General features: G+C 34.0%; 3 protein-coding genes and 2 long non-coding RNA genes across 8 annotated transcripts; 4 read left to right on the top strand and 1 right to left on the bottom strand.

Moving 5' to 3' along the window:
* The first annotated feature begins 6,330 nt into the window (after positions 1-6,330).
* On the top strand, positions 6,331-10,108 carry LOC126809026 (uncharacterized). Its single transcript, XM_050534051.2, has 2 exons — positions 6,331-6,581; positions 8,323-10,108. The coding sequence occupies exon 2, from the start codon at positions 8,448-8,450 to the stop codon at positions 9,483-9,485; it is 1,038 nt and encodes a 345-aa protein (XP_050390008.2). The 5' UTR covers positions 6,331-6,581; positions 8,323-8,447; the 3' UTR covers positions 9,486-10,108.
* A 3,930-nt stretch (positions 10,109-14,038) lies between these two features.
* LOC130011846 (uncharacterized) lies at positions 14,039-18,886 on the top strand. Of its 4 annotated transcripts, none has more exons than XR_008787168.1 (5): positions 14,039-14,122; positions 16,145-16,249; positions 16,497-16,576; positions 17,478-17,632; positions 18,660-18,886. It is a non-coding gene; the product is annotated as an uncharacterized LOC130011846 (long non-coding RNA). The 4 variants fall into 4 exon arrangements; XR_008787162.1 differs by lacking the exon at positions 14,039-14,122 and adding an exon at positions 14,131-14,366; XR_008787174.1 differs by lacking the exon at positions 16,145-16,249 and having other exon boundaries at positions 14,054-14,122.
* A 1,552-nt stretch (positions 18,887-20,438) lies between these two features.
* LOC126808911 (cytochrome P450 3A19) lies at positions 20,439-30,670 on the top strand. Its single transcript, XM_050534011.2, has 8 exons — positions 20,439-21,470; positions 24,129-24,241; positions 25,297-25,409; positions 26,820-26,971; positions 27,326-27,441; positions 27,730-27,902; positions 28,215-28,328; positions 29,396-30,670. Exons 2-8 carry the CDS (start codon positions 24,230-24,232, stop codon positions 29,658-29,660), a joined length of 945 nt encoding a protein of 314 aa, XP_050389968.1. The 5' UTR covers positions 20,439-21,470; positions 24,129-24,229; the 3' UTR covers positions 29,661-30,670.
* Positions 30,671-32,301: 1,631 nt separating this feature from the next.
* LOC126809313 (uncharacterized) lies at positions 32,302-33,908 on the top strand. Its single transcript, XR_008787136.1, has 2 exons — positions 32,302-32,453; positions 33,754-33,908. It is a non-coding gene; the product is annotated as an uncharacterized LOC126809313 (long non-coding RNA).
* A 3,135-nt stretch (positions 33,909-37,043) lies between these two features.
* Positions 37,044-55,100, bottom strand: LOC126808765 (breast cancer type 2 susceptibility protein). Its single transcript, XM_056098559.1, has 20 exons — positions 55,031-55,100; positions 53,435-54,937; positions 52,877-53,009; positions 52,143-52,617; positions 51,622-51,797; positions 51,086-51,214; positions 50,295-50,366; positions 49,154-49,403; positions 48,700-48,879; positions 48,287-48,437; positions 47,311-47,426; positions 45,865-45,981; positions 45,059-45,140; positions 44,201-44,297; positions 43,774-43,882; positions 42,838-42,926; positions 42,471-42,549; positions 41,956-42,141; positions 41,292-41,375; positions 37,044-40,625 (listed from the first exon to the last, which is right to left on the bottom strand). Exons 1-20 carry the CDS (start codon positions 55,098-55,100, stop codon positions 40,371-40,373), a joined length of 4,353 nt encoding a protein of 1,450 aa, XP_055954534.1. The 3' UTR covers positions 37,044-40,370.
* Positions 55,101-57,404: the final 2,304 nt, after the last annotated feature.

Here is a 57,404-nt window from a genome sequence, read left to right as displayed (position 1 = left end):
ATAATTTACAGTTAATGTAATGAGAAATATGTAATGTTTAGTGAATGTAATTAAATGTAATGTTAAGTGAATGAAATTCAATTTAGTGTTTAGTGAATGTAAAAAACAATATGTTATGTTTAGTGAATGTAATTAAAGGTAATGTTACGTAAATGCAATGTTTAGTGAATATAAATAAATGTAATTAAATAAAAATAATCGTAAGTGAATGCAATTAAATGAATGTAATCTTAAAGGGACATTATGGAATATTAGATAAAGAGCTGACAGTTTTTGACTGAAATTTTCAGCATACTTCCTTTACATTATCTATTTTTTAACTATTAAAATAGTTAAAAAATAGATAATATAAAGGAAGTATGCTGAAAATTTCAGTCAAATTACTTCCGTCTGAGCCGAGAAATTCTCATTTTAATAACACTGTAGCCTCGGTTTTTATTGTTTCAGTTGCTACGATTATCCATTTTACGGTTAATCATCAACGGCCGTTGAACCGCACAATGGATTTCCGATCTGGTGAAAAATTGGACCCATCACATGGCATCAAGAGTTGATTATGGTCTTGTCATGTTAATAAATGTCTAATTAATAATTTACAGAACATTTCAGGCCTAAGGAAAGACCTGCAATAGACAGATTCAGCTCATGCATAATGTATGTTTATGTGGATGCAATTCAATAAATGCAATGTATGTATATGGATGCAATATTGCATTTATATGGATGCAATTCAATAAATGCAATGTTAAGTGAATGTAAAGAAGAATACACATGCCTTTAAAATGTTCTTGGGTTAATGTCATTGGTAAAACGTATTGGCGGTAAAACATTGCATCGTTTTTAGGATGTTTGTCACAGATACTATTCACCATGGTAACAGCAATTAACACCCCATTCTATAAAAAAAAATCATCGGGGTAAACATATTCCGTCTCCTCTGACCATAGGATATCTTAAACTTTGTCAAATATAATAATTGTGGGTTTTAGAAAGTGTATCCGGAAAAGCTTTCAAAACATTTTAATAAGTGGTACTATAGAAAAGAAGTATATCAGAGGCGGATACAAGGGGGGGGGGCCTAATTTTCGGCAGTGCCCTTTTTACTGCTGAAAGTGCCTTTTCTCAGACCCAAATATGCCCGTTCCCAACCCGTTGCAGGGATCCCAAATGACTCAAACCATCGACTCAAACACACCAGTCTGGTCTAATTAATGCTTCAACTTTCAAACGAATTCTTGTTGTTTAGCTGACGGTGCCCTAATCCTATAGAGTGACTATAGACAGAAATCAATGATAGCATCTTGTGGAATCGGCGGCGTATACACTCATGCCCATCACCGACGCGTATGAGTGCAACTTGGTGTAGCATTGTTTCATGTGTGGACAGTACACAGTACAAGTTACAAGGCTTAAATAGTGAAGTGGCTAGGGAATAGATTCGTCTTTTTCCCCATCATAATGCCTCGATCGCCTTGACAATTTTCGAGTCGCATGTTCAACTGGCTTTTTTGCTCGATTTTAAGGCTCTTTTAAAACGATTTCCGAACGTTTACTTAGACGATGCAAGGAAATGACAGATAATTTTCTTGGACCCCCCCCCCCCTCTCAGCGGCGTGCCCCGTCTCCGCGGTCAGTGCCCTCATTTTGCGGCGCCCCCCCTTTTCAAAATTCCTAGATCCGCCCCTGTATAGGTCAAGACGGAGACAGTATTTTTTCGGACAGATTCGCAGAGATGGGTGGAGCCACGGTGGCTCACTGAGTAAGATTTTGGCTCGCTGACCTGGAGCTCCCTTGTTCGATCCCTGTGTTGGCCGAGAAAGTTCATCGGGATTTTCCGGCGTGGTGCCCCCACCCCGCCACTTGTTTGAGGGGCAGGACAGAGAGCATGACAAGGGACAACGTATTGTCGTTCGGATGGGACAAAATACCGAGGACCCGTCAGATATTGGCCGATGGAATTGGATAAAACCCAAGGCAAAATTTCCCTCATGGCACAAAGTATGGTGTATGCCCGTCTTCATAGCCTACTCCAGCAGGAAGTTAAACCCCGGGACAATACATATAGTTCTCATCAATAGTTTAATTTATATCAGCATATATCGTCAGTTACGGAAATTTCTGTGTGAAGTCTGATATAACCCATAATTTTATTTGATACTTTAGATGTCCGCGGTAGACAGATACGGTAATACACGAAGTAGGACCCTTTTAACCATGAATCCGGGGAGAGGGCAGTAACGGGTCATGGCGATGGCAACAAAGGCAGATGCATCCTAGGAAATGTCCGCTCTGGATGCATATAATTAGTTTCTAATTTCAGTAAGCGAAAACTCCACGAGCAGGGTAAAATTCTCCCTATAGAAAACAAGTACGAGCTTACTATGGACCAGAAACAGATTATGGCGCCGTCGGAGCCATCTTGGAAGATCGAAGTCGGTCAATCATGTCAATCGTACTTGAACGTCTTTCCGCGGCGTTACATGGAAACGGTCCCATTACATTTGCATTATATACGTACTATTTCGCCTGTGAAAACGGGCATACATTGGAAGAACGTCGCCCCGAGAAGAACAACAAGAAGAGCAAAATAGGTAGCGCCTGGGGCCCAGTTACTGGTTCCAAAATTTCCGAATTGTTGAAGAGATGTTAATCATAATTCAATTCCTTGTCTCCACCATCACGCCAAAACAAAAATCGCATCTGCATACCGTTAAGTTTATCAGATTAAGCGTGACCGTATGCCGTATGGACATCAAAAGAATGGCCGACACAAGTGTGAATAGACTTATTGTTACGTCGTACTGACCTCTTTGACTCTGGCGATTATTCCTAAACTCTTTCAATATAATATTTATTCACCTGAATATTATTGGTAATAGTAAGATCTATATTTTAACTTTTGTTTTGATAGATGTCAATAAGATAATATGGCCTGTGTTAATGAACCGTATAATCTGTACCGGTATATTATGACATTATTATAAGTATTATAGTATATTAATAGGGTTTTTGTTATAAGTCTATTGTTATTGTAACTGGGTGTCGGATACCCTGAGTTTAACTAATTATAATATTAAATCCACCACTCAAAGGGGTGGTTTCTTTAACATGACCTTATAAGATATATTCTGAACCACATTTTGGAGAGGAAAAAATGAAATCTCTTTTAAAAAACCCCAACTCGTTATCGTTTTAATTTCTTTTATATTTTAAAGTTTACTTTTATAAGGTAGTATCCTCGTAACATTATCTGAATCAAATTTTTGAGAAGAAAAATGAAATCTCTCACAGGAAATTGCAATATAAGTTTAATTTATTTTTAATTTAAAGGTTGTAATTGAGTACATATTCATCTTATTTACTGGAATCCAAAAACTGGCTTATATAGAGTAATGTCATGTTCATGAAAATTCGTCACACTGCTTGGATTCTCTTACATTGAAAGGGCTTGTCAGATTTGTCTCAAATTTGACCTACAATCAAATTTGAACATGCCCAATGTAATCACATACAAGGACCATATACCTATATGAAGCTTATCCTATCCAAGAATGGTAACGTTTGGATAAATTAATGGAGACATTTCAAAACAGAAACTGCTTGCACTATTATTAATGTATAAAGCCAACTAGAATCAATCAAATTGATATCGCTTTGTCAAACTTTCATTTATCCACAATTTTGTCAATCTTTATGAAAATGCTGTCGGTTACTTTTATCAATCATAAAAAAGCCCTAAAAAAGCCCTTGTCAGATCTTGTCGCTGATTTGTAGGACTGCAGAGAGGTGTGAGTGTTTACAAGACACCAGTGCACAAATTCACCTGGTCTAATGTGACATTTAAAAGTTTTCCATTTGTTTATTTGTTAATAATTTGTTTTGTTATTTAGTGAATTATAGAAGGTGTCCTTTTAATGGGACAGAAAACATCCATGGATTATATAAGATGTATTATATCATATTACGTGTACGCATAAGTAACAATATATACCACGTTTAACCTCGTGAGTCGATTTTATACTCATACATCTAATCAGGTAGGTGACAAGAATTAATGCAGCTTGGACATGGTTTAAAACAAACCACAGACACGTATGTTAAATGGTATAAAAAATATTGTATTTGTTTTATATATGAAAAAATTGTGTGGCACACATTAAATCGTTAATTATGCCAACAATTCTTATCTAATATCAGTATAATTGTTGTGCTATCAAATGAACATATTATTATTATTCCGTTTATCTTCACCAATATAATTAAGATTCTAGCTATCTTCATGTCATTACCTTGGTTGATCTATACTCGTACTATATACACGTTCATCAGGATTTTCGGGCGTGGTTCCCTATTGCCACTGGTGCAGGACAGTGTATTGTCGTTCGGATGGGACTAAAGGCCGAGATCCCGTGTACACTTTGGTGTTCACGTAAAAGAAACCTTAGCAGTTGGAATTCGAAATAAGAATGGACCGTAGCGCCGCTGTCCGGGCAAAATTTCCATCATAGCACACTGTATGACGTATGGCCGTCTTCATTAGAACGCTAAACCCAATTTCATTTCATTTCTACTACATGAAGATCAAACAACATCTGTGTTAATTCTCTGTTCTCTTTGAAATTTAATTGGTAAAAATCGCCATTTTCCAAACCAGTGGCTAGATGAAAGTTCAGGTCGGGCCAAGAACATAAACTTTTTAAAGGTGATGTTTACGGTTGTAAGAAAAAGGAAGGAAAGTAAGGTATAGTTTTAATTAGATTGTTATCTTCACAGTATTTTAATGTAGTATATTATTTACACTTGATAATATGATGATGATATTAAATAGGCTATATCTGAAATTAAATAGAGAGAGAGAGAGAGAGAGAGAGAGAGAGTTTAATTCAATAATTCGCTTGCGCGTACGGGTCTTTAGCAGTGAGAGGAAACCGGAGGACCCGGAGAAAACCCACGAGGTTGGACAGGCGACCCTACTCCTTGTCACGTACAACCGGGGAATCTAAACCACACCAGTTCACTCAATAACAGACCTTATGATACAGCGCGCACGTGCTAACCATCCCCCCCTCCCCCCGTCTGATAAGAAATTGTAAAAAAACGTCATGTAAAGAAAGTGTATATTTTTCATTACATCTACTGAAAGATAAATAAACTATTAACATGAAATGTTTTCATTAATCAAATGGGAACACCTTCAACCATAGTCTTTTGTTTACCTACATTTTATGCAATCGCAATTGTCTTTAACCTTAACTACGAGTTTGCATGTAACTCTGTTGTGTTTAAAGTTACTACATCGACATTAATTATATATCGACAGTTTCTATCGAAATAGTTTAACAAGGTCGGAAAGACTAATATCAGCATGATGAATAATATTTTTTAATTTTTAAAGATTTCTTGTTTGAGTTTGCATGTAACTCTGTTGTGTTTAAAGTTACTACATCGACATTAATTATATATCGACAGTTTCTATCGAAATAGTTTAACAAGGTCGGAAAGACTAATATCAGCATGATGAATAATATTTTTTAATTTTTAAAGATTTCTTGTTTGAGATACACATTTCAAGCCTGGATTTGATATGTTGGAGATGCTCACATATCAGAAAGTAAATGAATGGATTTGAATATCTTGTAAATAAGAACAAATACTTCAGTCAACGAAGGGTATTTATGCTCTCGTTACTTTTGTCATGTTGTGGAATTCTAACTAATAATCTTTAACGTGCACTTGGTACAGATGGTTTGATATCTCATCCGACCGACTAGGTACCTTCATTGTCACCCAGCAATACGTTAACGCATATCAATGGGGATACGATCTCTGAATATTAGAAAGTCTGCACCATGGTTCCGTCACAGGATAGCTTGTCTACTGTCTAATCGCGTTGGGTCCCCCCCCCCCCCCGCCACACACACACACACGCGCACCTAAAGACTACTATGTTCAAGCGATGATTAAAAATAAAAATTACCATATGTTAGTCGCGAAATACATGTAGGCTACACGTAACGGATAGTAAAATTTAGTATTAAAAAAACAAACAAACTGAAGACATCCTTTTACTTGAAAGAAAAACACCAAATGCAATGAACACCAAACTTATTTCTACTTGATGAATGTCCCTTTAATTATAAATGTTATTGAATGTTACACCTGTAGATTATAGACTGTTAATCTATTCTAAAGTCTTTATTCTGATCGTATTACATTTAACCCATCAATCACTGGTTATTGTTATAAACTATAAGTATAGAGTTGTGGGCAGGTCTTAGGTTTTATGTGCTTGACGTTACATAGTAAACAATCGCACTAAAACACAGGAGATTAGTTGCTATGTTTTGTATTTGACGGTAAGGTAAATCCTAGAGAATGTCAATTATAGTGTGAACAATATTTGTACATGTGTGGTGTATAAGAAGTTATAAGATGTTAACCAATATTTAAAGCTTCCATTTCGTTATGTTGTGCATGATAATAAAGTGAAAGTAATAAAGGATATTTAATAATTGAAAACACGGTGACGGCAATAGTCTTTGATCAATATTTCTTAGATCTCCAAATTTAACAGTGTTCAGGTATGTACAAAAAGATTAATATTAGTTGTCAAAATTTTTCGTAAATACAGTCCAATAAAATTTATAAACTTGTCAAAAAAAACAAGTGACATTGCTAATTACTACATGATTTCATATTTTAAGAGGAGGTCAACAGACCAACAGCCTATACTATTACTATACTATTACTTACTATTACTACTTATTACTTTATTATTATCAAATATTGAAACCATCATAATGAATTGCAACAGGGGGTCATTACATTATAGACCAACAGCTTATATTGTTATCATTACAACTTATTACTTTATTATCAAATATTGAAACTATCATATTAATTGTAACAAGTGATCAATAGATCAACAGCCTTTACTATTATTATTACAACTTATTGATTTATTATTATCTACTATTATAACTATCATAATAAATATTCTGTTAAATGTGTATCAACACTTTAAAACTATAATTGCAAGAACAAAAATATCATAGGTGTGAAATATAAACAAATATTCGAGGGTATTTTAGAGAGATCCCTTAAGGTTGAAACAACAACTGTACCTGCAACCTGTAGTCTTTTGATATGTCAGGTTATAATGGGGTTATAATTTCATGATTCTTGTACTCAAAGGAATGAAGAATTCTCAGGAATTATTTCTTACTTGTAATCATTTATGTTAAAGGGCGTATGGCTCTATTTTTGGAACCTTGAAATAGACGGAAAATGAAATGGTTCTAAAAGCGCATATTAATGTAATATGAATGTATGTAAAGCGATTTATATTAAATTTCTGAAACAAATGTTGTAATTTCTAGTGAATTATTTTCGATGAAACACGCCTGCTTAGTCCGTTCTACACGTTTTTTATATTATTATTTTGTCGTTTGTGAATCAGCCTTTACTAATTACTTCCACATTGTCTTGTGGATATGTTTTATTTGTTCATTACAAAATGGCGCCCGAAACCATAGAATACACGACTCGTGTGCTGATTATAAAATGTAAATTGTGTCTTAAATATTGGATATTAGGGTACTATATTTTCACGGAAAAATAACAACATCAATATTGATTGAAATTGACCAATATTGAATTCTAATTTGTGTTTTTAATTTCGAATATTATGGAAAATATTGAGTTAGAGATTAAGCTCCTTTAATTTTCATGTCTATTCCCAGCACCTTTTCTGTTCTCTTCTTTAGTTGGCACCTTTCGTTAGCTTGAATAGATTCGTATTCCCATTCAGGAACTAACTAATGAATTGTCCTATCCTTTTAATTTTATAATTATAAAAGAATGTTTAAACCAATGCGAACTCCTTTGGGTGACCGAGAGTTTCTAATTTTAAGGACTCTTTAGGTTTGAAACTTTTGTTCTAATACAAATTTTTCTTTTCATTAAATCTATTTTATTTAACTGTTGTTACTCTTAAAAATATACCCCACAATGCAAAATCGGTTCCAAAATCGGGGATGCATAGCACAAGAAGTCTCTCTTTTTTAAATTCAGCCCTCAATGATCGTTTATTATTGGAATAATTAAATCGACTATTTATAATGACTCATTCTTATTACTTCTCCCTTTGATTGGATAAAACTAATTCTGCTAAAGGAAATAGCCTTTATTCATTGACTTGATGAGTGGTTAGTAGAATAGGTCATGTCAGTTGTTGAAAACTGCTTAGAGAAGTTGCTAGACTATTGGGATTTCATTTGGACTGAAAAAAATGATTTTAAAATCAACAATTTTATATTTCAGGTTGTGTGGACAGAGATAAACTTTGAAAATGTAAACTACCTATTCGGCATTCGCTATGGACCAAACTAGCTCGTTTTAATTCATTCGTTTCATCGCAAATACGTATTGAGTAGAAATCAACCAGGATGTCTTTATTATTTATTAAAACCAAAGACTTGACATGGCAGGATCATACATTAAACATAGAAGCTATGTTGGCACCTACCAGATCCCAACTGCTGGTCAACAAACATAAATCTTACGGTGCAAGAGCTACCACGGATAAAGACCTCTACGAAAAACAGAAAGTCACCAGACTAAAAGATTACGTCATAGAAAAAAGAATGATGGAGAGACGAAAACAAAGAATAAACAAAAGACAGAGAGAAATATACATGGATAGATCACATTCTATGTTATCTTCCGGGAATCGTGATGATGACGACGTGGAAACTAAATCCAATCTCTCTGATTCTCAGTTACTCAAGATAAAATCATCTGCATGTTCCATGCGTTCGAAGACTTCCTCGGTTGCATCCAAGTCACCAACTTATCATCCTCGACTGCCAACTCAACCTAGATGCTCATCTCTACAAGCTTTAAATACTGAGAACATGGAGATAACGTGCGAGGATATCGATAAGGGTGTATTTATAACCGAATTCATACGCAATGATTCCAAGTTACCAACGGTTCCAAAAAGTGCACAAGAAATACGAGATCAGCGAAATGTCTCCTTTGCTTCTATTCGAGATGATCATCATTATGGTAAAAGCAAATATTTTAACAGCAATGGTCGAATAAAACCACTTCAAGCTCGCATTGAAGAATTTTTAGTTGACCAAAAAAATTTCAATGAAGATCCAAAACAGAAAAGTCCGATCAGTGTTTGGGATAAAATTGGTAGAAATAAAAATAAACAGCTAGTAGCCAACAAGTTGTCTAGTCTAACCTTGGATAAAACAACACTCGAGGGCGCGTTCGATCATTTCTGTGAAGAAAATTCTAAAGAAAATTTTCATAAAATGGTGAAAATGGCAACAAAATTAAAGGCTAGGGTGGCAATCGCCAGGAACCAGTCATGGGTTCCATCCATGTCAGCAATCAAGTTCAGTAAAACGTTCTTGAGTGTTCTAGAGAAAAAACGCCACAGTGAACGGGACTTAAACCTAGTTCCTATATGAATAGTTCTAAAGTTAGTAAAAATTACCTAGATATATTATGTGATCTAAATAGTTTTACACATTTTAATTCACAAAAGGGTCTTCTCAAAATCTGTAGACATAATATCCAATGACAAAATCAATTCCTATTGGTTATTAACTGTATCAGCATGCATTTAGCTGAACTTTAGTCTGATTCTGCATCAGATTTAACGTGTATTTCCATTCTTTATCATAAGGTTCAAATTCATTATTTTTAATTTGCTTAAATTTGTAACAGAGGGGATGAATGTAATTATCACCAGGAATTAATGACTTCAAGAAGCGAAAGTAATAATAATAACAATCAAAGAAGACAATAATAACAACACCATCTGTACCCAACCGGTTGTTCTTGCAGGGTTTCGAGTTTCGTAAATATGCAAGAGTATACCGAAAAAGGAAAGATTTACCCTATTTACAAGTGTTTAGTTTTAAAGCAAACACACGTTAGATCTTCACATTAATCTCAAATGTCAAGTTCGCCTAATTTTAAAGTAAAGATTGTCATTTTTATGAAAGGACTGTGCAATTAGCAGAAACCAATGTAAATTTTGTTTTGTTTGGTTAGAAGTGATAATGATGGATTACAATAATTTTTGGAATAAAATGGCTTGTTTTTAAATAAATGTACTTTTGATTGTGTATGGTCTGACATAAAGGGGAAGTTATATTTCAGTAAATAAAATTTATTTATGGGTAGAAGAGCATAAAAACAGTTGTCTGGGGTGTTGGAGGCGAGTTTTGGAATTAGCAATCATCGTGTGTCTAAATTAATATTTGAAGAGCGGGAGGTGATTGGAGACTTTACATATTATTTATGACGTGTGCCTGTAGGGCCTGCACCACTCCGCCACATATTTAACCATGTTCGCCTTTTGACACATATCTAAATTTTACCAGAATACACCTCAACGTAGAGGAATGCACTTGCTAGATATGTTAAATTACGTCTAATTCGGTCTATCATGCAATAAATTACCAGGATCTGCTTCAAAACGGCGGAGGTTTTCATGGGACGTTAAGAATCTGGCACTTTTCTGATCCACAGTCAAGATCATTGGCACACGACTCGCAGAAACGTTTGTCATTCGTAACTCGTTGGCGATAATGTGCCTGTGCTCAACCTCTAATAGGAGATGCCCACGACACTGGCAATATGTTGAGTGGTCAATCGTCGATCAGCCATCACCCTGTCATACACCCGGGTAATGTTTTCTTCAGATGCGGATCTAGAAACTGCGAATAGCGGGGGGAGAGGGAGCGGGGGGAGGGGGGGGGCAATCCCCAATCCCACCCCGCAATCAATGTCATCATAGATCGTTTTGGCTGTATAGCTGTTTACCGATCGTTATCATGCCGGAAAGCAGTTTTATGGAAGTTGACATAGCGAGCAACCCGAAGAGGAGGATTGTGTGCGGGGGTGGGGTGGGGTCCCCTGAGACATTTTTGAAACTTTGAGTCAATTCCCTATCTATTGATGGTCATTGATGGGAGAAATTTTTGTGAACAAGAGGATCATAAATGGGACAGATCTTGAAGATTAAGTCTGGAGTCCCACGACCAACGCACTAGTGGTACTACTAAGTGGGCGGTTAACTATAACAGTGAACATGATAGTGATGAGATAGTATAAGATCACAGCTGTGTCGAAGAATGATGACATAATGGAATCGAAACAAATTCAGATAGCGAGGCATGATACGTAATATACCGAGCTTTTAATTTTTTAGCACTGGGCATGAGAGAAGAAGGTGGGGGTGGGGCGCTGTCGCCGTGGAGCCCCCCCCCCCCCAGTGCTTAGGGGCACTTCCTATGTCTCATAAGGGCGCTTACTTGGTCAGTTAAAATCTGTATAATCTGAAGGACGAAAAAGGCTGGTCGCAATGTACATCCACATTGCAAAACATAATCAATCAGAACAACTAAAAACACTTCTCATTTGAACATATCTGGGGGGTTGGATGGCTGAATGGTTAGCACGTGCGCGCTGTATCATAAAGTCTGTCAACTGGCGTGGTTTCGATTCCCCGGTTGTACGTACGTGACAAGGAGTAGGGTCGCCTGTCCAACCTCGTGGGTTTTCTCCGGGTCCTCCGGTTTCCTCCCACAGCTAAAGACCCCTACGCGCAAGCGAATTATGGAAATAAAATTGAACCATATGTTAGTCCCGATATGACCTAGTCTGTGACGAGTGGACGTTAAACCACATCTCTCTCTCTCTCCTCTCTCTCTTGAACATATCTAACGCATTTGTTTTGTAATTTTGTATTTACAACAATGAGCTGGTAAAGCCACCTAGCTGGCAATAAGTGAATCAAGGTAGTAGGGAGTTTAGAAATGGTTACTAACACAACTGATGTCTTCCGTCTTACTCCAGCCACAATAGTTGGCCGTTCTAAGAAGTTCCTTTGAGCAGGTTTTTTTTTTAGTCAAGTAACTACAAAAATGTAACTGGCCTATAGCTCCCTAAATTTCCACATAAACTGACCCCAAACTCTACTGCACATAGCTTAAAGAAGCTAAGTCTCTAACTCAATATCATAATGCGTTTCAGCGCCATTTGGAACAAGGGACTCAAAAAACGAGGCTAGACATACTCCACAAGTCATGTCAAATGGTGACGCTATATTCTTATCTGGAGAGCATGCACAATAAATATAATCGGTGTAGACTGGAATAACCAGACGCTAAAGATTGTCATTTATTTGAGACTTTGGCGCATTTCGCCGAACATAACTGATTAGAAATTACAGTAAAAACAGAAACGATTGAATGTAAATCAGTTTATATACATTCATATTACATTATTATATGCGTTGCGACCCACATGTGTCAATTTCTAGGTACCAAATATTAGCGAATTAGCTCCTTAACATAATAAACCAATTCCTATTGAAATAAAGGTGAAGCCTTACCGCATAATTATATGATTTGATGAAACCCAGCTGCTACGCGAAATGTCTCTCCTATCCAACTTAAAAGGTCCGCCCAGCCAGAAATAGCATGTACACTCCATCTCACGTGACCATGCGTCACTTTCCATATATGGCATTCATAGTAAAAAGCGTAGTAACATTGCCTTATAAGGGAAGCGATGGGCGGGGTTAACGCGTGCGATATGTGTCGAGATTTCACCTTGGTGGTGTCATGGCGGCTTGTAAATTATAAGAAATATCGGTTCGAAAATGTAAAACGCATTTCCACAAAGCAAAAATGTTCGGTAACTATTTTAGTGGTCCAGTCTTCACTATTTGTGATCGACTTACTTATTTCAATACAAAATGTAATGATATGTGTTGAGATTTGTGCGTTTGAACCTATTTGTACCTGCGTAAGGCCTGTTAGACTGTGTCAATTTGTAGCGCTAAACATAGCTTAGCGCGACAATATTGTAGCTAAGGGGACAGCATATTTGATACCAGGAACATTCAAATAACAAGACATGGTAGAATGTGATATGACTTGAAATATTTCTAAAATCGTGTTACCCATTGAGAGATGAAATGGTTGCCATTCTTACGATCAATTAGAGACTACTGGACCGTTCCTAAAACTAAAGAACTATGGGACTACTATCAATAAATTGCACAAAATCAAGTTATGTTTTAATATTATAATCGTTGATAACATTATTTCGATTCGGTATGTCGTAATCATCGATTATAAATGATATTTTTGCTGATTTGAACTACATTTTGCGCTTATTAAGATACATTCCCGCGTACAAACTGGGTGATTTGATGATCTATTTGGACTAAAAACATATTTGAATTAATTAATTTTTATCATAATTTTGCATCAAATTCTTCTCAAAACATTGCAATTGCCAAGGAATACCCTGCTATAAAAATCGACCAAAAGAGGTCATGTTTGTGTCACGTGACTTACCTCTCTCGGTACCTATAGCAACGGGGGCGAAGCCGGAGGAGAATTCATTGTATACACAAGGCGATGTTGGCTTTAATCGCTGACAATTTATTACAAATATCGAATCCTAATTAAATGCTCGGATTATCTACTGCCCGTGTCTTTTTCCGTGATTTTTTTTATCTCAGAAAGTGTTGTACGTCTAACTCTTCATAAAGTTTATCAACATATTGTACACCAAGCGCTCAATCTTCGCGTGCAACCTTCGACGTCACGCGTGCAGGTATTCCTAATCCTGTATACGCTCCATGAGTGTTTTTTTAGGGAATCCATTATTTTTCTAGTAAGATTGGATATCTCTACTTTCCATATATACCAAAATTGCATAAATACTTTTCTGGGAACCTTTCTTTAAGTGTGGGTATTTTGTAGTTTATTCCGGTATATTTTGGTATCTTCCGGTAATTATGTGTAGATTGGTCTCGAACCATAACGAGAACTCCCGAGTGGAAAATAAACCCGGTGATAAATTCCATAGAAATTTCTATGATAAATTCGATTGTCAAAAGTGCTCCACTCGGCAAACCTCGGCAGATTCCGGTACCCTACATCTAACGTGGAATCTGTCGAGGTTTGCCGAATGAAAAGTGCTCTTGACTCCAATAACGTTTAATATGTTAGCCTGGATGAGCGAGACAACAGTGAACTTCTGACCCCAGAACTTACCATCGAACTAAACACTTGCACAGGTACGCATAATAAAAGGTTGTCTTTAATTTTAAACTACGACTGTTATCCTGTTTTAATGTCACCTTGCAAACCACATTGCTTGTGTTATACGCTCACATTTAACGTGGACATTTGTTGTCATCGGCGTTCAATGATGGTCCACAATCCAGTCTATCATCTATGTCAGATCTGTGAGATCAAAGTTTATTTCGGATCAACTTGCCAGTGGTGCAAGACAAGGACATCCCTCTAGTCTTTCGGATGGTAAAAAAATCAGCGTGTCGCTGTATGTACACATTGACAATTAGAATTTGATATGACTATAATATATATACTTTGTGCTGCTGTCCCGTAAAAATTTCCCTCATAGTCATAGCAACTGAACAAGTAAACTATACGTATAGCATGATACAATAGAGAGGTTCCGCAACCAGTACGAAGTACGAACACGGCTTCATACTCCGTTTTTGACAGGTTCCGCAACCAGTACGAACTACGAACAGGGCTTTGTACTTCGTAAAAAAATATCAAATTAATTTAAATTTTAGTCTCCAAGAAGTCCATTGCAATGTGTTCTTATTAAATTCGAGAGGATTCGACCTCGTGGCCGAGTGTCAAAAAAAACAGATTTCACAGCCCGAAAATTTGCCCAAAATCAAAACAATTGCCGATCACTTTGACGCTTATCAACCTTATACTGAACTGTAAATGTTCAGGCTTTCTATAATACCATAAAATTACGAATTTCATCCACAAATCAGCAAGAAAATCACGATTTCGTAACTCGTTTTATAACCCTGAACTTTTCCAGAAATCTTCGTAGAAAAATGACGAACCGAAGGTCGCTTATGTCAATGAGAACACATGAAGTGATGACGTCAGCACAAAAACACTTCGTAGTTCGTACTGGTTGTAGAATCTCTCTTTTGCCCCCTCCCCAGCTCAGCTACATAAAAAAATTTGTAAAGCAATAGTTATAAATTTGATGGAGATTACAGGCCTATTAGGGCAACGTTGCTGTCTGAGCAGATTTTCTCTCATTCCATACTTCTTCATTAGCACGTTTCGTGCAGAAAAATACATTAAACTTTAAACCCCATTTAAGTTCATTCCATTTTGTTTGCCTTCCTCTGGTACGCATTCTTAATTTTTGTGATATTTTGGTGTTTGACACAGTCACGGTCTGTTTTTGTTTTTATATGTTGCTTCCTTAAAGTTTCCTGTCAAAATCATGCAGAACTGATTTTATTGCAGATCAGTAAAAGTCAAAACTAAAATGTAGCACACAGTTGGTACATGTATTTAGTAAAATTCCACAGTTTCTGTGCTTTGCCAAAGTGACATCTGGTTACCCCAGATATACGCCAATCTGGTTAAAACACAGATCCTATTTCGTTTCGTTTTTATAGTTCAAAATTTCGTTTTACTTGTCTTTACTAGACTTGGATCTGGAAGAGTTGTTATTTAACTCGTGTTCTGAATGGTGTCAGGGATAAACCAATGAAACGGTCTGTTACGGCGAGCTTTAGGCATGTTTTGCACGGAACTGTGGGTAATCCACTAGTAACATCAATGCTGATTGGTTAATCAAATGTCTGACGTCATAGGGTCATAAGTCGGTCTTTGGACCCCTGACGTGACCCATGGCTATAACTTGTCACATCTTCGTGTAGGCTAGTGTAGGCCATCGAAAGTATAGAAAACGAAACGAAATATAGATCTGTATTTTAATCAGATTGGATATACGCCAAAATGATGATAGACTCCCCACCCCCACCCACAAAGATACATTGTCACAGGAACCTGGCAAATATCCTGGATCTGCCCCTCTTTTTGCTGAAACCTGTCCATACTGCTTGTAATGCTTCTCAGCACGATAGACACCAGAGTTTTGGTCAGATTTTTCTGAAACTTTCAGGAAGCTTGTATTATGATAAGATGATCCATATTTCTCTTCGTCAAAATCTGACTAATATTTTATACTGCACATTAATATGGATGTATATTATAATTAATGGATCTTTTTCTTATTTGGCTTGAAGCAAAGGGCACCACCCCAGGATCCACTACTGCCACAAGTAACAAAGTCATCCAAATTCCAGTCCTTCAGGTTTAAAGGGGAGCATTTGATCCTGCATATATTTAAGGTATCAGGAGTTTTTTTTATGGCTCTCGCACAATTCTATAAACATGAAGGACTGAAATTCATCGTCAACAGATGCCACAGCCCAAATTTTTCAAAATCTATTTTGAAATGTGTGCAAGCCTTAAAAAGTAAAATTTTTTGGGAAGAGAAGACAGGCCAGGATTATTTAACAGTATGACCATATTTTAAGGAAAGGTCATATTATAAATCGAGTTATAATGCATAATAATTTTAATATACTTTTTCAGCATCTCATAATACCAATAAAAATAATCAGCAAAGAAGGTGATGACTGGTAGTGTTAACATAAATATATGAAAAATGGAAGGTTTGTATATCAGGGATATGGATTATGAGTTGGGGGAGGGGGGCTGATTGGTTTAATCAAGTGACATGGTTTCGATTCCCTGCTTGTACATGACAAGATTTAGGGTTGCCTGTCCAACCTCGTGGGTTTTCTCTGGGTCCTACAGTTCCTTCTCTTGCAAATTATTGGAATAAAATTGAACAATATGTTAGTCCCGAATGGACCTATGAGGTTGGACAGGCAACCCTAAGTCTGTGTCGAGTGGACGTTAAACCCCATTTCTTTCTCTCTCTCTCTCTCTCTCTCTCTCTCTCTCTGGGTCCTACAGTTCCTTCTCTTGCGAATTATTGGAATAAAATTGAACGATATGTTAGTCCTGTAATGATATAGTTTGTGTTGGGTGGATGTTAAACCCCATTTCTCTCTTGTATATTTTTACTAATACGTGTACACAGTTACCTTAATACCCTAAGTGAAACAAGATTAAGGGAAGGGATATTGAAATGGGTTCAGTTCTTCTGTCCCTGTTTTCTTTCCAGACCATATTTCTACAACCAACCAAAATATTTTTTGAAGCTTGAATGGTTTTTGTGCTTCCACTTATGTAAGGGTCAATCTTGTTGTCTGCCTCCAACATCAAAGAAATGAACATCATATGTGTATGAAGCGATAAGAAAAAGTGTTTCATGTGTGTATGAAACGATAGAGAAAGAGTTCATGTGTGTATGAAACGATAGAGAAAGAGTTCATGTGTGTATGAAACGATAGAAAAAGAATTCATTACACAATGATAGAGAAAGAGTTCATGTGTGTATACTATGAAACGATAGAAAAATAGTTCATGTGTGTATGAAACAATAGAAAGAGTTCATTTCGAGATGCATGTTGTATAAAAGTTACCGTAATTTTTTGTTTGTTTTAGTTTTCAGTGAAAAATTGGGAGAACTGGTAAATTTATATCTTGATTTACAGCGTAATTTAACATGGAAAGATGTAGTTTTATACTCAAGTGTTCCTGTTATTACATGGTATACTTATAGAATATTGATACAACCATTCTTATCTCCTCTTAGAAAGGTAAAAAAAAATATTGATAATAGACTCAGACCTCATGTGCATAAACATTTTTATATGCCCACATGGAAATTTATATGCATTATTTAGATTAGTGAAACAAAGAAGCCTATTGAATTTCAGCAATTTTTGTCAATTACTTTTAGAAATCTGGCCCGTGTTTCACTTTGTTGAACCCCTTGTGAATGCTCTAATGACAAAAGTTATCATCCGAAGTGTGTTAAATTTAAATGCATTATTGAGATTAGTAAAACGAAGAAGTCTATTGAATTTAAGCAATTTCTGTTAATAACTTCTACAGTTATGAGCCTTGTTTCAGTTTGTTGAACCTTTTGAACAATTCGATCTGTATGAAATTGATATCAGTGTCTTGTAAATGCTCCTATTACCAACAAAAGTATAAATATGTGACAACCCTTGTTGACTGTTCGGATGATTTAGCTACTGTGGGCATATGTTTTGTTGCCTGGCAACCTACCTTATAAAAAGAAGACCAATTTTTCATGGCAGGAATTTTTCCTGCAGGAATTTCTCCTAGGTGACAATTGCAGCAAAGAACTATTACCCTGCTCACATTAATATGAAATAAATTAAATGGGGTTTTAACGTCCTACTGTTTTGCTCCTAAACTGGGCTAATGAAGACGGGCATACGCCATACTCTTATATCGAATTCCAACTGCCAAGGGATCTTTTACGTGCACGCCAATGTGTACACGGGACCTCGCTTTTTTCGTCCCATCCGAACGACTAATCAGCTGTCCTTGTCAGGCCCTCTGTCCTGCATCACTGACAAGGGGAAACCACGCCGAAAAATCTGGATGAACCCGACCTCCAGATTTTGACGATATTTATTTGAAGATAGTCTGTGTTTAGGGGGGTTGGTTGGCCGAGTAGTTAGCACATGCGCGCAGTATCATAAGGCCTGTTATTGAGTCGATTCAGCCGTCCCCCCCACCCCCCCGACATGATTAGGCCTCAATGACTGATGTAACTGTAAGATTTTAGAACCATATATTTTTGTATTGTAGATTCCAGGAAGGCCATATGTACCTATTGTTGGTAACATGTTTGAAGCATTACAGAAAGAAGCAATGTCAAATACAATTGAGTAAGTAACTGAATAGACAAACAACTTTATTTGTATGAATTATCAGCTCAGAGTTCTGTTAACCCTTTAGATACCATATCATCTTGATCGTTTGCTACTTTTGATATTACCAAATCGAACTGATTGATCGCCCCTGAATTGACAGAGTGCCTATAATTGTAAATAGTTGATGATGGCAATATTCAAGACATTTAAGTGTTAACGATACCAGTTTGCTATTTAACTCTTTCCCTGTCACTAGGCCAATTGTTTAGAAAAGTGTACCAGTTGATAGGCCCTTAAAGTTGCAATTTCATATTTTTACATTATATTTTTAAAATTTATTAAAAAAAAAGCCTTAAAATCAGCGCTCACGCTGTCGATCGCCATTTCCGCCAATTGCGATAAAAATATATGGCGATAACTTTTTCTTGTATGGCGATTCTTTTTTGACCGTGGCGATAAATTTTTCTTGCCACAAAGCTTTGATTTCCACGCCGTGCATACACACGGTCGTTACAGTCTATTGCACTTGGCTGAGTCAGTTATCAATCAATTGGGTACCAATAATAGAGATATCTTTTGTCTATTATTCAATCTTGGATTAGTGTTGATTACTATTTACAGTAAGAGTAGTAATTAAACTAATTAAGGGACAAAAGATTTAATTATTTGTCTTCAATTAAGAATCGGTGATTTTTTTGACGGTTTCTATATATTCAAAATGGCGGACACTGTGAATAATACTCGTTCGATTTGTTTGGGATTATTGGATTATGACGTCTGTTTTATCTTTTTCTTACTCCTGTTGCCCGTATCATTAATAAATGAAGCCAGGTCTGTTGTTCCAGTTTATAAATGCGTATATATTCTTTGGGTTGTCGAAAGTCAGTTATCATCAAATCACATGCCATGGGTCATAGCGAAAAATTAAACAGCCTTCGTCAACGTCCAATAGAAGAATGTCAGATTTTATTTAGTATGTCACCACCAAAATGCTCCAAGTCTACAGATGATACTGACATGATCAGCTCTCATCCATCTAATAATATTACATCCTTGAATGTTGAAGCAATATCAGCTTCTACACTAGGTCTGCATTTTAGTTTACCTCAAAAGTTTGCGACAGAAAAATTTCAAAAAACATAAAATCTTAAAGTGGTTACCCCAGATGTTGAAATAGCTTTCAAAAAATAAGCTTCTGCAAAGCAGACAGGCATTTTGTAAATTATAATACCATATGTATATTGTATATATTACTGAAAAAATATAATAGATACTTTTTTTTTGGCGGAAAAAATATATGGCTAATAAATTAAAATGAGAAATTGGCGGAAAAAAAATGAAACCCAGAGTGAGCACTGCTTAAAATAGATGGTATCTATAAACAGTCCTACCTTGTTAAAGAATAATCCTATTAATCCTATAATTCACTATTGCCAGTTGAGGAATTGGCAAAAATATCATTTTCCTCTTCAAATTCAAACGTTTGAGGATAGCTACTCCATGGTGGAGAATAGAAAACAATGGAGGTAATTGTGTTATTATTTCCGGTGTAAATGAGTTTTAAGTGTGAGAATGACACTTATGATCGTGTAATAGTGAGTTGACAACATATTGAGCAAAAGACATAGAAATAATTATGTTTTGACTTTCTTAGAAAGCCACAAAACAGTGGCGAGTACCAAATTTATTCCTTGATTATCTTTTGAAGCACAAGTCATCAACTGATTGTTTTAGAATTGGTATATGTTGTTTACATTACTGAGATGGAGAGGCCTAGCTGTGTAGTCGTTCGGATTGGACGAAAAAGCAAGGTCCCATGTACACATTGGCTTGCAAGTAAAATATCCCTTGACAGTTGGAATTCAATATAAGAGTAGGCCGTAGTGCTGCTATCCGGGCATAATTTCCCTCATGGCACACTGTATGGCGTATGCCCGTCTTCATTAGCCCAGTTCGGAGCAGAACAGTAGGACGTTAAACCCCATTTCATTTCATTTCTGTTTAATTTCAATAATTTCTGTTAATAACTTCTAGAGTTATGTCCCTTATTTCACTTTGTTGCACCTTGTTGCACTTTGTGATTAGTGAAACTACGAAGCCTATTGAATTATAGCAATTTACGATAATTACTTCTAGAGTTATGGCCCTTGTTTTACTTTGTTCACTATTGTTAATGCTCGATTGATGAGAGGTATCATCTGATGTGTATGAAATTTATATGGATCATTTAAATTTGTGAAACGGAGGTCTATTGAATTTCAGCAAATTCTGTCAATTATTTCTAGAGTTATGACCCCTGTTTTACTTTGTGAACCTTGTGAACATTAAAATGACAAAAGTTATCATCTAATCTGTATGAAATTTATATGCATTATTTAAATTAGTAAAAATGAAAAAGCCTGTCAAATTTCAAAATTTTCTGTTAATTACTTCTGGAGTTGAGGCCCTTGTTTTAATTTGTAGAACCTTGTTAACCCTCAAACGACAAAAATTATGATTTGATCTGTATGAGTGTCTTGTAAATACCCCCAATTACCTACAAAGAATAAATATAAGACAACCCTTGTCAACCACTTAGATGATTTAGCTGCTGTGTGTGCATGTTTCTTTGCCTGGCCACCTATCTTTACTTGTTTTAGACCTATTGCGAGGATTTTACCAGGATTTGTATTAACAACAGTTAATGAAGAACACAAATCGTTACGTAGATTACTTAATCCAGTATTTAGCAGAGCAGTTGTAGATTGTAAGTTGTAGATTTGAGACTATAGTATTTAATTATTTATTTAAAATGAATTGATCCCTTACATTTTACTTTTTGATACAATTAAATTTGATGTGTACCTCAGAATCAGATACTAATTTGTCTTTTGTGTGTTCCTCAATTGATTGCTCACAACACTTTATTCATTTATTTTTATACGCCCACATTGAAATGTGGTCGTATATTGTCGTCGCCCCCGTCCGTCCGTCCGTCCGGCGTCCACAATTGCTTGTGGACGCTCTAGAGGCTAAAGTTAATATCCAATTGACTTTAAATTTATATACAGTGTTTAAGGCCATGAGACGAAGAATCCTATTGATTTTCGGCGATTTCCGATAATTACTGCCAGAGTTATGGCCCTTGATCACTTCAAAAAATCTTGTGGACGCTCTAGAGGCTAAAGTTAATATCCGATTGACTTTAAATTTATACACCGTGTTTAAGGTCATGAGGCGAAGAAGCCTATTGATTTTCAGCGATTTCCGATAATAACTGCCAGAGTTATGGCCCTTGATCACTTAAAAAAATCTTGTGGACGCTCTGGAGGCCAAGGTTAATATCCGATTGACTGTAAATTTATACACAGTGTTTAAGGTCATGAGACGAAGAAGTTTATTCATTTTCATTGGTTTTCGATAATTACTGCCAGAGTTATGGCCCTTGATCACTTAAAAAAATCTTGTGGATGCTCTAGAGGCTGAAGTTGATATCTAATTGACTTTAAATTTATACACAATGTTTGAGGTCATGAGAAGAAGAATCCTATTGATTTTCAAAGATTTCCGTAGTATTACTGCCAAAGTTATGGCCCTTGATCACTTTGAAAAAGTTTTAGTGTATAATAAATTTTTCATTACCGAAAAAAGTAAAAATACGCGACAACACTTGTTGACTGCCCGGACGATTTAGCTGCTGTGGGCGTATGTTTTGTTGCCTGGCAACCTATCTTTAGCTTTTCCAAAATCCTATCCAGATTATCGCTCTTATTATTGTTAAGCTTGTTGACATTCTGACTCATGACGTTAACTGGCAGACTATCACCTTTCAGAAGACGACCACAATCAAGACTTGTTGCATTATGTTTTTCTTGTATATCAATTTTCATTTGTGTGAAGCCTGTATTATTACAGACTCAAGACTGTATAGTGCAGTGGACACTTACGGCTGGCCCCCACATTTATTCATCTGAACTGATATGTGTTGTTTATTTCTTGCAATGCCTGTGTAGCTTGCCTTGTCCACAGGTTTGCCTTATCGGTTTGGTTTGCGTGTAGTGCGGTTTCTTCTGCACTTACTAATAGAGAGAGAGACTTTAAAAAGGGCGTTTTTTTTTAACCTTGAACAAGACATAAATGGTTCTAAAAGCACATATTAATGTAATATGAATGTATGTAAAGTGATTTAACCTTGAACAAGACATAAATGGTTCTAAAAGCACATATTAATGTAATATGAATGTATGTAAAGTGATTTATATTCAATTTTTGAAAAAAAATTGTAATTTCTAATCAATTATGTTCTGTAAAACAGGTCAAATTCAACTGATTTTCAAATGTTAATTGTGTCTTAAATATTGGATATTAGGATCCTTTAGTTTCTCAGCAAGATAACATCATCATTATTATTGAAATTGACCAATATTGAATTCTAATTGGTGTTTTTAATTTCGAATATTATGGAAAATATTGAGTTAGAGACTTAGCTCCTTTAACTTCCACTGAACCCAAACCAGGTCATTTCGGGATAAACATACGGTACAATTTTATTTCTTTATCCCATTTTTTAATACACCCACATAGAAATGTGGTTGTATATTGCCGTCGCCTCCATCTGTCCAATGGTGGGTCTGTCTGTCATCCACACTTTCTTGTGAACACTCTACAGACTCAATATGATCTGATTGTTTTGAAATGGATATATGTTATTTACATTAAATACGTCTAGAATTATGGCCCTTGTTTCACTTTGTTGAACCTTGTGAATGCTCGAATGATAAAAGTCGTCATCCGAATGAAAAAGGCTGTCAAACTTCAACGATTTTTGTAAATTACTTCCAGAGTTAAAGTCCCTTGTTTCATTTTGTAGCACCTTGTTAACCCTCAAAGGACGAAAATTATAATCAGGGGCCTGTTTCACGAAATTTTAACTAAGATAAAATCCAAATTTTAATGATTTGATTGGATAATATAAGATTGATTTTAGTGCTTAGCCAATCAAAATTGAAGTATCTACTAAAATTTGGATTTTAACTTTAGTTAAAATTTCGTGAAACAGGCCCCTGATCAGTATGAAATTGCCTTGTATATTACCCCCATTACATTCAAAAGATTAAATATGCAACAACCCTTGTTGACCGCTCAGACGATTTAGCTGCTGTGGGCGTATGTTTCGTTGCCTGGCAACCTATCTTTGCTATTTGGAGATATAGATTCGCCAGTTGGCATACTGTAGGCCCTTTGTTTGTAGCATTGTAAGCTACCTGTTAACAGGAGTTATCTCTCTTAAACCTTCTTTTGTCCTCCACCATTTTTACGAAATGTAAACGTTTTGTAAGATGTCATAGAATATACCATCTTTATCCGTTGGGTGTTGTTGCTTATAGTTTAACCGTGGGACTGCTGACTGGTGATTATTTTTCAGCTTTCATCAGTGTATTTGAACAGGCAACAAAACGAGTGATAGAGAACTGGAATGTGGAGCTTAAAGACAATAATATTTGTGAAATTGAAGCGCAGCAATATATGTGTAGATTGGTAAGATGTTTTTCTATTGCTGTATTAATTGTTGCTTTTTTTGAGCCACGGTGGTAAGACGTTGGCTTGCTAACCTTGAGGTCCTGTGTTCAATCCCTGAATTGGCCGAGAAAGTTCATCAGGATTTTTTGGTGTGGTTTCCCCTTGAAAGGGGAAATGTATAGTCCTTCGGATGGTATCGGTATGGAAAACTGAGGTGCTATGTACGCTATAGCGCTGCAGTCTGGGCGGCAAAATTTCCCTGATAGCACACTGCATGGCATATGCCCGTCTTCATTAGCCCAGTCGGTAGGATGTAAAACCCCATTTCGTTTCATTTCTAATCCTGGCTTGGCAGTTGGCATCTTGATTGACTAATGTATATTTTTGTATTGTTATTTTTATCTAATTGGGTCAAGGGCTTATGTCATACTCCGGTTTTTGTCTGTTGTCTAGTATAGCACCACATGTCATATATTACAGTCTGTCCATCATATTTTTTTTATCGTTCTTGGGAGTTTTTATATATTTTATATAAAACTAGATTCTCTAGTTGTTTATCAGTTATTTGCAGAATAATTGCCCTTTGCATTAAAACCTTGTTAGCCCTCTACAGGCCACAGTTTCTGAAATGTTTTTTTTTTTTTTTTTTTTTTAACTCAACTGCTCATAGATATAAATGCAAAATGTATGTGTCATACATCAATTATTTGCAGAGAGTAATTGCCCTTCTGATCGAAACCTTGTATTCGCTCTAAAGGCCAAAGTTTCTGAAAGTTTTTTTTTTTCAAATTCACTAAATTATGTGAATGTCTTGACTAATTTAGATGATGAGAATATTTTGCTGTTTCCGATTAAGTGAGTGATGAAACTTGGTGTATAAACAATTTAATTGCTAGAGGCTTTATAAAATGATAAATGTGTAAGTAATTGTTGAGTGTCATCTATTTCATTTTGGGAATGAGACGGGACATTCAGCCCCATATTTGGCTTGCTCACATATTTATATGTGTGTGATTATTTATTATTTATAGTTGTTTGAAATATTATATACAGTATTATTGGGGGTTTTTCAGGGTATTGATGCCATATGTGAATGTGGTTTTGATTATAAAATGAATTCTGTATCAGAACCCCATGCAGCTGGTGTTATGAGTTTTAGAAGACTATTGGTATCGTTCCGTACAAGGTAATAAAACCTACCTCTATATTTAGTTATCCACGTTAAAGTGGGTATATTGTTGTCACGTCTGTTTGTTTTTCCATCCAGACCTGAACTTGAATTCTTCTTATATTCTGACAGTAGATTTCAGAGTACAAATGAACACTCAAAGCAGTCCTGGTGACACTACTGCGATTTCAAAAACCTATATTCTACTGTCAGTTGGTCATTGCTATATTTTGTATGCAATTGATTGTGAACACACGACAGGTCAGAGTTCTTCTTGTTATAAATATACTAATCAACAATCCCACTGTATTCACATTCACAAGCTGTTATAAGCTGAACATAAACTAGGAGATAACTTTGAAATGTGTTATATCATTGAAAAGTACTTATAAGCTTTATTAATAGGCTTCTTCTTTGATCTTTTGGTCAATCTATCCAAATTTCAAAAAACAAAAAAATATCTGCTTCCGTAATGTGTGAACAGAAAATCAGCTAAAGAATTGTCTTTGAGCTTTTCAAGATGGATCGTGATTGTAACAATAACGATATATGTCTTTTGGAAAGTATTTGAATCTAAATGGATTCACACAATGGAAATGAAATGAAATGAGATGGAGTTTAACGTCCTACTGTTCTGCTCCGAACTGGGCTAATGAAGATAAGCATATGCCATACATTTTGCCCGGACATCAGTGCTACATCCTACTCTTGTATCGAATTCCAACTACCAAGGGAACTTTTACGTACATGCCAATGTGTAAACAGGACCTTTTTGAATATATTGTTTGTAATAAATCAATAATGTAACTAGTATTTTTGGATTTCTGTTAACAAGTTCCATGGGTACAGGAGGTTATATCATTTAATAGTTAAAGGGCTCCAAAGAAACCCGGGGGTCACGGTGGCTAAGTGGGTAAGACACTGGATCGCTAGCCTGGAGGTCGGGTGTTCGATCCCTGCATTGATCGAGAAAGTTCATCCAGATTTTCCGGCATGGTTCCCCCTTGTCAGTGATGCAGGACAGAGCGTCTGACAAGGGCAGCTGTCTAGTCATTCGGATGGGACAAAAAAATGAGGTCCCGTGTACACATTGGTGTGTACGTAAAAGATCCCTTGACAGTTGGAATTCGATATAAGAGTAGGCTGTAATACTGCTGTCTGGGCAAAATTTCCCTAATAGCACACTGTATGGCGTATGCCCGTCTTCCTTCACCCAGTTCGGAGCAGAACAGTAGGACTTTAAACCCCATTTCATTTCATTTCTAAAGAAACCTGGCATTGCAACATTGCTGTTCTAGTTTTCAAGTGGCCAAAAATACTAGGGGGAACAAAACTTCTTGATAAAATGTATTTTTGAAAAACCCAACCAATAAATGCTCCTTTACACATGGCAGAAACGTACAATAAGATAAATATTGATTTTTCCAGGTTGGTTGATATGATCCCTTTCTTCAATAAATTACCATTTAAGGATAATATACAAAGAAGAGAAGATTTGAAGTTCTTCAAGAAAAGTATCAACAATATGATAGCAGAAAAGAAAGCGATTATTAACAACACACAAAAGGAGAAGACAAATAGTAAGTTTGTTTATTAATACAAAAATACAAGTAAAATATGGTTATTAAATTTGTCTGTATGGTTCTGAGATCTGGCACGACATTCTGTGGTTTGGGGATAAATTTTAAAATACATTTTTATGGAGTATAATAAGTAAGATTAGAGTCAATGTATGAAACTTGCACAGAGACTTCAAAATTTTATAATGTGTATACACAAATAGTAAAAAAGCCAACCAAAACATGGACCTCCTCAATTTCAGTATTTGATTCCACCTTATTCCCATATTATCTCTCCTTAGACCACTATTTAAACAACATCTATAATTTAGTATTGGTAAAGGTGTATTTCACTGTTGTTTTTGTTTCAAACAGAAAAAAACGAAGATATACTGAGTATATTATTGAAGGCAAGAGATGAAAATGATAAAGGATTGTCCGATGATTCTCTTTCTGCACAAATTGGTGGCTTTCTGTTTGCTGGATTTGAGGTAAATTGATTTCAGGGATCAGATATTTTTATTTTGTCTCCCTCCTTTACAGATATGGGTTCACCTGTCTGTTTAACAAGTTTTAAAAAATTGCATTGAGAACTTATCGTGTACCACGTTCATAAACTTTAAACGTGAAAAGTAACCAGAAAGATAACTCCATAAAATGCATTTGTAAATTACGATCCATACCCCACTGACAAGGGGAAACAACCCTGGGATATAACAAGATCCACTGTGGTTCTCTTTAAGCATAAACTTAATTCAAAGTTTTTGATACTTTTTAAGACAACAAGTACAGCTTTAACCTGGATATTGTTAAACTTGGCAGAGCATGAAGATGTACAGGATAAAGTACGAGCAGAAATACAACAAGTACTGCCATCTAGTGACCAGCCTTTAACTAGAACAGATTTTGATAAACTGACTTATATGGTTTGTGTTATCAATGAAACATTGAGGTATGAATTTATCATATACAGTATGATATTATGGTTACCATATTTTATTTTTTTCTGAACTCTATCCATATAGAAGTCGAAGTGGTATACAAGACGAATGTTTTTCAATTCCACGGTAGAAATCTATTATCGAATTACGGGACTGTTATCCTACTCTAATACTGTTTCAGTGGTTAGCAAGAAAAGGTTATTCATTCTGATGCAAATGTTTAAATTTTTTGATGGTTCCTTAGTTGTAGTACACCCATTTAATTTGTACTATTGATATCAAATAAATGACAACTGATAATAAATAGCTTTATATCTTTATAGGTTATTTCCACCAGCTACTGTTTACTTCCGTCAATCAGTTAAAGATGATACATTAAACGGATATTTTATACCGGCTAAGACTATTATTGGTGTTAGTGTTAGCGGTTTACACAGGTACAGATACTCTTTTTTATTAGCTCATGCTGATATGTTTTCATATTATTGTATTCAAACATCCGTCCATCAATCAAAATCTTCTTGTGATTACACTAGAGATCATATCATATTAAAATATATTTATTACTAATACAGAGAAATCTATTGAATTTCAATGATAATTTCAATGTTAACTTCCAGATTTATTGATCAAGATCACTTTGTGGAGACTATTTAACACAATAGCAACAAACTTATAATCTCATCTGTTTGAAATTTATATGCATTGTTCAGATTAATGGGAAGAACAAACCAATTGAATTTCAACAGTTGCCATTAACTGCTTCCAGATTTATTGATCAAGATCACTTTGTGGAGACTATTTAACACAATAGCAACAAACTTATAATCTCATCTGTTTGAAATTTATATGCATTGTTCAGATTAATGGGAAGAACAAACCAATTGAATTTCAACAGTTGCCATTAACTGCTTCTACAGTTATCGCCTTTGCTCATTTTATAGAATCTAGCAACAAAAGTTATCATCTGACATGATCTGCTTAAAATATATATATATGCATTGTTCGTAAGAAGCCTATTGAATGCTTCAATAATGAAAATCATCGTCTAGTTTAGTTTAAATTTGATTTCCACCACCTTTCTAAGAAAGCAGGGAACTATTAAAATGACTTTACCGGTAACTATCTATCCATCACACTTATTGGGGCATGATAAATCTCCTTCTAAATGAGCTAGAATGTTCAAACTTGGTTTAGTTGTTCAAAAATCAAAAGGCGAAAAATGTTTTTACTGCATTTGATGATGAACATTTTGTGCCTAGGCTAAGGAGAGATAAGCAGTAAGGTTTTGCTTTTATTATCTAAAAATTCACAATGCACAACATTTATGGACTGTTCGAATAATTTTGCTGCTGTGGACATTTTCATTATCATAATGTGGACATTATGATAGGGCATTATGATAGCCTCCAGATGACTAAGCTGCTATGGGTGATTTCTGGGTTGCTTGGCAACCTGTCTGATGAATTTATCAATTAATTTTCATTTTCATTTCTTGTTACAGACACCCTGACAATTGGGAAAATCCAGATTCTTTCATTCCTGAAAGGTTTCAGGAGGAGTATGACCATTACAAATTTATGCCTTTTGCTCATGGGCCATTGATGTGTATTGGAAAAAGATTTGCTATGACTGAAATTCAAACAGTTCTCACTTTATTGTTAAGATCCTTCAAGTTTCATAAAGCCCCCTCTTATAAATACCGTCGAATTCAAAATCTTACAATGGTGCCTAATCCTCCTCTTGTACTGAGGATTGAAAAGATTTAAATTGTCTTGGTCTTTCAGTATGTTAACAAATAAAAAGGACATATGAAACGCGTCTTGGGTCCTAATGATCTCAGGACATGTCTATTGGACAATAACACCCCTCTAAATGCGAAACAGGAGGTGTTTATCTCCTAAATAATAATCAAAAGTGATTAATTAGATGGTAATAATATGTATCCTTGGTGACATAACAGTGGTATATAGTTATGTGACTGGATAGCTTTCTATTGTTAAAACCATTTACAGATATTGGTCATTTTAAAACTGTGTGACATGCCAGTGTAATTAATTAACAACCATTTATATAAATCATGCCAATTGTATTTATTTCATGACACAACCCTTTCGTGTTTTATAATATACTGTACATTTGTAAATAAATAAATTAGTATAGCATTTTATTTTGCTTATATTAAACTTATATATATATAATAATAATAAAAATAAGAGTTATGTTTTCTTATATTAATATAATACTAAATCTATGAGAGTACAGTTTGATACTGAAAATATATGAGTCTTTTTTTTTGCCATTTCTAACAATTTTGGCATATTTATTCCTTATACCGTAAGGATAGCAACTATATATTTTGGTGAATGTCAATCAAAGGAGGAATGTGGACATATATTGTAGCGGTAACAATGCTTTTGTTTTAAAAATAATTAAACGTAAAAATGGATGATTGAGGCTAGACTAAAATTCAAAAGCTAATATCTTAGTTCAGAATGGAGCAATATAATCCATGAAGGTCAATTATGTCCTCTAGTACAACCTGAAATTTTTCACCTGAAGCTTTATTATCATTATATATTATTTTTCTTTTAGTGAAATAATATAATACTAATTCTAAGATGATTTTTTTTTTTTTTTTTTTTTTGCTGCATAGATGTATGTTCATCATTTGTAATAATTTGGGTATTATGCTTAAAGATGTATTCCCTCAAGGTCATTTAGTGCAACTTGATTTTTTTTTTCTTCTAAACTTAAGCTGTATTAACCATGAATTGTTTCAAGAATTTATATATATATAAAAAAAGTCAATAAAAGTATATTTATAACACTGTTTGGTCACTTAATTACTTTCGTTGTCCCGCCCATTATAAAACTGTAATTGGGTTGATCACTTAATTGCTTTCAATTCATTCCCAGTACCGTCAAAGTGTTTGGAATTCGAGTTTGATAACCCATATCTTGATGTTCGATTCAGCATATTTGAGATGGTCAGACTATTGCCTATCCCAGCAGAGAACATTTTTTGTTACACTGTAGGAATTTTGAAAAACTGCGATCAGATTATCTATGTCCAGTTTTCTGCCAAAGATGGCACCAAGTCAAATGCAACATCAGACAAAATGATAGGGTTTGTTTTCTCATGACCCCATTGCTTCCAATCTTGTTAAAACACAGATCCTATTTCGTTTCGTTTTTATAGTTCAAAATTTCGTTTTACTTGTCTTTACTATACTTGGATCTGGAAGAGTTGTTATTTAACTCGTGTTCTGAATGGTGTCAGAGATAAGCCAATGAAACGGTCTGTTAGGGCGAACTTTAGGGGTTTTTTGCACGGAACTGTGGGTAATCAACTAGTAACATCAATGCTGATTGGTTAATCAAATGTCTGACATCATAGGGTCATAAGTCGGTCTTTTGACCCCTGATGTGACCTTTCGCTATAACTTGTCAGATCTTCATGTAGTGTAGGCCATCGAAAGTATAAAAAAACGAAACGAAATATAGATCTGTATTTTGATCAGATTGCATTGCTTCACACCAAATCTGAAAAAAATCTGATAAAACCGCTGTAAATTATACACAGTGTAATGAGACGAAGAGGCCTACTGATTTTCAACAATCTGATAATTACTGCCAGAGTTATCTTGCTCACTTTGAAAAATATTGTGGATGTTCTAGCTAGAGGCTGCAATTTCCGATAATTACTGCCAGAGTTATGGCCCTTGCTCACTTTGAAAAATATTGCGTGTGGATGCTCTGGAGACTTAAGTTAACATCTGATTGACTTTAAGTTTATACACAGTCATGAGACGAAGAATCCTATTGCTTTTTAACAATTTCCGATAATTACTGCCAGAGTTATGGCCCTTGATCACTTGAGAAATCTTGTAGATCATACTAGCTGTGTTAGCCTGAGGTATCCGATTGACTTTAGATTATACAAAGTAAGGTCATGATACAAAGACGCCTATTGCTTTTCAGGAATTTATGATAATTAAAAAAAAAAAAAATATATGCGACAACCGTTGTTGACTGCCTGGAAGACTTAGCTGCTGTGGGCGTATTTTTCGTTTCCTATGGCAACCTGTCTTCAAAGTTTTATTACGTATGTATTTAAGGCCTAACAAAAAAAAAACAACTAAAATCTACGCAATTTTGTTTCCTATGGGGGTATTAATTCACCTCTGGTTTCATTTATTATTGAAAAACAAATTGGTTGATTATCCTCAGCCTAGGGTTCAGTTAATAATATACGTCATTGATAGAGACCAACAAAACCCAGCTGTCAAACGCACTCGGCAAACCTCAGCATTAGACGCGTAGTATCTGTGGAGGTTTGCCGAATGCTGTCAAACGATGTCAATTGTCACGTGTAAATCACATGATTATAACTAGTGCGCGCGCTGTTTCATTACTGACGTGGCTTTCCTGCAAAACATAGGCTCGATTATTAAGTCGGTTTTGTTATTTGATAATATACATAGTACTGGATGATCGTTACGACCAAAACAATAGTCATTCGTCGTCCTCAATTCTTCACCATTTTCTTGTGTGATTAGGTAAGTTGCATCACTGTATGTTTGCAAACAATGTAGACCTGTAAATAAACTAACTTCATGCTAGCTAGAAGGTAGAGAGCGGTGCGTGGCAGGTTAATGAAAAGCTGGACTAGTTCAGTTGAGTGGTTTGTTTGCTAGGAGTCAAATTCATTTCCGTTCATTGCCATCATCATCATGTAGAGTACCGAATGTATATTGTCGGTATTAAAATATCTCGGCCTATTACAAAGTCAAAGGGAGAGGTATTTTCACCCACGAGTGACTGGTTTCTTTGAAGTTTTTGGTTAGGTTTATGTACTATTGAAAATTAAACAATCAAAAGTGATAGGTATCGTGATATATGTATGTATTAGAACTAGAGATAGAACCCAAATCTTTATTTATTTATTTATTTATTAATAATAATGTCAATGGAGTCCTACCAAGTTCCTAGTTTAAACCTAGGCGAGATATAAAAAAACAACAACCCCAAAACAAAAATAACAACAAAAACAACCAAACCTTCAAAGAATTGACATTAAATATCACATTAATTGAAATATCTGTACTTGATTTTTGATTTCATACCATATTGTAAATTAGGTCTGGCAATTGTAACAATTGTTGCAAATTAGTTAGATCTACTAACATTATGATATAACAATGATTTATTTCCTTTAGTTCTAAGGAAGCAGAATCCCAATATTAATATTTCTGAGGTAACTTTATACAATGTTTGTGTATCCTGTAGTTCTAACACCAATATTAAATTACTGTGGGACACTTTACATGTACATGTATGTATATAATATTTTCTATTCTCAAACATTATAAATATCTGCAATTCTTTAATCTTTAATAACAAATATTTGAGGTGTGAGAAGTTGATTCAGGTAGTAGGATGCAAAATACATGTAGATTGTATCTAGTTATGTTGTTACACCAAAATGACAACCTCTGACATTTCGAGCATAAAAAGTAATGAAAATAACACATCACAGTTGGGTCTTGTTTACCTTTGGAAGGGGGTACAAATAACCTCAAATTATTCCTGTGTTTACACAAATATACTTTAATAGGTCAAAGTTACTCTACATGACTACAGAAATGAAAAGAATATTTGAATGAGTTTGAAAATGTGATCAATGCAGATTTCTCAATATTTTAAGAGCAGCAAACCTATATTTGTTTTGGTTAGGAATGAATTTGAGGCATAGAAGATAGGTATCCTATCGCAGTGGGGAGTATCGCCGTGTATGTAGTACCCTTTTAACCTTCACCCAAAATTGTATTTTTAACTTTAAACTGTTCTATATTTCAGATCCTGTCTGAACAAACGGATTTGTGTGCATTATAATTCTTGGTGCTAAAACAACCCCCACAAAAAAACCCATCAAAAATCAAAGAAACATCAGTTTAAGAATCCATTGCTTTTTTAAAAAAAAAACCCCAAGATGTCTGATTTTGATCCTTGTGAATGTATATGGAATCATGAAACAGCCATGCAGCGTCTGATGAACCTGCTGCGTAATTCACAGGACACTTGTACGGACACACAATGTTATGATTCATTGCCAGGCGAGACTAACATGCCAGGAGCAGGATTTAATACCATGATGATGATGATGATAGGTTGGCTTGTGGTAGCCACTGCTCTCTTTTTACTCCGCCCCTCTAGTCTACGGAATCGTGGTGATGGTAAGCCAAGCAGAAATGACCATAATCAACCACCACCACCACCTCCTGCACCTCCAGCACATTAATACAAATGTTAAAGTTTGGAAGGAGTGATAATTTGTGGAGGGGTAAGAGACTGGAGGACTTGAATCATTTAGTAGACTTTATCTTCATCACTGCACAAGTTATACAATTTTTTACCCAGTGAAATTGTCGGATATTTTATATTTCAAGTTCTTGGATTTGATGTGGTAGCCTGTTAAGACAACTCCTGAATTCATATGCTGTGATTTTACATTCAAGGAAATTTATATATTTGTTTAAATTACCTATTTCTGAGGGAGAGGTCATATTTGTATTTCAATCATAATAAATAATGTGCTTGTACTTATGTCTGATTGCTAACTGTTAAAGCTTTACGGGATGTTCAAAGGTTAGCTAACATCTACTTAGGAAACCACAGAATCATCATGTTGCATGCAGTTTCTAGATCGGTTTATGGTTTACAAACAGATATTTTATCCAGGTTAGGAAATTCAATTTTTGCATTTTAAAATAATGTAATAATGGAGGGAAGGGGAATGTAATAAACAGGAACAATACAAGCCTCATGTTCTCTGTATGATCTATGATAGCGAGTTCTCAGTTGAGAATTGCAGTGTAAGTCTGACATAATTTCAAATGTAAACATAAGTGACTGGAGCTATATTTGGGTGTAGGTGTAGGGGTTTCTATATTTTCATGTAGAAAGACTCTTTTTGATTCTGCCATTCCCTGATTATCTGCTAGTGACTGGCCAATCAAGCACTGTACAGACATGTACATGTAGGGGATTATGAATTTGAACATACTGTAGACCTATACTATCATACAAATTTTATTTGTAAATTTTTGAACTGTGATCTTGTAAATTCTTAAGTGTTTTGTATATTAGTTGCTTTAAACATTTTTATCTATAAGTAATTTATTATCAAAATATATTTTTGTAAATTTGGGATATGGTGAAATGTAGTCTATGAACTACATATATGAATTATGGTTCATCCTGAATTTAATAAGATCAATGGATATATATTGTGCAATTTTTTTCTTGTTATAGTTCAGTAGAATATTCAACCCAGTAGAATATTCAACCAGCAATTCATTATTATTTGATATTTTGATTTTGTTTTTACAGCACAGCTGTGTCTGTGCTCTTTGTCACACTGGTTATTGTACAGATTTATAATTTGTTAATGGATATAGATACATGTAATGCCAAATGACAGGTCTGTTGCTGCACTGTTAATATTTAGTTTTGGCCCCACTGTAAATATAACTTGATTATGTTAGAAATCTAGCATTGTTAATGCATGTACATGTAGGTATATTTGAACTTTTATATTAATACATGTACAATTTGTATTAATCAAAATGTTGTTTTATTTGATGGTTCCATAGTGCTATACTATTCCAATAAGTGAGAGAAACTTATGTAAGCTTATGCTACACATAATGTATGTTCCAATTTAGTTGATCACATGCAAAATGAAAGCAAGTGTATTAAGAAAGAATATTGTAACATGAATGAATTATTTAAATGTAGGGTTTCAAAATACTAAATCATACTTTGATGTTTTAAATAAGACTATTTTCTGCTCATATAGATGATGTATTATTATTTAATGTTTAAAAAATCTCACTGAATAAACTCTTGTTGTTACAGTTATTAACAAATTTATAGTTTATGTATGAAGACAAAATTGCGATTCTGGAAATAATGTAGATATAAGCAGGAAAAACTTATAAATGGTTGAAGCAATAATTGGGGGTGCAGTTCTCTGTGTGTGTATCATTATTTAACTGGTGTCTCATTTATTGAAATGAAATGGGGTTTAACTTCCTACTGTTTTGCTCCGAACTGGGCTAATGATGATGGGCATAAGCCATACAGTGTGCTACGGCCTACTCTTATATTGAATTCCAACTGTCAAGGGATCTTTACGTGCATGTCAATGTGTACACAGGACCTCGTTTTTTTGTTGTCCCATCCAAACGACTAGACAGCTGTTCTTGTCAGCCCTCCTTCCTGCATCACTGACAAAGGGGAACCACGCCGAAAAATCTGGATGGACTTTCTCGGCCAATGCAGGGATCAAATACCCAACCTCCAGACTAGCGAGCCAGCAAGCTCTTTAGACCCAAACAACTACCGGAAGCTCTTCAAAACATCAGTTAGAGCCGGAGACGAGCTTCTTAACTAGCTGTAACCTTTTGACTGGATAAACCCCTCTATAACTCCCGAGTATGCTTAGTAGTGACATCTTCCCATGATACAGCCAGGCTTTTATAAGCTTACATTTAAAGTGTATGTTTAATGTTGTCACCTGTCGATAATTCTTCATAATTGATACATTGACTTTGCTGGTGGGCATGTGTTACTGATCAAGGCAAACTATGTAATTATTGATGAATACATTACATTACAACAGATATATGTGCAGGCGTGGGTTTCTCCAATCGTAATATTTTTCTTAGCCTAATTACCATGAACTGCTAGTCAATTCAAACAGTTCATTATCAAAGTTTCTCGAGTGTATTTATATAACCTCTATAAATTATAGAAGTATCAGAGTAAGTACATGGATATTTTCCCCCAGAGGACCTGACCTAACCTGTACTTAAAACTGAAGTCCAGATAGCAGGAATGTAAACTTTTAACTGGAAGATACACTGGTAAACATACAATACACATGCACCCCCACAGCTAATAAACCCTTACCCTACTCAATGTATGTTAGTGGATACATGTAGGTAGATAAACACTAGTGCATAAACGATAAACCACATTAATATCCAATACACACTTGATAATATAGGTCAGTGGGCATGGGAATATAAACCAGTAAATATACAAGAATATACCTCAGAGAATATGCAATACACACCAGTTAATAAACATTATAAATATAAGATTTATTTTCTTTTATATTTTAAAGCATTTAACAATTTTATAATTAACAAAATTTAACATAAATATTCTACATGACTGTTTTACAATCATATTATCATATGATTCATCTGCCTGAAGCCTAAATACAGCAGGCATACACCTCATTAAATGTCTGAATAAATCATCATCATAAATAGTGACATATGTATGTAATTAGTGTGGTATGGTGCTAAAAAAAGGAATCGCTAGCCTTTAAAAAATTGGAAGGAGTTACTATTATTTTTTAAAGAGTTTTAAAACAAGTACTGTGCCTACACCCTAATTACAATAGTTTATTTATAGGTTAGCATTACCGCAGATTAAACAAAAAGAATTGACACAGTTCAAGAATCTGTCTCATAAACCTTCAGAAGTGGAAATTAAACATTTCACGGATTGTAAATTTTGATTTTCTTGAAATAGTGAGTGAATACTGTCCCCACTCCCAAACAAAGTAAAGGAACTTTGTTACCACAGCACTACACCACAGCATACAACAGATTTGAAATAACTATTTACAGACATACTTTGCTCTTTATTACAATATCTTAATATATTATGTAGATTTCTAACTACCAGCTAAAAGATCTCATCTCAGAAAAGCTTAAATCTAACTTAATGGCTACAGGTTATTTTGATTTGTGACCAAGGAAAGCTCCATACAATTAACTTAAATCTACTGATGTAAAATTATAAATGTAGAGAGATACTAATATTCATTTCACAAAACTTGCAAGTCAACTCATGTGAAAAGGCTGCAAAAATTGTGCAAATTCTGTAGAATACAAATTCAAAAAACACAAAAGGTAATTTTTCTATGGATACAAAATTTTCAAATAGCCTTCACAATATGACACTGTATTTTGTTTTATAGGTGGCCATAAATATATTTTTTACTTTATAAACAAAGGTTGGAAGATAAAATTTTGATTCTCAAATGGAGAGAGAGAGAGAGAAATGGGGTTTAATGTCCACTCGACACAAACTAGGTCATTTCGGGACTAACATGGTTTTTAATTTTATTTCAATAATTCGCTTGCGCATAGGGGTCTTTAGCAGTGGGAGGAAACCGGAGGACCCGGAGAAAACCCACGAGGTTGGACAGGCGACCATACTCCTTGTCACGTACAACAGGGGATACGAAACCACGCCAGTCGACTCAATGAAGGACTTTATGATACAGCGCGTGCACGCTAACCATTCAGCCATCCAACCCCCCGATTCTCAAATGGTGTAAGGTCCTTATAAAGGACTATTGTTCCCTAATTTCATCATTTAAATTTCATCAGATTCTAGTCACACATATGCAACAGTTTTGAATTGATTTTCACATTAATCAGCCACAATATGTTACTATACAGACAGGATATTCACAATAAATAAATCAATATACTTTATTATAAAACATCCTAGAAATGAGTAAAATTAGATACATGTATTTATATGGCATGGAAGAGTCAATATCTTATGGTATGGCATCAATCAAACAATTGATTTTCATTCTTCAAAGAAAAATCATTGTGAACTTGCATTATTTATTGATCAAGAACTCATTGTCACAAATTAATTTTAGAAGTTTAGGTTTTAGATGATTAAATCTACTTCATTCATATAAATCATCATATGGAGAAAAAAAAGGAAACATTCCTGAACAAAGATAAACACTCAGTTTATGGCACACATACCATACAAAAAAGGAAAAACATATTATCCAAATCAATTAGTCTAACTTCATGGCTATGTGAAGTTTGTATATTATATTTTATTGATAAAATGTTGTGATCTTTATCCGAGTTAATAATTAATAATTCTGAAATGTCAAAATTCTTTAACCATGTTGCTTTTCTACCTGCACACTCACTTAAAGCTTAAGTGCCTGAAGGTCAATTAAGCCTATTCCTATTTATATTTGTGGCTCAGTGGCTAAGGCACTGGTTCACTAACCCGGATGGGACTATAAACTGAGGTTCTGTGCACACCTTGACAGTTGGAACATGATCAAGAGTAGGGAGAAATTCCACTGTTAAGACCAATATTTATTTTGTATGGTGTGATAGAATATTTGTTGTTAGTACAAAAAATTGGGGTGTTTAATTAGATTTTTATTGTTTTAAAGTAAAAAAGGCAATATTTTTGATTGTTAAAAAAATACTGATTGGACAAACTAATTGAAAGATATACATTTAACTGTCCTTGATGTAATTTGAATAATATTATGATTATTTTATATGTACTGTTTCAATTGGAATGTGAATTTTTGTTACAAAATCAAATCGTGCAGTCAACCAAAACAGTTTGGTTATGAAATACATTTATTATAAATAATAAATTGAAAAAAATAAGTTATAAAATATCGATTAATGTAGCGTTAACACTGAATGATAACTCTATTGGGACCATTTTATAAATCTAGGATCGGATCTCTTTCAAAAATGTGTTGGCTGGTCAATTTTTGCATTGCTTTAATTGAATCAGTAATTTCCTTTATTTCTAGCGGAAAATATCTAATTTAATGGTATGTAAATTGACTAACATATCAATTTATCACCCAATAATACATTCTACAGTAGATATCGCTTGTGTGATATATTTCATAATCTGATTGGTCAGTTGAAAAGGAACTACTTTTTTTTATTTTCAAAGAACAGTTCATTTCTTATTAAAAGTAACTTTTTTTATTATTAAAAATGAACTATTGTTATTCAATTGACCTTGATGGAAACACTGGGTCAATATAAAGGACTTTGCAATGGTTGAATTGCTGTCAAAAAATGATGTATCACTACGCCGTAATGTTCAGTAAAAGTGAAATCTACAGCAAAGATATATATTTATCTATTTGTGCATGTAAGAAGGGATTGGGTGATAAATAAAATCTCCTACTCGTCTTTTTTTATATCAAAAAATATCAACACTCGTTGATAAAGTAAAAAAAAACTCGGCAGAGCCTCGTTTTTTGTTACTTTAACAACTTGTGTTGATATTTTTTGATATCAAAAAGGACTGGTAGAAGATTCTCTATTTGTCAGCCAGTGAACTTCACTGCCTTTCAGTAACAATACTTTCGCGCAGCTTTACCTATTTTACCTTAGTTTTTTTTGCAGATATCATAAATATTATTCAGAATATGTTACAAGCTACATAAAAATCATCAAGAAATATTTTTCTTTTCTTGAAACATGTTAATGAGAATGGAAGCTTATTGAAACCCAACTGTCAAAATTTTCAAACCGAAACTCTAGTCAGGACTGACCAATATGACTGAAAAGAGTCGCCAAGTTGACTTTTCATTAGTTTTCTTTTTTAATAATAGGAACTCTAAAAGCCTTGGCTGCTGCTGGTGATATAGAACAGTTTAACAGTGACAGTGGACTAGGAGACCCATAAGCCAACAATTTACTGGTTTTCTTTCTTATTAAAGCTTTTCTTTTAGATAGTTCTACATCCTTTTGTGACACATCATCTTGATTCTCAAATGATGTATCCCCTTCTGTCATCGGACTAAAAAACTGTTCAAGATCGACTGGTAAATCACTGTACATCTTCTATAAAATTTAATCACAAATTTAATAATGTACATCATCAAATTACTACATTTAGAATGTACAGTACATCCTCATTTTACATGTCCGATGGTCTGTACACTGTCGTTAGATCCGCAATTGGCTGATCATTTGATGCCGTAGAATATGTTCACACTGTAAGCATTGTCTACTAAACTGACATGACAGATTCTATTTGGAAGAATTCAGATTTACAATGTTCAGATCGGTTCAAAATATTTACCCAACCAATACTCCAGGATGTGTTTTCAATAGAATATAAAAATTATTTGAGTTAACTGATACTGAAATATATATCTGATTGTGGTCCTACTGATCACTGACAAGACCCAACAAGAGTTTTTTTTTTAAATTAATGCCCAAGTCCCAAAATATTGCAAAATATGACCGACAAGGAAGATATGCTGTTTTATGCATATTCTACACATCATTTCCAAATTTTAAAGAATTTCATGGATAATTGAAATTTGACAAAAACAGTCTTACTATAACCACTGACAAGAGGTTTTTCTTTTTGACAATTTTACTTACCGGTAATTTTGTCAATTTTTGTCAACTTATTGATAAAAAAAAGCTCTTGTCGGTGATAAGTAGGAACGCTCCAATTAAAAAGATAAATTTTAATAATTATTAACAATTATATTATACCTCAGGAGTCTTAGCAACAGTTTTCTTCATATGTCTGTCTTGGTATCTTTTTATAGAATTTTCCAGAATGGCAATTTTTTCTTCCTGAATTGCAGATATAAAATTCAAATAGGAACTGATCAAGAGAAAAATTACCCAAACTCGAACTATGAATTAGACCATTCTCAGTCTAGATTAAAATAATCTAAACTATATACAACAATCTGGGTTGATATTCTTAGGAATACATGTCTGTAGATTAACATAAATGTATAAAATCTAATATTCATTATCTGTTAAAGATGCATTATGTAAGATTAAGATAAAGAGCTGGTCGTTTGTGCTATAACAGTTAAAAAAACAGATTAACAAAAATGAATAAATTTAAAATTTCAGTCAAATTATTTTATTCTGAGCGAAGTTATAACTGTTTGAAGCTTTGCTATAACAATAAACAAAGCCCCATTTTAGATTTTTTCATTTACCGATTATATTAAAGCCATCTGATACTGTAGAGAGTTGATTATCGGCTTGTAATGTTAATAAATGTCTAAATAATAATTTAAATAACCTTTGAAATCAGAAAAAAGATCCACAATAGGCAGTTTTAGCTCTTACATAATGCATCTTTAACTAAAGGAGAGAGACAATCTTTTGACATATTATAAATGGGTAATAAAAATACCTGTTTTAATGTAGTAAATTTCTCTAGATATTTTCTATGTAATGGAAGTTTAGAAGATTGTGATATTTGTGTAACTTCCTGTAGAACATCAGCTTGTATAATATTACTGCCATAGTGTGATTTTAATATTAAATTACAAGCTACAAAACACTTGCCCACAACCAATATATCTTTAACACCAAAATTCTGTACAATAAAACAATAGACTATATAATTGTGAGCATGTAATTAATGCAAATATTCTCCATGTCTTAAAGGCAACATTGAATTAGAAAAGTAAACTCTTGTGAATTTCTGAATCTACTTTGAGTGGAATTTAACAATCGAGTTAGAGACACAGACTATATAGCATATAAATATATTTTTGGATATATTTTCCCATTGATGCTGTATGTATTTATGATCACAATTCACAACTGTTGCTAAAATGGGTATTTAAGTATCCTTAAAAGGAGATATAGTTTAGAACTGGATTTTAAGAACTATATTCAAGTATGATATAATCTATACTTTACCTTTAATCCATTCCAAAATGTGATATTCAGAAAACCGCCATCAAAATCAACACAGTGAACAATCTGCATAGTACCTTGTCTGTAATTAGAAATAATGAACTAGACCTGCAACTAGGCATAATACATGTAGGCTTCCAACCCAAAAGGACTTTTACCTCTTCTTCAAGGAAGATTTTTAAAAACAGGGCATCTTGACTAAAAAATGTTAAACACGAATTTCTCACACAATATCAAACTACTATTAATAATGTCAAAGAAAAGAACATCACATGGAGGAATTAATCATCTACCAATAGTTTTTCTATTAAATAGATGTACATATTCTAGATAATATATAAAATATAAATATAAAATTGACTATAAATACCTTCCATTTTCAACATCAAACACTAGACCAACAAAATCAAACTCTTTGAATGCAGGTTGCCTGGCTTTTAAATCTTTTATTCTCCATACCTTAAACAAATTGTTATATAGAAACACAAAATTATATCTAAAAATTTCTCATTTTGGAAAAAACAGCATTCAGTTTCAACCATTCTAGGAATTTTGTGACTATTAATAAATACAAAGTACATTCAATTTCAATGAATTGGAGAGAGGGCCAAAAATAAATTCATATGGTTGAGGGCATTTAGTGACAATAAGCAGACAAGAGGATACAACTATATGATAATGTGAATAATAATATGTTAATTTATCATGATCAATAGCCTGAGGTCTACAAGTAGTAAGTCATTATCAACAAGATCATGTTATGTTTTAATGATAAAGATTAAAGATTGTAATATCGATTTGTTACAATTTAACCCTTTTGACTGGTTCTTTGGTCATGATCTCCACTTGTTTACGCCCAGACAACAACTGTTGGTACGATGCACCAAGATATACCAACAAAATTATACTGAACATAATACTAGGGGAAATGTTTATATCATGCATCTTGGTCTTAGCAATCAGGTGTATGATAGCTACCATACACTAGGGTCTTGCTAAAATTTACATTTGATGAAAAAACACAGAGAAAATGCTCTTACTATCAAAAATCTAATACACATATTCAGTTAAGAGACTGATATCCAGAAAGTCTTAAAAGCCATCAAGATTTATAAAAAAAAACGTCTAGTTTGTGTGCTACTGGTTAAACAAGTTTTTCTCCCTAGAATTACACAAATTGTATAATGTTATTCTCAACATGATTTAAATATTATGTTGATGAGACATTAAACATTCCTTTGTTTTATATTTCCTAATACATATCTAAGTGCATTTTTTTTTTAATAGGCATTAAAAAATAAATCACCTCTCTAGGATCATATATAACATCAAGTAGATTTTCATCTATATGTAAATGTTGTATTCTAGATTGTCTTGTTGATGTTACATGCACGGGTAAACTTTCTAATCTAGATCTAAAAAATAAAATTATACGATTTCTCTTCTATACAACATACATAGATAAATCGATTATAATCTTCTCTACGTCCTTAAGTGAGGTCATCTCTTTAGCCAAGTATTATCCCACACTAGATGTTCATTTGAACTGTTTAACTTAAAAAAGTGAGAGAGAGAGAGAAATGAGGTTTAACGTCCACTCGACACAGACTAGCCCAACCTGGTGGGTTTTCTTCAGGGCCTCCAAATGACCTAGTTTGTGTCGAGTGGAAGTTAAACTCCATTTCTCTCTCTCTCTTATTAGTGTTAGATGGAGATATCAAAAAAATATTTACTTAGAAAATGAAGCTTGTAAGTTGTAAAGTTTATAACGTTTAGATTCTTGTAGTTGACACCATTCTGGACTAGGTCTCCATACTGTTAGTATAGTAGCTACAATAATATAAACCAAAATGTATTTAACTTAAGAATGTAAGATGTGTAATTAACTCAAAAATATAGAACATGTAATCATTCCAAAAATATAAAATATGTAATCAATCCAAGAATATAAAACATAATCCATGAAGTTACGGTCCGATATGCACAAATATCAAAAGGAACCAAGATCCTTGGGTTATAGACATGCATTTCAAGTTTCATCAAAATCAGTTGAAAATTGTGACCTCTACAGTGTCCACAAGCCAAAAACAGGATTTTTTGAACAATCAGCGGCCATAATCCATGAAGTTATGGTCCGATACATGCCAACATTGAAAGGAACCGAGATTTTGGGGAGATAGACCTATATTTAAGTTTCGTCAAAATCAGATAAAAATTGTGACCTGTAGAGTGTCCACAAACAAATGTTGGACAGACGGACGGACAGACAGGGGTGGCAGCATAATACGTCCGCATGAAAGTATGAGCATATATCTTAAGTAATATAATAAACAAATCAATACATTAGATTTCAATAAAAGGTTATGTCATTATAATTATAATGACTTCTTCATGTTTTCCCTTTTATTTGCTGTATTATATCAAATAGTTCAATATGACCCAGAATAATAAACATCAAACTTTCTACTTTTCATTTCTATTATTATTAGTCATGTGTGAAGATAACACACATGGTCGTATCAATGATCAATAAGAAGAAATGAATGATTAAAACATTATAATATAGTTTAATCAAGTAGAAAGATATATACCAGCTTTATTATCTATATCTTTTCTACCGCAACCAATTAATCTTATCTTTAATAATGGTGTCACCTTCCTTTCCAATGTCGACTACAATAAATATACAAAAAGTACAATATAAATCACAACAAAACACATAATATTGCATTGATGCCAATAACAAATCCAAATGTCAAAGTGATTCTAAAATAAAATAACTAAATGATGATATTGTTTATACATGTAACACCCACCACAATGAGTCCCTAAGAGTATAAAATTGAACATAGCTTAAGGACCCAATGGGGGGTTGTGGTTTCAATCCCTGTTGTGAGTGTATGTGGCTTGGAGATAGGGGCGCCTTCTCAACCTCGTGGGTTTACCCCGGGTAGTCCGGTTTCCTCCCACAGGAAAGACCCCTGCACGTGCACTAAGATAACAAAAAATTAAAATAAGACAACTTGTTTGCGATATCACCTTCGGTGGAAGTGGACGTTAAACACTAAAAACAACAACATGGACCCAATGAAAATTAAAATTTTCTACATGGAGACATTTGACTCAGATCTAATGGACCATGCAGGAAACAAGCCAACCTTCACCTAATGAACATCTATACCAAGTTTGAACAGTCTATGTCAATTAGAAGCAGAGTTATTGTGTCCGGAAATGTTTGACCGACAGAGACAGACAAACCCATTTTAATAAATCCATAAAAATAAATATATGATTCATCAACTATTAAAGATCAAAGAAGTTTAACTGTCGTACTTCGATTTATTTTTGTACCCTTTGATAGGTTTCTAATATTATAAATAAATAAATAAATTTTTACCTGTTGATTATCAGACAAAGATTGTTGTATTTCTTGTTGTAATCTACGTTGTTTGTCATCATGTTGTTGTTGTTGATAATCTCTCATTTCATCAATCTGATGATTACTTAACCAACTCTAAATAAATAATGAATAATGTGTAAAGTCGACTTCACACGCTGCAATGTTCCCTGTGATACCCCCATACCCATATCTGGATATATACCCATCCATATAATTATGTAGTAGCTAATCGTAGCATATTGTAATGAAATTCGCACTGTGTGACACAAGCTTTAAAATGTTTCTTTATAAAAGAGGAATGAGATCTAACATTCACTCAACACAAACTAGGTCATTTTGAAACTAACATGTGGTTCAATTTTATTTCAATTTTATTTCGCTTGCACGAAGGGTTCTTTTAGCAGTGGGAGGAAACCTGAGGACCCGGAGAAACCAACATGGTTTGACAGGTGACCCTCCTCCTTGTCATGTACAAGCGAGGAATAGAAACCATCTGTCTTGACTCAGTGACAGTTATGATCTAACTCGCATACATCAGACCACTAGACCACCGAACTCCCCTTTTTATTTTTATAAAGGTTAAATTATTTTATTTCTAATGCATTGTGTTTGATACATTAAAATTTCATATCACACCCTACATCTTCTAAATTATCACACTAATCGTAGCTAGGTTGTTATAGGTAATTGTAGTTAAATGCACACAGTGGGAAACATTTCTTTATATGTCAATGTAATTATTTCTAATGTCTCATCAATTTTCAAACACCACAGTGATGATTCTGCACTGAAGTATTGTAAAAGGAAAGTGCATAAGACATTCACAAAATATTCATAGATCAACCAATAAAGTGGGTAAATACATATCAGAATTTGTTTCATATTTTTATACATTCGATAGCCTCTACATCATACAGATTTGACTTTTGTTATGATTTATTCTCAGAAGACTCCCAGGATTTGATGCACTAACTAACCAGATTATTTCTCATAAAAATATGGACAGTTTATTTAAAAACTCTTTCCGATCTTACTGTTTAAGAAAATGAAATTTGAACTATAAAATAACAAAACAAAATAGGATCAGTGTTTTAATTAAACCACCTATAAGGCATTCCATTAAATCACAAAATTGAAACTCAATGATACATTGCTCAATAAAACGTTTGTGTCAACTTTATTTTTCAGAATGATATGAGGCTATCTAACGTTTGTGTCAACTTTATTTTTCAGAATGATACTGGGCAATAAATTTTCTTACTGGTCTTTTTTATGTTAAGAATTACAGCTTCAGTTTTTTTACTATCTATTTAATTCAATATTATTTAATAAACATAATATTAATATCTTACATGACTGAATTTCTTAATTGTTTAATACTTGTAATATATCTTGTAAACTTGTATTTCTTCATTGTTTAATATTTGTAATATAATATCTTACATGTATTTCTTCAGGTTGTAGAGAATTTTCTACAGCTTCCAGTATATCTTGTCCATTTGTTAATTCTTCTATTTCACTTTTCTTCCACCTTTTATTTGATTTTCTTCTACACATATCTAATTGTATATTAATATAATCACACAAAATAGAATACATTTCATAAATAATTTTGATTTATCAAAAAAATAAACAACAAAAGTGGCTAGATAACGAAACATGCACCCACTACAAGCTTAGATGAATAAGCCCAGTTTATTTGCAAAATACCTAAATGTCTTCAACTCCAAAAACTGTGAAGTGGTTACAAAAAAAGCAAAGTCATTGGGAGACTCCAAATATGGCGGATGTTTTAGCGCCAAAAAAGATGATCTGGCTACAATAAGACTCTATTTACTGAGACCATTTACCTTACCAGTATTACTAGTTTTGAAAAGCATAATAACTTTGAGTAACATATAGAGATATGGAACTGAACAAAAATTCCATGATAATGCAAGACGCATGCTTTTGCTGCATATTTGCCTTTAAAGTAACTAAGTCTTTAACTCAATATCATCCAGAGTCTTCGACATTAAAAACACAAATTATTTGTCAATTTAAATCAACATTGATGTTGTGATATTATGGAGAAAAGATGGGCGCTATTTGTAACAAGGGACTTGAAGAATGAGGCTAGACATATTCCACAAGTCAAGTCAAACGGTGACCCATATTCTTCTTATCTGAAAAGCATGTGTAATAAACACTACCGGTGTAGACTGGAATAACCAGACACTAGAGATTGCCATTTGACTGAAATTCTTGCATATTTTGCCGAACATAACTGATTTGAAATTAGAGTAAAAACGGAAACAATGGAATATAAATCAGTTTATGTACATTCATCATATTACATTACTGTATGCGTTGCAACCCATTTGTGTCAATCTCTAGGCCTCAAATATTAGCAATTTAGCTCGTTTAACCCTTCACTTACTGTTTTGTTCACTGGATTCTAATTGTTTTTCTAGTTTACTGTACATTTTTTCCATCAGTTCCTGTTTACGACACTCATGATGACGCGATTCCTTTTCCTCCATATCTGATGTTCTGAAGACACAGCCACCATCTGGCATTTTCTCCATGTACTGGTCAAAAGAAATAAAAGAGCTCAAACCTACATGTAATAAAAGCGTAACATAGAAACAAGATATTTTATGTATTATGTGCTGTAATTTATAGCTTATTTACTCCTTATTATTGCAATGATATATACTGCATGATATTAGTTACCAATAGAATATTTGTACTCTAGATAACATTTATTACCACTTTCCATCATAGGATATACTTTACAACCAATATTACCACCATCAATATATAATGTTGACAACACTAATTACCACTTACCATCATAGGATATACTCTAGAAACTATAACATCTATAGAACCAATATTACCACCATCACTATGTAATGTTGACAACGGTACACATAATGGTCTCGGATCAGATTGGAAACCTAGTTTGCTACACCAACTTGCTGGTCGAGTTGAATTATAGCAAAGTTTCAGTTTCAAAGATTCTGGAATCTATAAGAAATATCATAAATCCAATCAAAATCAGATCTAGTGTTTTCAAAACAAGTCCATTCCAAACACTTGTCTTTTAACAAGACATTCCTATGGATAACAATTACTGGTTTATTATACTAGTGACGTTTCGACAATAGTACTCTCATCTTTAACAGTCAACAAATAGTAGATCTGAAATAACCCAGTCACTGTATATAAGTAGGATGGCTATCGGTTTTTTTAGTGACTGGCATCACCTGTGTACGTTATATATTTATATAATAAAACTTACATCTAATGGAGAACAGGCATCTTGTGAACCAACTAATTCAGCTCCACTAACTACTATTTTTTGTCCTATAACCAGTTTTTGTTTGTTGATTAGATCTAGTAATGGTATATCTAAACATGCCCATATAGAGTACCATGAATCTGTAAGTTGTACACTAGTATCTGTAACTGATTTTTTTATATCACATATACATAATACCATACGTTTACAAGCTGTATCATCTCTCTCTACTATCTTCTTTATAGCAGACCTATAACAAATACAAACATTCATAAATAAATAAGTAGTAAGATTTTGAATTTTAAATAAGTAGAAGTGTGATTACCATTTCTATCCTATTTTAAGTCATCATATTTAAAATAATTATGACTTCAAGTCAATAGGTTGCCAAGCAAAGAATATGCCCACTGCAGCCAAATCGTCTGAGCAGTCCACAATGGTTGTATACAAAACTGATCAAGAGTAACAACCCATGAAGTAATTAACACAATTAAAGTTTGATTTTTGGCTTTTAGTTCTTCCTTATGGTATAATGGTGATATAGTTAAAAGGTTTTTAAAATCGGATAAAAATTGTGACCTCTAGAGGGACAACAAGCTAATATCAAAAGGAACCGAGATCGTTGGGTTATTAACATACATTTCAAGTTTCATCAAAATCGAATAAAAATTATGACCTCTAAAGTGTCCACAAGCTAAAAACGTGATTTTTCGTAAAAACAGGGGCCATAATCCATGAAGGAACCAAGATCTTTGGGATATAAAACTATAGTTCAAGTTTCGTCAAAATTGGATAAAAATTGTGACCTGTAGAGTGTCCACAAACAAATTGTGGACGGACAGATAGACGTCCTGACGGACAGGGGTGACAACAATATACGTTCACATGAAAATGTGGGCGTATAAAAATCTATAGAATTCTACGTCTAATGAACGTAAACACTGTGTATACATTTCAAGTTAATCAGATGACAAGTATACATGAACCACAAGGTAATTGTCGATAATTGTAAGAACATAACCACTGTGTATAAATTCATGTTATTGTTCATGGATGGACCAAGAGACAGGGTCAAAGACAATAAATGTCCACATTGAAATAAAATGATACAGAAAAATAAATAGCAAAATTTAACTTCTACCTTTGACACTGATCAATCTCCTTGTCATATCTATATTTTAGTTGTAACATGACATTATTCGGTGTTAAACATCTGAAAATAATGATGGCAAATTATCATCAGACTAATAAGATAATTTGAAAGCATTCCTTATTCAAGACTTGCTCAAGAATTTACATACTGTTGAAAATTGAGTTAAATTCAATTAAAAATTAAACATACATTATGCTATTTAAATTATTAATTAGACATTAATTAACTTATCCAAACCATAATCAACTGTTGATGCTATCGGTAGCCTGTGATATTTACTGGATTTGAATACATTTTGTGATGGATGATTTAACGTCAAAATGGATAATCAAGACTTTGTTTTTTATTGTACCGACTTTAGTGATGATGATCAACGCTAGGCCTAAAACTCAATTGCTAATGTCTCACTTCTGAGTGGAGCAATTTGACTGAAATTTTCAGCAGATTCTCTTTACGTGATCTATTTTTTAACTATTATAGCGAGAACTGTCAGCTCATTAATCTCCCATAATTCCACTTTAATTAGGCCCAACATAGGAATCATTAACATGCTTATATCCAAAAGTAAAAGAGATGGAGTTTATTTAAAGAGTGGGAGAGAGAAATGGGGTTTATTGTCCACTCAACACAAACTAGGTCATTTCGGGACTAACATATAGTTCAATTTTATTTCAATAGTTCGCTTGTGCATAGGGATCTTTAGCAGTGTGAGGAAACCAGAGGACCGGGTGAAAAGTTAATTTAAAGTCACAACCTTACAATGACTGATAAATTATTACCTTCCAGCAAAGTGAGATGATAACGTTACTTCATAGGCGGCCAATTTCCATAAAATCCATCTATAATGGTTATACAGCCATTCTTCTGTTATAAGATTGATATCTACTCCTTCCATTGTCAAAAAACTTCTATAATAAAATAAGATAAATGGCTTTTGGACATTCATTAAATGTGATAAGCAGACATGAGCAGTATATTAGAAATAATAGATTTTGGCATCTGTACTATGAATAGAATATCAAGATGCTCCTTTTATCAACAATCACAAGTCACTGGCAATAACTTTGGAGCTACTTTTTTGAAAAAAATTAAAATGTATCATTTTATATCCAATAAGTATTCCTGAAAATCATATGAAAATCGGAACTACTTTTTGAAAAAAAAACCCCACTCCAGATTGAAAAGGACCATCTTTCCCCCCGCCACCCCCTAACAAACAATCACATAGACTTTTAAAAAATTCCATTAAGAAATATGTTTTGTATCTCATCTGTAAGTGCAAAGGTAACATTCGTAGGTGACAAGTTTAAAATACCTATAAAATTCTTCTTTTCCAGCAAATCCCTGATTATCAGCAACCAGTTTGGCACCATCACCTACCAGTATATCTGTATTTAGATTAGGATAGAAATCTGTCAGATTAAATCTATGATCTTCAGCCGACGTTGATCTGATACCTAACGTTGATTGTAAGCAACCTTGCTTTATTAACTGAAAAATAAAATAATTACATATCTTGAATGAACATAACTAAATAATAAAATAATTACATGTCTTAAATGACTGTAACTAAAAAATGACAATAGCTAGTCTCAAATCAAATAGTAGTGGCATCATCTATAATGTTTGCATTTTGACTGACTCTCAAATTCTAAATATCAGGTCTTCTTGTGCATTCAAGACCTCAATATCATATGTATACACACAGAATTTCTATCGGTTACATGTACAGTTAGTATATATAAATTGATGGATTACGGTACATTAAATACACCATGAGCTAAAAGTTTTTATCAGTTAAGACAACTTTAGGACAAAATCTTATTTAATACATACCTCACGCCTGTTTAAATTTTGTCTAGATAAATGTTCATAATGAATTTTCGATTCAGACCTTTCACCCTTCATACAGCTCAGTTGACCAGGTAAGGGTCGAATTTTTTGCTTCTTTTTACAACGTATGATCTTGTCTTGTTGCATTCTAGCAGCTTCTATATGACACATAAAATCATCTCTGCTGATGTTGGTATCGTCATTCTTAGTTGCAATGACAGAATCACTGATTGAAGAGTTTTCCGTTTCCAAGGAATTTTCCATCAGCCACTCTGCTTTTGTTTTTGTTGATGTTGCCAACTTCAGACATCGTTTTGCTATAAAGGGATTTGATTTATTTATTTTATGATTTTGAGTCTCAGTTGATGATACAGTAGAAGATGGAGTTGTTTTTTTATATGGTGTAATAAACTTAGATTTATCTTGCTGTCTCTGTGGTACCAAAAGACTTTCCAACTGGTCTTCATAACTTGCTTTGCTGAAATAAAATGTGGTACCTTAAATCACCTTAAAGTCAAATTTTAGAGTTTTCAGTTTCTATTACAAAACTTAACAAGAGTGTCCACTACATGCTTAAATGTCTTTATATCAATTCTTGACAATTGAGGAAGCCAAAAATTACACATTAAGCACCAAGCAATCACAGAGTCCGAATACAGCATTTTGTCTATAAAGTTAATACTATGTATGAAATAGATACACAAAACTCTAACCAATTATTTTGATAATCAAGCTACCTTTGTTGAAGAGTTTTAGCTTCTAATGGTAAAAAATGTCTTCCATCTGTTTGTCGTCTATCAAAATAACGCTGCTCTGGGCGACTGTATACAGGTCTCCTTTCATCATTTGACACCAAATCTAATGATTTCCCTAAATAAATACCATATAATTACTGAATACATACTTTCATTAGCTACGTTATCTACAGACACGTGAGTAGTAGCGTCCAATCAGAGGTTGTGACATCGCAACCTCCACGGAAACCTTGACATCGAAGGAACCTTGAACTTTGCAAGTCGATTATCACAGGTAGACATTTTAGCTTGAAAGCGCGAGACTTGGTATTCGCGGCGACCGAGGAATCTGATAGGCTCACAGGCTGGGCATATACCCAATCGAAATTAGTGCCGAAATATGCAGTGTATTACGTGAAGGCCTTGATAACATGTACGTAGTTAAAGCGAGATCAAGCCTTATATTGAAGATGTGGTTTAATTAAACTGACTGATTAATTATCATTTTGAAAATCTTGTGATTTTATGCCACAATATGGGAATAGGATGGAGTATACATACTTGAATTATTGTGGTTGTATCTTGATACAGGAGTGGTTTGAAGCTTCTCATCATTTTCTTTTAAACTATCTCCATTTCTCAAACCTGGTGTTTGTAATGTTGTACTCTCTCTCCTGCAGGATTCAACAAAACTGTTGGCAACAAGTTTTTGGATGGACTCCAGATTTGGTACCAAGGAAGATGATTCTTCTAGAATGTGAGATACATTTTGAAGTGATTTAGAACTAACAGTCACGTTTTTTCCTGAAGCTGTTTGGAAAAGATTGTTTCTTTTTGAACATGGCATGAGGTGAGGTTGGTCATGAAAAATATCGGACACATCTTGGACAGATTTAGCACTAACATTCACATTTTCCCCAGAAGCTGTCTGGAATAGACTGCTTGTCTTTGAATCTGGCACGAGGGAAGATTCTTTATCAAAAATGTTTAACACATTCTCAACAGACATTACACTAACACCCACATTTTTCCCAGAAGCCGTTTGGAAAAAACTGTTTGTCTTTGAATTTGGCACAAGAGAAGATTCTTTGTCAAAAATGTTTAATACATCCTCGGCAGACTTTGCACTCACACTCACATTTTTCCCAGATGCAGTTTGGAAAAGATTTTTTGTTTTTGACTCCTCATTAAAAATGTGGGACACATTTTGAAGTGATTTAGCACTAACATTTACATTTTTTCCAGAAGCTGTTTGGAAAAGATTGTTTGTTTTTGAATCTTGCTCAAGAGACGCATCTTCGATAAATATATTGGAAACACTTTGAAGTGATTTAGCACTAACATTCACTTTTTTCCCAGAAGCCGTTTTGAAGAGATTGTTTGTTATTGAATCTCTCTCAGTAGCATCCTCTACAAAAATGTTGGAAACGCTTTGAAGAGATTTAGCACTAACACTCACATTTTTCCCAGATGCTGTTTGGAAAAGATTATCCATTTTACAGTTGGACTGGAGCAAAGGTTTTTCATTAAAAACACCTCTTACACTCTCAACAGATTTAGCACTAACAGTCACATTTTTGCCTGAAGCAGTTTGAAAAAGATTGTTCATCTCTGAGTCAGACGTGAGAGTAGCATCCTCATTGAGACATTTACCAGATTTAGCACTAACACTGACATTTTTACCATAAGTATGACTGTTTGGTTTGGAATGTTCCTCATTGAAAAACTCTGACACTAGTTGTAGTGATTTAGCACTTACATTGACACTTTTGCCAGAAGCTGTTTGAAATAAATTATTTGTTTTTGACACTGGCAAAAATGATGGTTCTTCAATAAAAAGTTTGCTTACATTTTGAAGTGATTTAACACTAACACTGACATTTTTACCAGAAGCAGTTTGAAAGGCATTTTTGGAATCGAAGTCAGGAACATTGGATTCGACACAAATTTTTGCTTCATCATTACCAAAGTTTGTATCATTATTTTCTGAATGTAGAAGAGTTTGAGCATGTGATTGAGCATCTTCAGTTGTGTCAATAGATTTTCCAGAAGCTGTCTGGAAACCTAGAAAACAGTTATCAGAATTTAGGTTATTTGGCACACTTTGTTCACCCTTACAATCGCAATGCTCCTCTCCAATCTTTCCTGTAAATTTACCAGATTCATGTTCAAAGGAATGAGGGACTTTTGTATCATCATCATCATCATCATCATCAAAATCTAACATTTCTTTAATATGCTGCCTAGATTCTTCTTTCACATCTACACTTTTACCAGATGCAGTTTGAAACATCGGAAATGTCTGGTTACTAGAACCTAGCAAAACTGGATTGTCTGATTTTAGACTCCCATCTAAATCAAACCCGTTTCTTACAGTTCGTAAAGATGTTTCTTTGACATTAACAGAGGTGCCATTAGCAGTCTGAAACATTGGATAACCTGCATGTGATGTAGCACCAGTTTCCATTGGTTTATCTCTATCTGACTGCATCACTTCTAAGTTGGTAGTAGAATTTGCTTCTGTGATACAAGCATGCCTTTGTGCAGACGAAGACAAGCTTTGAGATGTTTTGGTAACCTCTTCCAGCAGTTTTTGAACATGTTTTAATGAACTTTCCTTTACTACAACATTACAACCGGATGCAGTCTGGAAACCTGCTGTGGTAGATAGCATGCACTGAATGTCATGAAAAGGAGGAATTTGTTCTCTTTCAGCAGTTTCATTCAACTGGACATCTGTTTGACTAGAATTTGGAGACTTAGTATTCATCTTATCTTTACTAAATTCTTCTGAAAGAAATATTTTACGACCACCATTATTCAGTTTCAGAGCTGGACCGATCAAAGGAGGTGTATCAAAATTCAAATCTTGGGAGTTTTGACAGTTTTGTGAATTTTGTGAGTTTCTCTCTTTACACATTTTGGATAGTTTATTCATCTTGAAGAAAGATTTGACGTTTTCTTCAAGCTTTGAGGTTTTTTTCGCACACCTTGACAATACATTTACTGTGTTTTCTTGAGAATTGGTCTGATTTTGATCCATTTTTTCTTCTACTGTCGAGATTTCACTACCAACATTAGACTGACTATCTAATTCCTGAATCATCATAATGGATACTTGTGTGTCAAATGCTTCCTCATCTAAACTAGTCTGATTTGAGCTAACACCCTTTGATGAAGGAATCTGTTTTGAAGGCAGTAATTTACATGAAGTAGTCTTTCGTAATTCCCGATCCTCCAGAGCACAAGAAGTGTTCTCTGACATCTTTTTTATTATTTTGGGAGCTTTAAACGGATTGAAACCCTTGTGGCGAATAGGTGCTTGTTTCGATTTGGAATTGGGGGTTTTGTTAGCTGATGATGAATTATTTATGTTTAGATTTGAAGTTTCTGAAAATGACATCTTTAATTCAGTACTTGGTGCTTCAAAAGTGGTTGATAACTCTTTAGTAAAATCATCAATTATACTAATAGATGGCTTCACACGAGATGGATCGAATCTTATCATATGCCCACTTGCTGTGGCAAAACCACTTTTAAAACTAGGTTCACTTAAAACTGTGTTATTGTTAAGACTTATTGTACTTTCTTTGCCTTCACTTCTGCTTGAAAGAGTTTTTTGTTTCAAGTTAATGAGATCAGAAAGAACAGATTCCATATCTTCAGCATAACTTTCTCCTGATAATTCATCCAAATGTACTGATTTCGAAACTGCAGAGGTATAACCATCATGGGATGGAACACTTTTACAAGTACTATTTAATGGAAAACCAATGTCTTTTGAGGAGATTTCATTACCAATATATGATGTCTTTTTTTGAGATTTATTTTCATTTAGTTTAGAACAGTTTTGATTCTGAATGCTTCCTTTCTTGCAACTAATTAAATCATCCAGTTGATTTTCTAAGTCATCAATAGCATTTTGTGGAGGAATACTTACTCGCTTGAAAGAAACCGGTCCATCAATATGTACGAAAGATGAATCATTTTTATTTTCACCAAAAGTCTGTATTGATTCTAAATTATCTTTTTCTAATAATGTCTGAGCTTTTTCAACAGAGATCTTATTTACCACAAGTGACTTTCCACTTGCTGTAGAAAAATCTCCCAAATTTTCGAGAATAATCTTTGAATTTTGTAATTCCTTGACACTGGATTTTCTTGGAATCTGAGATATTTCCATTTCATCCAGAAATTCATATTCTAAGTCATTACATAAATTATCAATAGCTGTTTTAGTCTTCTGTGATAAAAAGAAGTTGTTTCTAGTTTCAGGGCTTGTGTTTGTTTTGATTTCTTTAGATATGTCTACCACTAATGCTGTTGAAGCTCTGTCTGAAGTACTGGCTCTGTTTTTAGAATCAGCAACCTATAAGAATATATGTATATAAATTAAATACATACAAATAACATACATGCAGTTATTATATGGCTATACATACTCTAATATCTTGGTTGTTTATTTCTTGGATATCATCATAAAGGTTCATTTTTAATACCAAAAAATACAAAGCTCTTAATTATTATTTGG

The sequence above is a fragment of the Patella vulgata genome, chromosome 1 (assembly GCF_932274485.2).
Source record: "Patella vulgata chromosome 1, xgPatVulg1.2, whole genome shotgun sequence".
Lineage (NCBI taxonomy): Eukaryota > Metazoa > Mollusca > Gastropoda > Patellidae > Patella > Patella vulgata.
This window is presented reverse-complemented; position numbering and strand designations above follow the sequence as displayed.

Excerpts from the sequence above, each read along its gene's own strand:
- LOC126809026 (XM_050534051.2), top strand. The coding sequence starts at position 8,448 with ATGTCTTTATTATTTATTAAAACCAAAGACTTGACATGGCAGGATCAT.
- LOC126808911 (XM_050534011.2), top strand. Across the intron at positions 26,972-27,325 it reads ACAAAAGGAGAAGACAAATA|AAAAAAACGAAGATATACTG; the intron begins GTAAGTTTGTTT and ends TGTTTCAAACAG. Across the intron at positions 27,442-27,729 it reads TTCTGTTTGCTGGATTTGAG|ACAACAAGTACAGCTTTAAC; the intron begins GTAAATTGATTT and ends ATACTTTTTAAG.
- LOC126808765 (XM_056098559.1), bottom strand. The coding sequence starts at position 55,100 with ATGTTAGATTTTGATGATGATGATGATGATGATGATACAAAAGTCCCT. Across the intron at positions 53,010-53,434 it reads ATACAACCACAATAATTCAA|GGAAATCATTAGATTTGGTG; the intron begins GTATGTATACTC and ends GTATTTATTTAG. Across the intron at positions 42,927-43,773 it reads TTATATATGATCCTAGAGAG|GTATGGAGAATAAAAGATTT; the intron begins GTGATTTATTTT and ends AATTTGTTTAAG.